Source organism: Alligator mississippiensis, chromosome 1, assembly GCF_030867095.1.
Source record: "Alligator mississippiensis isolate rAllMis1 chromosome 1, rAllMis1, whole genome shotgun sequence".
Taxonomy (NCBI): domain Eukaryota; kingdom Metazoa; phylum Chordata; order Crocodylia; family Alligatoridae; genus Alligator; species Alligator mississippiensis.
The window spans coordinates 452,664,814-452,736,350 of NC_081824.1; the positions used below are offsets into that span (position 1 = coordinate 452,664,814).

At 49.1% G+C, this 71,537-nt stretch overlaps 2 long non-coding RNA genes and 1 other non-coding gene across 3 annotated transcripts in view; 1 reads left to right on the forward strand and 2 right to left on the reverse strand.

The window, feature by feature from the left end:
* Positions 1-18,731: 18,731 nt before the first annotated feature.
* On the reverse strand, positions 18,732-35,847 carry LOC132248502 (uncharacterized). The gene is made up of 3 exons (XR_009459700.1): positions 35,526-35,847; positions 28,391-28,738; positions 18,732-23,374 (listed from the first exon to the last, which is right to left on the reverse strand). It is a non-coding gene; the product is annotated as an uncharacterized LOC132248502 (long non-coding RNA).
* A 22,130-nt stretch (positions 35,848-57,977) lies between these two features.
* LOC132247973 (U2 spliceosomal RNA) lies at positions 57,978-58,163 on the reverse strand. Its single transcript, XR_009459348.1, has one exon. It is a non-coding gene; the product is annotated as a U2 spliceosomal RNA (small nuclear RNA).
* Positions 58,164-61,366: 3,203 nt separating this feature from the next.
* Positions 61,367-71,537, forward strand: part of LOC132248501 (uncharacterized) — a 15,530-nt gene continuing 5,359 nt past the window's right edge. Inside the window, exons 1-2 of the long non-coding RNA XR_009459699.1 lie at positions 61,367-61,635; positions 66,205-71,537. The exon at positions 66,205-71,537 is cut by the window's right edge and continues 5,359 nt beyond it. This is a non-coding gene — a long non-coding RNA (uncharacterized LOC132248501). The remainder of the gene's footprint in view (positions 61,636-66,204) is intronic.

Here is a 71,537-nt window from a genome sequence, read left to right on the forward strand (position 1 = left end):
GGCAGTATATGCTGGGTGGGGCATTTAGTAGGGTTCTGGTAAAGGGTTTTTTTGGAGGTCATTTTCAAATTGGATCAGAGGCCAGACAAGGGTTCCCCTTGTCTTTGATCTTATGTGTGTGTGGCATAGAGACACTGGCATGCAGGATTTGGGGGGATAAGGGCATTCACGGGGTACAGATTCCATGGTGGGGGGGGGGAAGCACGGTGCTTACTCTCTATGGATGATATTACAATACTAGTCAGGGATAGACTGTCATTGGGAAAAGTTTTGGGGCACACTGAGGAATATGGGGAAGCATCTGGAGCTGAAGTGAACGAGGGGAAGAGTATTTTGTGGGCAATTGGAGGGGCTTGAGGGGTATGGGTTTCAAGTGGTAAAGGAGAATTTGGAAGTGCTAGGGGTGACATTTGACTTGACTGGCACAGGAGAAAGGGCATGGGAAGAGATAGGGTCAAAGGTGAAGAGGGTAGAGTTGTTAAAGAGGCTTTACTACCAGTGATATTATTTACAGGGATGGTGTATCCACCATCCTGGCTTCAGGCAAGGAAAATTCAGACTGAGTTCTGCGTTTTCTTCTAGAGAGGAAAGAACCAGCATGATGGAAGGGGAGAATTATATAAGGCGAAGGAATCGTGGGGGTGGAACTTTCCCCAAAGTGGAGGTTTTCATTTCTGGACACACGGTGGCAGCCATGGGGAGAGGGGGGCAAGGAGAAAAGGGAGTGGCAGGGAAATTTTGTAAATATTCATAGGGTGGAGAGCGTTGAGGAAGCTAGGGGTTTTTGGGACCTGGTGGATGGAGTTGTGATCTGAAAAGCCATCGCTCCATTACGCACGGTTGGGGGCCTTTGTTAGAAGAGAAGGGATTGGAAGTTTTGGGGGCAGGTGGGATACAAGGGCCAAAGAATATATTTAAGCTAATTGGGGGAAGGGGTGGTTTAACAGATAGGGGAGACTTATCATGGGAGCAGGTATGAGAAGTGTGGAAAGGGGGTATAGATAAAAGATGGAAGGCAGAACACAGGGAGTTTGAGTTTCTGAGGAGGTTATTGATGGGGAGGGAAATTCAATATAGGTGGGGTTTGGTGAGGTCAGGGAAATGCCCAAGGGAATTATGTAATCAAGAGGAGTTGGCACACCATATTTTCTGGGAAAGTTTGTGCACCCAAAAGGTGTGGGGAAGAGTTGGGACATCTTTGTGGGGGAGTGGCTGGGGGAGAGGAGTGTTATACAAGAAGGTTATGTATGGATTGGTGGTGAAAGGGGAGAAAGAATGGGAACAGAGGGTGTTCTTCATGGGGATTCGGGTGGCAATTTGGAAGGTGAGGCGGCTATTAGGTTTGAGGGGTTTATTTTACACTGTCCAGGAACGTTTGCAGTTGGCGTACCATGAAACGAAGGGGGATATAGGAGGGCAGGGATTGGGAAATGGTGAGTTGGAAGGGGTAGTTTTATCCCACGGGGGTGGGGTAAAGAATGTATGGTGGGGGGTCAGGAGAAGTGATTTAATAGGAGGGAAAAGACATGTAAAGAGAAGCCTGAACGTGTCTAAATTGGGGTTTTTTGTTTTTTTTTTTTAAAAACAAAGAGAGTGGGTTTCTCATGCTATCACTTTCAAGTTAGTTTACCGTTTCTCTGGTTAAAGGCTCGATGAGATGGCTAGGTAGAGGATAGCGTAAAAGTTAGTTGTGGAGAAGAAATGGATTCTCATGGAGTTAGTGTTTTCTGCATTTTATGGTTTTGTTGGGGTGTTTTATGCATTACTAACACAAAAAAGAAAAATATCCATTCTTACCAGCTTAAAAATTGCTGGAAAGACCAAGAACCACTTCTTCTTTCCCCGCACTGGGCCTGGTATTGCATCTCCTCCAGGACCAGCACCAACCCAGTCCAGCAGACTGCCATAACAGCCGTAAAAAAGCGAGTCAACTAGCAGCTTGTTTTTCTTTCCTCTGGTGCAGTGTGGGTTCTTGTCAGTGCTGACGGGCTAGGGAAGGCGGTGCCACCAATACATCCGAAAGAGTGCTGGTTGCACAAGCGACAGCACTGCTCAGGTGAGTAGCTGAAGGGTCTTACGGTTCACCAGAACAGATTATGCGAAAACCCTGACTTGGGCGAGTAGCCAAAGACCTGGCATCGCCCCTTGGTCAGAGTAGGTGAACGCCTGTACTTTGAGGACAGAACATGGATAAACACCCCAGGACCCTAGGAGGCCCTGATCCACTGACAAGTACACTTGAGGCACATCAGGAGACCCCCAGCTGGGACAGACCACCAACTAAGGGGTATGGAGGACCCTCACACGGGGGTGAGCCAATGAACGCGAGTTGGCAATGAACCCCAACGCACCCCCTGCAATGTCGAGCCCCTGACAGGTGGTGGTGGACCCCCAGCCAGCAGCAGACTCTGGGAGGAAGAGAGACTCTTAGAGCCAGGAATCCTGGCTGACAAGAGCCACCTCCAGGCAGAGGAGCCCAGATCCCAAAGCCCCCCAGATGACAGTGGAGCACCCTGAGTGATGGCATATCCCTCTGGACCACCACAGCCCCTCAGCCATGACAGCAGGCCCTAAGTGGCAATGGCCCCTAGACTGCTGTGGTCGTAAAGACCACCCCCCCACCGAGGGCCTCCCCACCCTGGTGGGGGAAGCTCTGGACCTCCTGCCACCGGACTCTCCGATGGATGACCCAGGCGAAAGTGCAGATGTGGCAGTGCTCACGTTCCTTCCCTTTCCCTCCCTGCAAAGCTGCTATGCCCAACCTGCCATCCACCAAGACAATACAGGTCACACAGTGACCTGCACAAGCACCTATGGCACTTCCACCAGCTGCACCTAGCATTCTATTATGCCCTCTGCGGCACTGAAGCTCTTGAAGAACCACCAGAAAGGATGCAGAGGCCATGGAGCCAAGAGGAGACCCGGCATGCTGGCGAGGTCCATTGCCCCGGCCTGTCAGACCCAGGCCATGGTGCGAAGACCCAGACTGGCCACCCCACTGACAACCCCACTGGACCAGGACTCCGGGGCCCCCAGTGGAGAGATCTGTCCCAACAATAACATGACGCAGGTCTATGGCCAGGGATCCCTGACTGGACGCAATGCCCCAACCACACGGCCCTCCTCCTGGACACCTGGGGCCACCCAATGCCCCTGATCTGCTGAGGATCCCAGGGCCATCTGGAGGAAAAGCCACTGGGATCCTCCCAGCTCCTGAGCATGCCAGGATCTCCAGGTGTAGAGCCCACCCATCAGCAAAGGATGCCCACCTCATGGTAAACCCTCTGGCTGGTGGAGCTCTCCCAGACCCCCACCTTCAAGGCCTTGGTGGCCCACTTCACAGAGGAGCTCTCAGCAGGTGCTTGGCCTGGCCCACCCTGCAGGGGCAACAACAACAAAACTACAGACCACAGCCACAGATGCGACCCAGGTGCCAGCCCTATGACCCAGTGGCAGCCTCCCAGATCCAGAAGCTGTACCAGGCCAACTGTCCCAAGGCAGTGAGAGCAATCCTGGAGGGATCCTCAGCTTTCTGCCCAGTCCCCCAGGAAACTGTTTAATTATTTCAGCAGGGTCTTCAACCCCCCAGCAGAAGCCGCTGCCCCACGCCCTGCAACTGCTGGAGCATTGACCACTGGCCCCCCAGCAGAAAGGTTCCTGTGGCATGAAGAAGGTGTCCTTGAAGTGGAAACCCACCTCAAGAGGACCAGGGACACTGCCCCTGGCAGGGACAGTATCAAGTATAGTCTTCCCAAAAAACATGACTCAGGCTGCCTTGTTCTTTCTATTTTTTTTAACAGGTGCAGAGAATCCTGGCACACACCCACCACCTAGAACAGGGATATCATGGTCTTCATCCACAATAGGGGAGACCTGACTGACCTAGACAACTGGAAACCCAGCGCCCTGTGCTCCACCATCACCAAGCTGTACGCCAGCTGCCTGGTGGCCTGCTTCACAGACTGGGCAGTGACTGGTGGGGCCAGCAGTTGGAGGCAGAAGGGCTTCATGTCAATGGAGGGCTGCTACAAACATAACTTCACCCTCCAGGTAGCTTTAGGCAAGGCCTGGAAGACCAGGAACCAGTGCACAGTGGCATGGCTGGACATCTCCAATGTCTTTGGCTCCATGCCCCAACACTACAACTTTGGCACCCTCCATGAGCTGGGCCTACCAGACGGCCTCATCCACCTGGGGTGAGATCTCTACCATGGATACACCATGACTGTCCGCACCACTGATGGAGAGACTGTAGAGACTGCCCCCCAGATGGGGATGAGACAGGGATGCCCCCTCAGCCCCATCATCTTCAGCTTAGCCATGGAACTACTCCTTCGAGCCATGGTAGGCAGCCCCAGCAGGCTCCACCTGTACAGCCAGAAGTTGAGCATCCTGGCCTACACTGAGGACCTCGTTCTCCTCGCCCCTGATGCCACCCAGCTGCAGCAGATGCCGGACACGACATCTGAGGCAGCCAGGTGGATGGACCTGCGCTTCAGTGTTGCCACATGCTCCTCTCTGCACACTGATGGCCAGCAGAAAAGCTGCGTCCTGGACTGCACCCTCATGATCCAGGGCCAGGCAATGAGGCACCTGCGCAACAGCGAGGCTTACTGCCACCTGGGGATGCCCACCGGCCACCAGGCCAAGCAGATGCCAGAAGAGGCCATCAAAGGGATCGTGCAGGATGCCCACAAGCTGGACTTGAGCCTGCTGGCCCCCTGGCAGAAGACAGACGCGGTGAAAACCTTCCACATCCCCCACGTCGAGTTCAACCTGAGAGGCTCAGCGGTCCCCAAGACCCCGCTCAAGAAGGCGGATGCCAAGATCCGGCCGCTACTCAAGCGGTGGCTGCACCTGCCACTAAGGGCCAGCAATGAGGTCCTGCACATCCCCTACTGGCAGGGAGGTGCCAACATACCCAGCATGGGAGACCCCACGGTATGTACCATTGCTGCCAGTGCCCTGGAGGAGACCGCCCACAAGAGGATCGGGAGGCAGCCCACCGGACGTGACTGGGCCACCTTCCTCAGCGGCTCGCTGGAGCGGGTGTTGCGGGACATGTTAAAATGTGTGTGGGGGAAAGGGGGTGGTGATGGGGAGCACGGATTTGGAGAATGCATATGACAGTGTGGCGCACAGTTTTGTGTTTGGAGTTTTGGAAAGAACGGGGTTTCCAGGGAAGTTTGTAGGGTGGGCGAGAGCACTGTATGGGAGGACACGGAGTAGGGTGTTGAAGGGGTTTTTGGGGGAAGACTTTAGGATAGAGAGAGGGGTGCATCAGGGGTGCCCCTTGTCTCCAGGGTTGTTTGTCTGTGGGATGGAGCTGCTGGCACAGTGGGTTAGAAGGGAGAAAAGGGTGAGGGGGATAGCGGTGCCAGGGGGAGGGGAGGTAAGGGTGACATTGTATATGGACGACATCACATTTGTGGCTTGGGATGAGGGATCCGTGAGGCAGGTATTAGACAGGATTAGGGAGCATGGGGAGGCAGTGGGATCCCAGGTAAATAGCGGAAGAGGAAAATGTTAGCAGTAGGGGAGTGGAGAGGTTTGGGGGATGAAGGGCAGAAGGTAGAGCAGGGGGGATAAAAGTTTTGGGGGTGCACATGGATGTGGAGGGGAAAGGGGAACAGGCGTGGGAGGAGGTCAGAGGGAGGGTGAAGAGAGGATTAGGGCTATGGGGGGGGATGCGGGGGTTGTTTTTTGGGGGGGGGGGGAAGGTCAGGGTGGCAAACCAAGTGTTACTGCTAACAGTGTTGTTTGTAGCAGTAGTGTACCCGCCAGCCTGGTTACAGGTAAGGCGGGTACAGATGGAAGTGTGTTTATTTTTGGGGGGGAGGAGAGACAGAGGGTGGTGAGAAAGGAGTTGTATAAGAAAGAAGAGAGTTGGGAGGGTGGGGGTTACCAGAGTTAGAGAGGCTTTTGTTTATGGTCATTTTTGGAAGACAGTGGTGCGGGTGGCAAGGATGGAGGAGGGGAGGGAAAGTGGGGGGAGGGTTGTCAGTATTGGGCAGGGAGGTATCTGAGGAGGTTGGGATTACACAGGGGGCAGGGCGGGGCAGTGGACAGGTTTGTGAGCAGAAAAACTCTGCGAGGTGGTATGTACGGGGGTGGAACTTTTTGAGGGCAAAGGGGTTGGCCAGATTAGGTTGTGAGGGGTTGGGGGAGGCAAAGAGGATGTTGAGGGAGAGCAGGGGAAAGGACGGGATGACGGATATTGGGGAGTTGTCATGGGCACAGGTGGGGAGGGTGTGGACAGGAGAGCACGAAGATTTTGCATTGCGGGTGTTGAGGAAGATGCTACCAGTAAGGCCAGAGCAAAGGAGATGAGGCTTAATTCGCTAGGCGAAGTGCCCGAGGAAAATATGCACAGGGGTAGAAGTGATAGATCACGTGGTGTGGGAGTGCCAGTTTGCACAGAGGGTGTGGCAGCAAGTAGATAGGTTTTGTAAAGCAGGTGGGGTGGGGTGGGGGGGGAGTGTGTTACTTTTGAAGGTGCAATGTATGGGTTGCTAAGTCACAGGGAGAAGGAGTGGGAGAAGAGTTCTGTTGTCATGTACACGGGTGCGGTGTGGAAAGGGAGGTGTTTATTAGTGCAGAAGGGTTTATATTTTACATCAAGGGAATGCGTTCAGTTGATGTACGCAGATTTGCGATATTACAAAAATAAAGAGAAAAAGAAATGGAAAGGAATCGATTGGAGGAGGTTGACTAAGAGGAAGGAGGGGGAAGCAAACGGAGAAATGTATAATGGGAATGAAGCGGAGATTTCGGAGTATAAAGGTGTTGGAACTATGTATTTCTAGATGTAATAGAGAGTGAGTGTAAGTGTTAAAAAAGCAGAAGTAAGGGGGGAAAAAAAAAGCGGCGGGAATGCACTAATAGCAATTTCTTTTTTGTGGGGGAAGGGAAAAGAGACAGTAATAGATGTGAAATGTTTAGAATAGATGTAAAAGGGGAAAACTGCTGGAGTTTGTAAAATGGATTGCATGATAGTTTGTGATTTCTGTTTGGGCTTTGTGTTTTATACGTTTTTGATACTTTGTTAATAAAGTAAAGTATTCTTACTAAAAGAAGGCTTTGAAGGAGCAACTCTGCTCACAAGAACAGAGTTTATGGAGAAGTTATTGCTTAAAGATATTGGGCTGAATCCTAGAGATTTAAGCACTGGGATTGTTCATGAAAATTCTGATGTTTGGGGGTTAACTTTTTGGAAAGAAAAGCCAATGAGGAGTTCTGGGAGAGACAAGGGCAACTTACAAAAGAAGTGAAATGGAAAGGATTGCGGTTTGAAACAGGAGAGAGTACTGTTTCTGAGAACGTTTAACCATGAATTAGAAAGAGAGGATGTAGAAAGATGCTTGGGGGCCAAGTGCAAAGGGTGAGGTATTTTTCCATAACTCTTTCCACCCACAAGATCTGGACAGGGTCCTGGAGAGCAAAAGTAATATTAATGGAGGACCCCAATTTTGGAGGAGTAAGACACACAGCATCAAACTTCTACCTAGGGCCCCATACAGGCTACGCAAACTATGTTGGGCAGCCACAGTTATGCAGTAGATGTGGGAAAGGAGGGCACATTGCGGCTTTCTGTGCACAAACGAGGCGTTTCAAATGTGGGGAGATGGGACACAGGGCAAACGTGTGCAAGAAACAGATGAAGTGTAACACATGTGGGGAAGAGGGGCACACATAGAGAGTGCCTCTATTCTTATGCGAACAAGGCAAAAAACCAAGAGAGAAAGAAAGAGAAGCTCAAGAGGGCGAGATGGAGGCAGACGAGTAAGGGATATCTGCTAATGAGGTCTCAGAGCATAGGGAAGCATCTGTGTGTGGGGAAAGAGGCAGGGGAGGGGCTGGAGCTGGCAATGGGGTTAGAAATGCTGGAAGAGCTAGAGAGACTGGCCACCTCCACGGTTGAAAATCGTGGTCGAGAGGGAGCCTGAGGGCAGGAAAGAAGGAGGAAAGCAGGCAGGGACAACCAGCTTCCAAGAGTGACGAGTCCTGCTCAAGAGGGAGTCAGGGGATCCCGCTGGGGCAGGCAGCGAGTGGGACAGAGAAGCCAAAGAGAGAAAAGAAAGGGGCAAAGGGAGGGAAAACAAAACAGGGATGGGAAGAGGATGAAGAGGAAAGGGGTGGGAGACAAGGCAGGGGGAGGAAACACCCAGGAGAACCCGCAGCAGGGGAACAGAGCCTGGAAGGGAGGGGGAAGGGAGCAAAGGAGCAGAGGGTTATTTCAGCCTGGCGGCAATCGTTAACATAGCTCACATGACGGGCATGAGGGAGATGGGTCACTGGGTGGAAGGGCAGGGCAGGGCAGGAAAGGGGGCATAAGGGAAAGGTCATCCATGAGTAAGGAGATGAGGAAAACATGAAGAATAATATTGTGGAAGGTGAGGAGTTTGTTGAGGAAGCAGAGATGGGAGAGGATTAAAAAGATACTAGAAACAACAGAAGCAGAAGTGCTGTGTGTGCAGGAGTGTGGGATAGGGTGGGGAAGAGAGTGGAGCTGGTTAAGAAAGCAGTGGCAGTGGGGACCTTCCTGGTGGGCGGGAGCAGGAGGGGACCAAAACCTGGGGGTGGGAATTTTGACTGGGGAAGGACAAGTGCTGGTGTAGGGGCAGGTACAGAAGATGGTGCTGGAGTGGGAAGGGGAGACAGTCACCATCTGGAACATGTATGCACCGGGGGTGACAGGAGAGAGGATGGGCTTGTTTAAGAAACTGGGAGTGTGTTGTGGGGGAGGGGGACAGAGTTGTGGTGGGGGATTTCAACTGCATCAGAGAAAAAGGGGACAGGGTAGGGGAAGAATGTGAGGGAGAACTGGATGGGACAGGGAGATTGCTAGGGAGATGGGCACAGGAAGAAGGACTGAAAGGTATTTGGAAAGGGGAGGCTGTCTGTACAAGGATGGGGCCAGGGAGGAGGAGAAGATCAGGGATAGATTTTGTGTTTATATGTCAGAAGGATTGAGGGTGCAAAAGGCGATAAGGGAAGTGGGAATGTCGGATCATAACATCTTAGGAGTGGAGATCGGACGAGGGGAAGCGGGTATGGAAATTGATTTTGAAAGACCTAGAAGATGGAGAGAGATGCAGGGAATTCGTGGAAGAATATAAGGGATGGAGAACATTGAAAAAGTATTTTGAAACAAAGTGGGAGTGGTGGGTAATGGTGAAGGAAAGGATCAAAGAATGGTTTAGGAAACAAGGGCGGGGGAAGAGCAAAGCAGACAAAGCACAGTTTGATACAGAAGCAGCAAGGAGTACAAGGATTAGTAAAGGAAGCAGAAGCAGGAAAAGATGTAAAAGAGGAACTGGGGATGGCATGGAGGAAGGTGGAAGAGTGGTTTGAACGGAGAGGAAGGGAAAGAATATTTTTGGCGCGGGCACCGTGGGTGCAGAAAGGAGAGGAGTGGAGCGGATGTTTTGCAGAGAGGGTTCGGAATGGGAAGAAAGAAATGAAGATAATAGTAACGGAACGGGGGCAGGTCGTAAAGGAGCAGAAGCAGATCTTTTAAAAGAAGTAACAAGCTTCTATAAGGACCTGCATAGTAAAAAGGGAAGAAAGAGGAAGAAAAGATGGCAGAAGGGGAAGAAATACAGCAAATGAAGGAAAAGGAAAGGGAAGATTTGGAGAAAGAGCTAACAGTGCAAGAAATAGAAGAGTGTCTGAAAGGAATGAAGACAAATAAAGTGCCAGGGGTGGATGGGATACCAGGGGAGTTTTACAAAAAAATTTGGGGGTGGTTGGGGACAGACATAAAAGGAAGTGTTTAAAGAAATGATGGAAGGGGGAAAGGGTTTGCAGAAGGGGTAATAGTACTGTTGTATAAAGAGGGGGAGAAAAGGTGTTTATAAAATTGGAGACCAATCACATTACTAAATGTGGATTATACGTTGTATATGAAAAGGTTAATGGAGAGGATGAAGGAGGTGTTGTCAGAGGTGATAGGAGAAGAGCAGATGTGTGGTGGAAGGGAGAAAGCCAGCAAAGAACACACTGAGTGGTGAGGGATACAACAGAGCACGTCAGGGACAGGGATTGGAATATGGTGGTGGGAAATTTAGTTTTGGAAAGAGTGTATGATAGGGTTAGGCACAGGTACCTGTTCACTGCATTGGAAAGGATGGGGTTCCCAAGAAAATACATAGGATGGGTGAGAGAAACGTATCAGGGGGCATTCAGCAGGGTGCTGTTAAAGGGACACTTGAGGGGAAAAGATTAAAATAGAGATGGGGGTAAAGGCAGGGGTGCCCGTTGTCACCAGGGCTATTTGTATGCAGGATAGAAGCAATAGGAAGCTAGATAGACAGGATGATTTAATTAAAAAGGGATAAAGATACCAGGGGGAGGAGAAGTCAAAGCATTGATGTACATGGATGATGTAACATTTGTGGTGAGAGGTAAGAGGTCAGTAGGGAGGGTTCTGGAGCACATGGAAGAATATGGAAGGGTAGCCAGAGCGAGATTAAGTAGAGGGAAAAGCAATATGTGGGGAATAGGGAAATGGGAGGGTCTGAAATAATATGGGTTGCAGGTGGTGGAGGGAGGGTTAAAAATATTAGGGATAAAGTTTTGTTGAAGATGGGAAGGGGAAAGAACGTGGGGAGAAGTGTGGGGTGGGTGAGAAAGGTGCTGGGAATATGGGGAGGGAGAGGGTTGGCAAAAAAGACAGGGAAGATTAAAATTAAATCAAATCAGTCATATTACCGACCCTTCTGTTCATGGGGTGGGTACACCCTCCATTGTGCAGACAAGCAAGGCAGATACAAAGGGAATTGTGTGTGTTTTTCTGGGGAACTAAAGGGAAAAAGGGGAGCACATAGCGAGATTTATAAAGCAAGGGAATTAGGGCGATGGGGTTTTCCAGAGGTTGAAACATTTGTATATGGGCATGGGGTGGCAGCATTAGTAAGGGAGGCATGAAAAGGGGAAGAAATAGCAGGGAAGGTTGCAAAGTATTGAGGAGGCAGAGTTCTGAGGGCATGGGGGATATTTGGAGAAAGATGGACAGGAACGTGGGCAGAGAAACCATCACAGGACGTGGATAGACTGGCGGCATTTGCAAGAGCACAGGGTTTGGAAAAATTGGGGCTGGAGGGACTGCAAAAAGCAAGGGTGATCTTCAAAACAATTAGGGGTAAAGATGGATTAACAAACATGAGGGATTCGACATGGGAACAGGTGAGAGGTGTGGAAGGGAATAGCAGATGAAAGATGGAAAGGGGTTCATGGGGAAGTAGCATGGTGTATAGTGAGACGGGTATTATCAGTAAGGGAAGTACTACATAGATGGCGTCTGGTGAGATGGGCGGGTGCCCTGGAGAGTTCTGCACACAGGAAGAAATGGTTCACCACATCTTCTGGGAGTGTGCGTTTGCGAGAGGTGTGGGGAAAAGTAGGGGAATTTCTAAAGGGAGATACGATACCCTTTGTGCCCAATCCTATGGAAGTGCAGTGTATGGATTGGTTAAAAGAGGAGAGAGGCAAAGGGAGGTACTGGTGATCTTGATGGGAATGAGGGTGGCACTACAGACAGCAATGTTTGTTGGTAGGGAAGGGGGTATATTTCCCGGAAAGGGCATGCACACAGCTAGGATATTATGATATCAAGGACTACATTGGGGGAAGGACAAAAAAGTGAAGGGAATAGGGTGTGGCAAAGTGTTTGGTGGCAGGAATTTCTTTCATCCGGCCAAGAAAGGGAGAGGAAAAGTGTCGGGAATCAGGGAAGAGAGATAAATGGAAAAGGTGGGGAAAAAGAATTGGGAAGACACCAGTACAAAACATTGAATTCTGCATCACAAATGATGCATTACGAAAAAAAGTGTTAACTGGAAATAAAGCGGGGAAAGATGCAAGATGACATTAAAAGGGGGAAAAAAGAGTCAATGTATGGATTGTATATAAATAAGAACGGGGAAATACGAGACAAAGGAATTATATATATGAAGGAAATGAGAAACATAAATGGGAAAGGAAAAAAAAAAAAAAGACTATTTGTAAAGATGAAGAGTTCTGAGAAGATTTAAAGTGATTCAAGAAGAGATATGGGAAAATGAATTGTCACTGGCCTGTTATTGCACTTTCTGCAGGACCAGCACCAACACAGTCTGGTGGATTGCCAGAACAGCAGCAGTAAGAAGTGAGCTGACTAGCAGCTTGCTTTTCCTTCCTCCCGTGCAGCATGGGTTCTTGTCTGTCATGACGAGCTAGGGAAGGCAGTGCTGCTAGTGCAACCGGCGCTCTTCCGGACGTACAAGCGACCGCGCCGCTCAGATGAGTAGCTGAAGGGTCTTACGGTTTGCCTGACCCAATAACGTGAAAATCCTGGCTCAGGCTAGTAGCTGAAGACCTTGGGTCTTCCCTCAGTCGGAATAGGGGAACACCTGTGCTCCAAGGACAGAACGTGGATAAACACCCCCAGGTCCCAAGGACGTCTCAATCCACTGTCAAGAACCTGCAAGGCACGCATGGAGACCCCAGTTAGGGTGGACCACTAACTAGGCGTCACAGAGGACCCTCCCAGGAGGGTGAACCAGCAAACACGAGCTGGTGACAAACCCCCCCACAATGTCGGGGTGCCAACAGGCGGCTATTGACCCCTGGCCATTGATTGACCCCCAGAGGCAGAGGGACTCTGAGCCCAGAACCCCAGCTGACAAGACCCACCTCCCGGCAGAGGACCCCGAGGACACTCCCCAGACAACGGTTGAACCCCCTGAGAAACAGCAGACTCCTCCAAACTCCCACAGCCCCTCAGTGCTAACAGCGTGCCCTGAGCAGCAATGGCCCGCAGACCCTGGTGGTCCCAAGGAAGACCTGCCCCCCCCCCAAGAATCCCTCCCTCCCCTGGTGGAGGAGCCCCGAACCCCCAACACTAGATACCCCTACAGATGACCCAGGGGGAGGTGCAGACAGGGCAGTGCTCATATTCCTCCTCTTCCCCCTCCCCGAGAAGCTGTCATGCCCGACCTGCCACCCACAAAGACAACACAGGTCACACGACGACATGCAATAACACCTACGTCGCTTCCACCAGCTCTGCCTAGCATTCTTTTGCACCCTCTGTGGCACCGAGTACGAGACCCTGAAGAAGCACCACAAGGGATACAAAGGCCACGGAGCCAAGAGAAGACCTGGCACGCTGGTGCTGTCCACTGCCACTGCCCGTCAGACCCAAGCCACAGTGTGAAGACCAGCCACCCTACTAACAACCTCCTGAAGGTCTGGTCCAGTGGATCCCCTGATGGAGAGGCCTGCCCCAGAGATGCCACCACACAGGTCTAAGCCCAGGGATCCCCGACCAGACGTGATGCCCAAACCAGAAAGTCCTCCTCCCGGACCCCCAGAGCCACCCGACACCGCTGGCCCACTGAAGATCCCAGAGCCACCCGAAGACCACAGACTGCAGCCACAGAGGCAACCCAGGTGACAGTGCTGTGACCCGGCATCAGCCTCCTAGCTCCAGAAGCTCTACTGGACCAACCATCCCAAGGCACTGAGAGAGATCCTGGAGGGACCGTCAGCTTTCTGCCAGGTCCCCCCAGAGACTCTGTTCAACTACTTCAGCAGGGTCTTCTACCCTGCAGCAGAAGCTGCCGCCCCACATCCTGCAACCATCGAAGTGGACAATGCCCAGAGGACCAGGAAGCAGTGTACGGTGGTGTGGCTGGACATGTCCAATGCCTTCAGCTCCATGCCCCACCGCCACATCTTCAGCACCCTCCGTGAGCTGGGCCTACTGGATGGCATCATCGTGGTGCGAGAGCTCTGCCATGGATGCACCACGACCTTCCGTGCCACTGACGTAGAGACCACGGAGATCCTCATCCAGTTGCGGGTGAGACAGGATTGCCCCGTCAGCCCCAGCTTAGCCATGGAACTGCTCCTTAGAGCCACAGCCTGCCCCAGCAAGCTCCACCTGTATGGCCAGAAGTTGAGTGTCCTGACCAACACCAATGGTCTCATTCTCCTCATCCCTGATGCCACCCAGCTGCAGCAAATGCTGGACGTGACGTCCAAGGCGGCCAAGTGGAGGGGCCTGCACTTCAACGTCACCAAGTGCATGTCCCTGCACATGGACAGCAGGCAGAAAAGCCACATCCTGGACTCCAGCCTCACAGTCCAGGGCCAGGATCAGGACAGAGCTCAGGACAGAGATGAGGCACCTGCGTGATAGTAAGACCTACTGCCACCTAGAGGCTCCCACCAGGCACTGGTCCAAGCAGATGCCACAAGATGCCACCAATGGGATTGTGCAGGATGCCTGCAAGCTGGACTCATCACAGCACTTATCTTCTGCCAGGGGGCCAGCAGGGAACACCTTCCTCATTCCCCACGTCGTATTCATCCCGAGAGGCTCGGCGGTCCCCAAGACCCTCCTCAAGAAAGCGGATGCCAAGATTCAGTGGCTGTTCAAGAAGCAACTGCACCTGCCACTAAAAGGCCAGCAACGAGGTCCTGCACATCCCCTACTAGCAGGGAGGTGACAGCATCCCCCTCATGGGAGACCTCTGCAACATGGTGGTGGTCACATATGCCATTTGCCTCCTGACCTGCCCAGATGCCATGGTAAAATGTCATTGCTGCCAGCACCCTGGAGGAGATCACCCACAGAGGATCCCGAGACAGCCAACTGGATGCAACTTGGCGATCTTCCTCAGTGGCCCGCTGGAGGAAGAGTTCAGCAGAGACAGCAAGGACTTTGCATCACCGTGGAGCCGAGCCCACAACACCACATGCTGCCTTCAGAAACACATTGGCTGCTCCTGGATCTGGACCAAGGAGTGCCAAGAGTCTCCCTGGAACCAGCCTTGCATGCCGACCACATCACAGTGACACCCTGCATGAGGACCTTCCTGGAGCGGTTCCTGAAGGACCCCAACCGAAACAAGTAAGCTGGTGACCTGAAGGCCAAACCCAACCAGGGTAAGGTCTTTGACATCACCTTGAAGTGGGACTCCAGCAATGACTTGATACCCAGCAGGAGTGTCATGCACTTTGCAGACTGGCACTTCCTCTACCATGCCCGCCTCAACTGCCTGCCTCTGAATGGGGCTGTCCACTTTGGCCACTGGGACAAGAGATGCCGGTGATGTGGCTACACAGTGGAGACCCTCCCCCACGTGCTGTGCAGCTGCAAGCTGCATGCCAGAGCCTGGCAGCTCCACCACAACATTGTCTAGGATCACCTGGTGAGGGCCATCCCAGCCACAGCGGGGGAGATTTCTGTGAACCGCACTGTCCTGGCCTGAGAGCCAGATGTGACCCAACAATCAGCATGAGCGAAGAGGCCAAGAAGGGCACGATCATGGACGTAACCATCCCCTTCAAGAACTGGCGCCAAGCCTTCACCAATGTCCGGGCTCACAAGCGGGAGAAGTACACCCCGCTGGCCAACATCTTGAGAGGCTGTGGCTATGACAGCACAGTCCATGTGGTCACTGTGGCAATGCTCGGACCCTGGGATCCCAGCAATGAGATCGTCCTGCGTGCCTGCTGCATCTCCCACCCCTATGCCAAACTGATGCCCTGCCTCATGGCATCAGACATGATCCACTGGTCCCACGACATCTACGTGGAGCACATCACGCGCTATCACCAGTACTCCGACCCCCCAGACCAACTGCCACTGGACTGGACTCAGGGGACCACCTGAACCTGGTGCTGCAATTGATAGACTTTGAGCAGAAGGTTCAAAAATGGACCACCCCGGTCCACCAGAAGAGGAACCCTGCAATGAGACTCTATATATTGACTGAGGAAACCGTCTTCAGCCTACTCTCTCCATTACAGACCGTTGTACAGATTTGTGTGCATCTCTCCTCTGTCTTGGTGTTGCAACCCCCCTGCCTCCCCTGTCCCCACCCCCTGGCTTAGTTGGATAACATCATATTTTTTGAAACCTAGTTGAATTCCCCTCCTCATCCCCCAACCCTCTTTTGTTAGTCCCTCCCTCAGGCGGTCTATATTTCCTTCCTGGCTTTGTCATCTTTTTGGTTCATAACTCTTAACATCCACTAATAAACTGATAAGAACAGATTTGAATTTTAATTGCTGATGACATCCTTGGTGGCATCACTGATGCATTAGAAGCATTCTTGGCACAGGGAGAGGGCCTCCAGGTTTGCTTCAACCACTCCAGGTATCAGCCTAGTATTGCAGTGCTGCTGAGCCAGATGCCTGCTCCCCTACTAGGGGAACTCCCCACTCAGATCCAAGAGCAGCACAGGCCTGGGCCCCGAGTCACTACTCCTGGGTGACCGCTGGGGGTGGGGAGGTGGGTCAGGCCCTATGCAAATTGGGGCCAGCCAGTTCACAGGGAGGCTGGAAGGGGCTTAGGCCAATGCATGGGTGCACACTCACCTCCCTGCCAGTCTGGCAGATGGCAGGCTGGGGCAGCCCCTGTTGCCAACAAGTACAGTGGCCTCCCTCCCTACCCCCCAGCCTCTCCAGGAAAGCCGCCTAAGACAAGATGCTGCCTTCGTTGAGCATTAGAAATCACCAGCACCAGCCAAAGCAAGAGGAGCAAGGGGGGGAAAGCCAAGCCAAGACACAAATAGCCAACCCCAAGAGTGAGCAGGCATGTGACTGGCAGGAATGAAGGAACAGGCAGCACCTCACTGGTTGCCTGCCTGCCAGGAAGCCTCGCCCCAGAAATGCAACTGTGCCCTACAATGCCCCACCCCACCACACACCTGCAATGCCACCCACAGGGCCACTGACTGACTGTGGCTTTCCTGCAGGGGAACCAGGCACTGTGGGACTGCCACCCAACCACAGCCCCATCCAGAGAGCCTTCAGCCCCTGCCATGGCCAGGCCTCATCTTGGTGGGCCAGGGCCCATCTTACCCTCAGCCCTGGTCCTCTCTGACCTGACCTCACTCATCAGGCCCCCTCGGCCCCTGGCCCTGATCCACCTCTGGCCCTGGGCAGCTAATCTTGAAGGCTCATATCAGGGCAGCCGGGGTGAAACCCAGCTGTTTCCTGGCTTGCCCAAGAGGGACCCAGGAGGATGGCAGAACAGGAGAAGACAGCAGAGCAAGATCCAGGCCAGACATGAGGGTGATCAATGGAGCAGAGACCCACAGGACTGCAGTGCTTTGAAAAGGTCAGGTACCTGAGGGGAGCAGGCCATGGGAGCAAGAGGTGGTGGGAACCCCAAGGTAGGTCAAGACCAGCAAGCTCATCATGGGAACTCCCAGCAAAGATGGAGTCCAAACCCTGGTATTCAATAGTTATAGGATTTGGATGGCGTCATGGAAGGCATAGGTAATTTTATATGCACAGGTGAGATATGGATGGGATTTATCACCTTCCTTCAGTAATTTCTTTTGGGTCACCCCAGGGTTATTTTGGACAGCCCAAACTACGTAGTAAGCGAGGGGGCACTTGATTTTTTTTGTTCTAGGACTGTTTGCTTTGGGTGTGGGGAAAAAGGCTAATACTTGTCTAACAAAAATAACATGCATCATGTGCAAGGAGGAGGGATATATCCCTTGGGATTGCCAGACCTAATACACAAATAGAGCAAAAATGGGGAAAGCGGGGAAGGGGAGGGAGGAGGTGGAATCTGAGAATGAGTGTGAAAGTGATATGAAATGATCAATGGGAGACGCGCACATCTATGGAGCTGGGTAAGGGGGAAGGAAGGGTAATTGAATTGGGGTCAGGGGTGGTTATTTGTGGAATGAAGCCAGTGGCTCAGTGCATTAGAAGGGGGTGGAAGAAGAGGTGAAGATTTGTTGTATATGGATGATGTCACTATAGTAGTTTGGGGTAGAAGGTCAGTGGAGAGAGTCTTGGGACATGTAGGGAGTGAGAAGGAGGCATTGAGAGACATGGGTTACAGGTGCTGGGGAATCATTTAAAAAAAGGGTTGGGGTACATTTTGAGATGAAGGGGAAAAGGAAGAGGGTGTGGGAGGAGTTGGGGGCATGGATACAGAAGGTGGTGGGATTGTGGGGTACAAGGGGATTATTTTGGGGGTGGGGGAAGGTGGAATTGGGCAAGCAGGTGCTGCTGCCTATTATTTTGTTTACGAGGAGGGTTCACCCTCTTTCATGGTTGCAAGTGCAATACATTTTAAAGAGAAGTTTGCATTTTTGTGTGTGGGGGGAGGGGAGAGGATGGCAACGGGGGGATTTGTAAGACTGGTGAATTGGGGGGCTGGGGTTACTCAAAATAGAGCTTTTTCTGTAAGTGCATATGGTGGCTGTGACTAAGGGAAGTGAAAAAGGGAGAGGGGTTATTGGGGAAATTGTTGAGACTGGGGAGGGCAGTTGTTTAGGGGTTACAGTTGTTGGCAATGAGATGGATGGATTTACAGGCTGAAAAAGAAATGATACATTATGCTAGGATGGGGTTTTGTTTTGTTTTTTTTAATATAGAGGGCAAAGGGACTAAAGAAGCTAGGCACAGAAGGGTGGGACAATGCAAAACCAGTATTTAAAGTAATAAGCAGGGAGAAGTGACAAGGCGATGGATGTAGGGGATCTATCATGGGCATAGGTGAGAGGTTTGGAAGGGGATAGTAGGTAAAAGATGGCATTTATTAGCAAGTAAGGGGTTGTTTTTATGGTTAAGGAATGTTTGCAGCTGGGGTATTATTAGGCATGGGGATATATGGGAAAGGAAGGGCAACTGAAGCAGTGAGTATGACAAAATGTGAATTGGGAAGAATAGTTTGCCCCTACAGGGGATTGGAAAAGAAGATTGGGGGGGGGGGGGGGGGCGGCAAGTGTGGTGTCGAGGGATGACGATTATGATAAGGGATGTGTAAGAGGTGAAGCAGTGGGGATGAAGATAAGCCAGTTGTAAATACATACATACACACTTTTGTTAAATGTGTTACAGATAACAGAAATCTTTAACATGTTGGGTATATGACTTACCAATGTGTAAGGTGACATGGAACCAGGTTGTGCAAGGTATCTGTGGCTGAAAGATAAAGGGTTGTAGATGCTTCTAAATCTGGAGATGGTTCTGTTGGGTTTTGTGTTGCAAGGTGGAAAGTTTGGTTGAGGTTGGGCATTTTAAATTCGTTACCTTATTAATAAAAGAAAACCTGTAAGCATCCTGGTGGCACATGAAAATTATTGCATCTGGGACAGAACGTTTTAGGGAAAGGAAGGCATATAGTGTCTTTTGGGAGAGGCATGCAGAGGAATTAGCATGGAAGAGACAATTAACAGAACTGCGCTTTCAAGCCAGAGCAGACTCCCATGAAAGAGGGCTGTTTTAAGAACGTTCAATGATGTAATTGAACTGGAGGACATCCAACATTGTCTGGAGGCTAAAGGAAAAAGAGAGTCCTTTGGGTGGACAGAGCTTTCAATAAGAACAAAATATGGACCAGTTCACGGAGAGCTGGAGTGGCGAGAGATCATTGAGGAATCAAACATCTTCCTTCCAGCTTCTGTTTGGGTCCCCATAGGGAATATATCTATTATTTTGGTCAACCAAGGTGACATAGTAAATATAATGGACCAGGGCCCATTGAAACATATTGTCAATGGACAACAAGTTGCTGATGCTGTGGGGTGGGGTATAGGGCAGGGGTATGCAAGGCTGAAGTAATGCGCAAAAACATGTTGGGAGGAGGGGCACAATTTTGAAGAGTGCCCCCACTCATAAGGAAGGAAGTGTCAGAACGGGAGGGAGAGAAGATGGAAGGGGACAGCAAGTCCCTGGTATCCCTTCAGAGGATAGAAACATTCAGTATGGGAAGGAAGATGGCTGGGAGAGTACTGGAGCTCAGGACAAAGATGAATTTATTTGAGGAAGTAGAGAAGCTAGCTACATCAACTGTAGAAATTGTTGTAGAGCAATGGACAGCCACAGTAGAGGAGAGGGAGGCAGGAGAAAAAGTGACAGGGAGTGCAAGGGGGATGGGGTTAATTGGTGTAAGTAACTATTTGGAAATTCTGTTGGGCAGGGAAAGCCCTTGCTGGAAACATCATGCAACCAACCAAAGAGTGAAAGTGGGGATACCAAAGCAAAAACGGGAAGAACAAGAGAAGAGGAGTGAGAAAGGAAAAGATATAGGGGAAGAAGCAAGACTGACAAATGGTGCAAGAGTGAAATCAGGAGGAGAGTCTGGGTGGGGGCAGCTTTTCTAATAGCCCATCAGCTATTGGAAGCTAGGCTTAAGCAACAGGGATGTGGAGGGTGGGGGTTGAGAAGAAATGGAGGTATGAGGGGGGAGGGAGGAGGACACTTGGGGAGTAAGACAGGGGAATGCATTTAATATTGTGGAACATGAGAAATTTGCCGAGATGGAGGTAAATGGGAGGAGATTAAGAGGGTACTAAAAGTTAAAGGACGTGCTATTCCTCCAGAAGCATAGAATAGGATGAGGAAAAAAGGTGCTGGGAATATGGGGAGGGAGAGGTTTGTCTAAGACAGGGAAGGTAAAGCTAATCAAGTCTGTGATCTTACCCATCCTGCTGTTCATAGGGTGGGTATACCCTCCATCGTGGAGGCAAGCGAGGAGGATACAAAGGGAATTGTGTGTGTTTTTCTGGGGAAGTAAGGGAGAGAGGGTAGCACGTAGGGAGCTTTATAAAGCGGGGGAGCTAGGGGGATGGGGTTTTCCAGAGATGGAAACGTTCATATATGGGCACAGGGTGGCAGCATTAGACAGGGAGGCACAGAGAGGGGAAGGAATAGTGGGGAAATGGGTAAAGTACTGGGGAGGTAGAGTTTTGAGGGAATGGGGGATATTCGGAGAAAGGTGGACAGGCATGTGGGCAGGGAAACCATCACAGCACACGGATAGGCTGGCGGCATTTGTCAGGGCAAAAGGTTTGGTAAAACGGGATGGAAGGATTACAAAAGGCGAGGGTAATTTTCAACGCAATTAGGGAGGAAGATGGGTTAACGGATGTGGGGAATTTGGCATGGGAACAGGTGAGAGAGGTATGGAGGGGAATAGAAGACACAAGGTGGAAAGGGTTTCACAGGGAAATAGCGTGGTGTATAGTTAGGCGGGTGCTATCAGTCAGAGAAGTACTACACCGATGGAGGCTGGTGAGATCGGCAGAAAGCCCGGGGGAGTTCTGTACAAAGGAAGAAAATGGTTTTTGGGAGTGCACGTCTGCAAGAAGGGTATGGGGAAGAGTAGGGAAGTTTCTAAGGGCGATAGGGTGGGCACAGGGGGTGTCCTATGAGACCGTGGTTTATGGACCGGTGAAACAAGGAGAAAGGCAATGGGAAGTGCGGGTGATTTTGATGGGGATGAGGGTGCCATTATGGAAAGTGAGGTGCTTGTTGATAGGGAAGGGGGTATGCTTTACACAAAGGGAATGTGTACAGCTGGGGTATTATGAGATTAAAGACTACATGAAGGGAAAGGGAGAAAAGGGCAAAGGGAGTAGGGCATGGCAAGGCGTTCGGTGGCAGGAATTATTCCAGCCAACCAGGATAGGGTAGGGAAAGAAAAGGAGGGAGAGAGAGGAGGGAAAGAAAAAGCATCGGGAAGTAGGGAAAGGAAATGCGTCAGGAATCAGGGAAGGTGAAAACCAAGTGAGGAAAACAGTAATACTGAAACAAAAACGAGTTGTGTATGCTATAAATAAAGACGTGTGGAAAATGTGGTAAAGGCAAATAAAAAGAAGGGAAATACGAGACCACAGAGAAAGATTTTGTAAAATATCAGGATGCATTATAAACGTTGAAAGTGTCCCAAGAACCTGTATGAGAGAGCAAAAGGTATTGTCATGGATTGCATTGCTGATTATGTAAGAGGAGGATCTGGTGATCCAATTGTGAAGAAATTGTGATGCAGAAAGGAGACAGGAAGTTCCCACGATTGTGTCATGCATTATTGATTCATGTATGATATTGTTAATTGTGAGATACTGACAAAAGGAGGCGGTGTGGAGAGATAAAGAAATATTTAATATTTTCTTAATAAAAAAATAGAAGGCAGAAAGCGTGCTGTACAGCCTACATGAAGATCAAAACATCCTCTAGCAAGAAACAAGTCACGGGGCATGTCATTAGAAAGAGCATTAAGGCAAAGAGCAGCGAATAGCGAGGCAGCAGGAATAACCTAAAGGCACAGTAGGGATCACCATTAAGATGGCTGCATTACCATGCCCACATCCCTCCTCTCAACATCCCATGGTGAAATCTTTGCATGGCTTCCACAGATCATCCCCTTCTCCACAGGGGCATTCTGATCAGGGTACCACTTCTTCCTCAAAAGACGGAAAGACAGAGCTGGCAGGGACCACAAGAGGTCCTCTAGTCCAGCCCCTGCCCAAGGCAGGGTCATCTCTACCCACAGCACCATATTACTACTAGAACTAAACCAATGGCATTGTCACACCCACAAATCATACGACCCCAAGATGTCCTTTTGCTTCACCTGTGGCAATAGTAACCCATGTCCTCCTTCTGCAAGGGTTGTTAAAAGATGCTGAATGGCACACAAGGAAGAGGTCCATGCCTCTGCTACAAGAAGGCACTCATCCCCACAATCTGTACCCATCTGACCAAGGGGTAAAACTTCTTCCTGACCTCAAACTGGGTGACCAGCTTGACCCTGAGCAAAGAGGCAAGTCCCTCTAGCCAGAAACCTACAGGTTTTACTTGAGGAAGGAGTATTGGCAGTCTCCAGCCTTGGTGACAGTCGCTCAGTGCTCCTGAGGAAGGAACATGCCTACCACAACACACAGCAAAGGACAAAGAAAAGAGTCTTTCCCAGCCTCATGCTTCTGGGCTTCACTGGTTGCCTCATGAGACACAAGCAGAGTAAAGCATAGGCACAGTTACTCCTAGATCATTCCTGATCAATGTTTACCCGACCTCTTTTTCAACACCCCCAGTGACGAAGGCTCCACAACTTCCCTCAGCAGTCTAGTGTACTGCTGCGCCCTTTTAACAGCCAAGTCCTTACACCTATCCAACAGTAGCAAGACCAGCCCTCTGTTCACGGGACATGAATAAAACAAACCAAGCCTTTCCTGTGGCCCTCTTGATGACATCCAGGTCAGTCCCGAATGCCCTGCCCCACTCCACAGGCATTAAGAGGCACTGGAGCACAAATTCACCTCAAGCTCTCCCTCCTTGACCTCATCCTCTACCACCCGCTCTCATGACAAACTGCTCAGTTCCTTTCCTTCAGCACTATGCACATACTGCTGAGACATCAGCACTGTGCGCCACCATTCCCACGTATTCCTAACACAGATTTACAGTGCCCACCACCCCTTACAAGAGCTCTCTACAGCCCCTACACTCCTCCAACCACATATTTGTATTTCCAGAAGACCCATCATTACACAACATTTCTCCATACTCACCACCCCTTTTAGCATGAAGTGGTCAGTAAAGCTCGAGGGTAAAACATCTTGGGCACCATCTAAAATATAAATAAAAACATGACCACTCCTGTGCCACTCTCCACCCTTGTCTTCACTCTCTCCCTTTCAAATCAACCTTTTAAAAATGCCATCCACAGGGATGGGTCAGGAACCACTGAGTGTATGACAAAAGTCAGCAGAGGCCTACCGTTTCTGGTCTGGCTTCTGTTAGACTAGAAAGTGGCTTCAGGAGCTTGACTGCCTGGATGGCCTCATTGAGCCCAGGTGGGACCAGGCTTCTGCTCTGACCTTGCTGAGATGCCACCTGCTCAGGAGATAAGATCAGATTGAGAACCTGCAAGTCCAGGGCCCTGATCTGGCCTCCTTACAGTATATGCAGGCATTGTGCTAGAAGTGGGGGCTTTTGGGCTAGCCTTCTTTGGGAGGCTCTGACAGAAGGCTCGTACTAGGTCAGGGGCTCATGCATTTTCTGCAGGTTGCTAGAAATAGTCTGCCAGTCCATAACCTTGCCAGTCAAACACATTAATACCATTTCCTCCCTAACTTCTGGTTGTCAATGGTGATTTTTTGAGTTGGAATTCCTTATGCCCCCAGCCAAAGAGGATGGTTTGGGGACTGCCAGGAATAGGTTGTCTTTGTGCATAGCTTTGCCAGGGAGATGTAGAAGACAGGGTGGGCACGCAGAACATCAGATAGCTACAAGCAGAAAGACACCATGTTGGTGACTGCAGAGATGGCATAGAGTCCTAGATACCCAAGACCTTGTTTGACAGAGTTGAGAGGTGGCTTTCAGGTATTAGGAAGAGAGCGATTCTTTACTCCTACAATGGATGTGGAGCCCCCCCCCCCCCCCCCCCGCCGAGCACTGTTTGTAGCCTAAAACTAGACCTTCTTGGCAGGCTAGTGGTGGTACTTCAAGTCATCATTTATACACTGCAAGTGGGTTCCCAGTTCTGTGACTACATGGGTGGAGATGTTGGACAGGACTGTGGGGAAGTAGGGATGAAACCCACACTTGGCATCAAGGGGCTGCACTGGCTGGATGACAGATCCAAGTTGTTGTATGCAGATATAGACACGGGCAGGAGCACAAGCCAGTCATGGTGATGGCAGTTAAGGAAGCCTCATTTAGCATTGCTCCAGCACCTGGTTCTGCCTTGTCTGCCAGTGTCAGACAGACTAGAGCTCCTGCTCTACCCCCAAAAGGGACAGGAAATCCCACATGTTGGACATGAACAGAGGGCCCAAGACTGATACAGTACAGGTAAGCACCCCATGCAGCCAAAGCAAATGTCCAAAGTTACTGGATCCAAGTTGAGTGGGATGCCCACAATGGACTACTCCATTGTAATGGGGTTCACCCTGTGCCTCACTAGGAGGCACCTCTCTTTGCAGAAACACTTGTCCATTAAGTTGTCCATAGCACCCAAGCCCACAAGGACTGACAGCTGTACTGCTAACCAGATGGCATGGGCAAGGTCCTTGTGCTCCACAAGACTAGCAGAGGCCCAAAGCTCACAGCTGGTTGTTCTAGGTCTCCCACAGATACAGTTCCCTGGATTTCTAGAGCAGTAGATCTTCCTGGGGCACCAGGAGACCTGGGATTGTGGTGTGGGGTCTGCTCTCATGGCCATCTTTTCCACACACTCCTCTGGAAGGCAGTGGTAGATCCACAAAGAGCTCAGTCAAGGGCCCCAAGCAAGCAGGGGACTCAACAGGAACAAGTTCATCCTTCAGCTCCTCACTAAGCCTCTGGCAGAATTGCCACAACTTCAATCACCTCATTCCACTTGAGGCCAGGGGTCTACCACTGAATGCGAGCCACTGTGGGCTTTAGCTGGCTGCCATGCTGAACATTTTAGGGGGCTATTTTGGCAGAGATGAACTGCAAGGGGTGGGCAGGTGCCTATGGGACTTCTTCCCTGTAAGGCTTGGATGGACATTTGAAAGACTGAAGCCCTTGAGGAGCAAGGAAGCCCGGGTCAGGACTTCTCCCTGCAAGCAGGCCAATCATTAATCCCATCTTGGCCTGGTCTGTGGAACAGATGATGGGGCACAGTGGAAAGAGCAGGCAACGCTGATCCAGGAATCCCAAAACACTTCTTTGGATCTGGCTCAAGTGCACTGGGAGTGGGACTTGTGGTAGCAGCAGCAGTCTTCTGACAGCAGGGCCCCAGCCGAGGCTCAATTGTTGCTTCATCTCTTGGGGATGGTTTTGCTCAGCATTTGCCAGGCTCCAGCCTTAGCCTGTGCCCCTTCCAGGCAGTCCAACAGCTCTGGTTTTTCCCCTCTAGCTGTTCAAACAGTGCCTGGAGCTGCTGAACTGCCTGCTGGAGATGGGCGATCATTTCTTGGGATTCAGGGGGTTGGAGGGCTTGCAGGGATTCTCGGGCAGAACGGAGTTTGTATTTCTACTTTGGGTCCTGCCCCACAGCTCCAAAAAGACTGGTCCAGGTAAAAGGTTGGGACCGAGGCATTGGTGGTCTGGCCTAATGATTGGATACTTGAAGCATGGAGGGCAGTCCAAACTGGTTTCCTAGGGACTGGGGGTATCAGGGGGTCGGTACTGGAACTGGAAGCCGCTGTCAAGATGGAACAGGGCCAAAAGCTGCAGCCAGAGACAAGGTACTCCCTGCATCTTCTTCCAGGGTACCCACAGATTAGTCCAATTGGTAGGCATCCTAACTGGTCCCCAGCATGATGTTCTCCCACATCCATTTGCACAGTGATCCATGTCTGAGCCAAGGCTGAGGTAAGCCTCACTACCCTTCATGTATCTCATGGGCTCACCCGGGATCCTGTTACCGGGGGCCATAAGTTTCTCTTTCCAGAGGTGATGATGTATATGGGCACCTTGGACTGGAGGGGAACAAAAGCTCTGTTCAGTCAGCTGCCTCACAGCTGTTGTCCAGCACCTTCAGGAGTTCATCAAGTCACCCTCAGAAGCCAGGAGGTTTAGCTTTTGGTCCTGGGCCCTTAGTAAGCCTCCAATGGTGGGACTTGGGAGGCAGCCTCATTTCAAGTTCGGAACAGCATTTCACCATTATGATCAGGAAGTGACAGTGTAGCTGTTGTAGGCCTTGGGGACCATGTGTGGACATCTGGCCTGATATCCCAGCTCCTGGAAGACGCATGGCTGAGGCACTGAGCCAGAGGCCTGCACTGACCTCCACGTGGACACCTTGCTGTCTGGGTGCTGTCGTAGGTCATCAGCAGCCAAGGTGCATTCAACAGCCCTCGCTGGACATGAAAGCTTTCTGGTTCAGGCTACAATCCACCCATTCACTGCCCAGTCCATGATCTGAGCTGTGTTGTGGCCCAGCATATTGTTTACATTTAAATATGGTGGAGCAAAGGGTGATGGGCCCTTCAGGGATGCAGATGGTCAGGCTCACTGTTTTTGTGGATGAGCCAGGTCATTACCTTCTTCCAGGACTTGGCCATGCAGCCAGAACTTCCATCAGGTGGCCAGAGACATCAGCACAAGGCCGTCTGGGTCCCACTTCGTTAGCTGGACTCAGTGCGGTCTTGGTCTGGAGCTGTAGTCCATGTCCTGCTCTAGCCTCCACCTCTTCCAGCAGGAGCTTAGCTTGGCAGACAGCTTGAGGGTAACTGGCAGCAAGGGTCCCCGAGGCAGGTCTGCAGATCACATTGACAGGCAGCAGCCTTCACCATTGAGGACACCACCATAGTAGGCAGTCTCTCCTGCAGGGACTGTGCAGGATAACCTGGGACCCACCAGATCTCACTGCCTTAGGGAAGACTGAACAGTCTAGTTTCTGGATCCTGGAGCTGGTTGCTGATGTGCAGGGCAGAGCTGTGGTCAGTAACTGGAGCCACACAATGACAGGTGCAGACAGTGGTCCTTGCACAAGTTGGTATTGGGGATACTATGTGCTTATGCTAATCTAGAGCAGCATAATCTACACACTACCAAGCCATAGCCTGGGGAAAAAAAAAAAAAAAAAAGGAAGGAAGTCTCTTGGTTGAGGGCAACAGTAATGTGCTAGACGAGGAACAAGGAGTTGTCTCTCGGAACGTGTTAATAGTAGCTGAAGGCAACAGCTGTAGTGCCCCACCACCTATTTTTATATAAATAGCCAGTTGGTCTCCAAGTGATAAGGTGTTCTTGCTAACTCCATATGGTAATCCTCCCTTCGGGCCCATCATGGCCATTCGCAATTCTTAAGCCATACTACAATAGCATGGCTCAAGCAGGAGGCGTCCAAACTGTTTCTAGGAGACCAAGTGAGCCTTACAGATATTACCATTGTTTCATCAGTCAAGGAAAGGAATAAATCAACTCATCCAACTAAGCCAAAGCAAATAGAGCAAATGGCCTAAATGATGGCATACTTAAGTAGACCATCCCAATACACAGCATCATGCCTTTGGCTTGAATGCCTTAGTAACAGCAACTGATCTAACCAGATGCATCTGTTAGAGGAAAATATATCTACCCACGTGTCCAGTTCCTTGGAACAAAGCTTTTTTCTTTTCCATAATTCTAGCAGCTTTGCCAGCATGGACCATAAGTCAGAGGCGAGAAGAACACACAATAGGTGCAGGCAACAGCAGCAGCAGCGTTCCACGATGGTGTGGGGAAAGATACAGTTCTGGAAGGGAGGGTTCTGCATCTTGCTCAGAAAGGTGAAAACCCCACCTAACTGACACCTTCACAATCCATACAAGAATTGCTTTGCTTCAGTTCCAAGAGGTTCCAGGGAAACCAAGCAATGTCAATAAAAACAGGTCACAGCCTTTGCGATGGTACTGGAACAAGCTGTCTCTAAACACAGGGCACAGACTACAAGGGAAAGTTCGAGAACTTCCCAGATTCTAAGCCAGCTGCTGCCAGTGCGTGCTACCTCCCTCCCAAGTTTCCCCAGTTGGTGCAAGTGAGAATTTGTTGTGCACTTGTGGGTTGCTGGACATGCACTGCAACAAGCATGTGTTCTCTTGCTTTGGCATGTAACAATAAGGCATCAGACTGAACAGGTCACCTGCTCCTTTTCTCCACTGAGGGGTGGCAATTATGGGAGCCATGACTGTACCTTAAGTCTTTGTCCAAGCCTGCAAAAGAAGTCCTGATCCCTGAAGGGCTGCAGGCTCATCTCTTCACAGCCTGACAAGTCCCAAGGTTTGGGGAACAGGTGGCTGGCCCACTGCTGGAGAGAAGAGCAGTTGCATGCGACTGGTCTCTTGTTACAAAGGCACCTGGGATGGCTGTCCATCTTCCACTGCCTTAGTTAAGCAACAGCTGACAATTCTTTGGTCAGTCTGTTCCATGAAGTTTCCAACTTCCAGCAGACTGCAGACTTCCCAGGTCTCTTCACCCAGCTTCAAAAGCCTATTCTGCAACTCCCACTTCAGCAGTTCAGGCCTGACTTCAAGCTGCGAGGCTAGAGATGGAAAGAGAGAAAAAGAGACAAGTGTGTCAGTAGCGTTAAGGTGGTTGTTACAGCCTTATGAATGCATGAAGCAAAGGAACTTTATGCCTATGAAGCTAAATATACTACAGGTTTTAGTGGCCACAAACTGGGACTCACTTCACTGGCCATGGCCAGAAGCAGTCAAGTCTGTTTTGTATCCAAGATCCGAATCATCCCAACCAGCAGAGCAATGCCCAGGCTTTCAATACATGAACAATACAGGTGCAAAGTTCAGATGCGGATGGACATTGCCCAGACACAGGATTTCTGTTTTGGGCTCACTGTAGCACCACTATGGGCATGTGTGTACACGTGTTTTACAATCAATACGTTATAGTACATATATTAATATGTTATAGAAAATTGTATCTTTCTTCAAGGAGTACGTGTATAGTCCTCCCCTGCCATAGAGAAAAAGTATTACGTGTTTTCACAAGATTTTGCACATGTACCAAACTACCTACTCCTGGACAATAAATGCAGTGCTCTAGGGTGCTTGTACACATGCCAAAACTAGCCTTCAAAAATTTCATGACAATGTACATTTTAAAGCAAAATATGCTGTGAACAGTATAGAAGGAGAGGAATTCAAGGCAGGTATTTCAGGGCACCTTATGAAATACACATCTCCTTTGAAAAGAGCTGCTAGGTACTTGGTTTCACTGGGCCCCAGGGGCAGTTGTAAGATCTGTAAAGGTGGCAGGGGAGGGGGAGGAGGGGCTGCCATGTCGCTCCATAACACAATGACTGTTTCTACAAATGATAAAGAAACTAAAAGCCTTGCTAATATGCTATGGGTCCAACCCAGCCTGGCCACAGACGGAGCAGCTCTCTACACTCCCACATACGCATCCCTGAGACCCTCTGCAGGGCCCCAAAATGCCTCCCTCTGCCCTTTCTGCACTGCCCTGCCACCTGCAGTGCCCCTTGCCTCTTCCACCCACCATCCCCTCTCACTCCTCCAAGTCCTGCCCTGCCTTCTCTCCATCCCATAAATCCACTATATCCTGCACATATGCATCCCACCATATCCCAGCTCTCCCAACTCCTCACTGCCCACCCCCAGCTCACTGAGCCCTCCCAAGCATTCAAACCTCATTGTAGCTCCTCATATCCCCTGGCTTCCCCCCTGCCCACAACCCCTTTTCATCCACCCAAAGTCTTCTCCTGCCTCCCAGCCTCACCCCCCAGCACCTCCACACCTCCCTATACCTGCAGTGCCCCAATCCTTCCTCCCTATGGGGCCTCCTGCCCCCCAAAGTCCCCTTGTGCTAGTGACCAACCCTCATCCTGCAGATGCTCATGGCCTTGCAAGTCCCTTCTCTAGAAAAAAAACAAACAACTCTCCCTAACCCTTTCCTTCAGAGACCCTGACCATGAGGCATGTGGGGACAGGACTTCCCCCTCCCCCCACACATCCTCCCTCCTCCTTACACTAGGCCAACTGGCTTCCGTGCTCCACAGACAGAGACTAAGCTATCCCTGGTATCCCAAATGTATCCGACAAGCAGCATCCCTACTTGGAGAATCAAATCCACCCATCCACCTCTGCCAGGCAGCGTTTGCATTATAGCTCAAAATACCACCTTTCCCTTCTATATTGCATGTGGGGGCAAGGAGGTGTGTGTGGGGCTTGGTTGGGAAGTGGTTGTGTGTGGGTGGTGTGCAGGAAGTTGTACAGGGTGTGGGCATGGTGGGTGGGGAAAGACTATGGATGTGCAAGATCATACAGGGATAGTCCCCAGACACCACAAGACCTTAGATCTGCATTCAGGGGCAGACGGTGTGGACCGACTGGCAAGATAGCATGCAGTTCCAGATATGGGCATGATGTTTAGGGGCTCCTCCAAGGGAGGAGGCAATGGGCCCAGTTTGAGTTTCCTGGAAAAATACATTTCTCCTTCTCCACATCTATAGCAACATAACATCTATCATAAGCTTCCCTTTACATACTTTACAAACAATTTTAACTCCTACATAGCCATTACTACCAATGCACCCAACTCCCTCATACCCACCCACAGACTTTATCCTAGTTCAAAAGCCGGAAAAGCTAAGAGACTATTTGGGTTTCACATTGGCCCAGGACCTTTTTGCTTTCTGGTACTGTTGCTGCTGTGGTGCAAGACCTGGTTCTCAGTCACTCATTGGCAGGTTATGGGAAGCAATATAAAAAGTAAGTAAGAAGGAAGCCTATTTTCATATTTTCTGGTCCACAATATGCAGATAGGTACAGAAATAAATCATCTTCATGTTTACCCACACGTTGCAGTGAGTGAATGAGAGTCATGTCAAAATTGAAGAGGGAGGATCTTCATTACACACTGATGTTATAGAAGTGGGAGACTGCTCCCTAGCTTATTCCTGCAGACGTATGGCTGAAAGCAAACAAAACCCCGGGGCATCACGACCACAAGCCTCCAGACTTGGGCCTGCACATAGGATGCCTGCCAGAGGATTTGGAAGCATCTGAAGCCCCAGGCAGGGGTGGAGGATGCTTCCCAGTAGCAGAGCCACACATGGTTCTTGAATGACTATTTGGAATCAATTTGGCTGATTTGACCTGGGTCACATGTATTTAAGAAAATCTATTGGCAAAGCCTATTTTCAATCCTGTCAAGAAGGAAGTGATTTAGTGGGCTGTCAGGAGACTCCCTTGTGTAGGGAGGTGCCAACCGCACAGTCCCATGCCTCGGTAAGGTGGCATACCTAGGGGGATGGTGGACTGAATTAAGCCCCAGGAGAGGCAGTAGCTTTAAACTTTGCTACAACTCTGCAGGATGCCTGCTGATGACCCTGGAACCTGGTTTTCTCTGGTTAAAATAAAAAACAAGCCAAAACCCACATTCCCTCCCTCCCCCTATTAAAAGGAAACACCACTAGTACATATATTAGTGATGTTTCATTTTAATCATGGAAAGAGACAGATAATGGTTTTGTTTTTTGGTTTTTTTAAATAAAAAAATTGTGCATTTTTTAAAAAGTTTTAAATCAAAGGAAAGCAGGATCCCTGCTGATAAGGAGCAGAGTAGAGATGTGTCACATCAGTTTACATCTGGGCAGCCAAATTACGTTCCCATTGCAGTCAGCCAGGGCTACTCATTCCATGACCTAGAGACTCAGTGTCTTGTCTCGAGTTTACTCCAATCCAAACTCCACAGCCAACCCTGGTGTTGGCAGAATTAGGAAAAGCAGAGATTACAGAAGGGCTCTAGCGGTCACATTTCAGAGGATTGTTTGGTTTTCCAGAGCTGACCGACCATTTCTCTTTCCCCAAACGTATTTTAGAGCCCTGGTCTTGGTGGCCTTAATCCAGCCTTACAAAGTGGTCAGGAACATTGTCCAGTGCAGGCTAAAAGAGCACATCTCTCACTCTCATCTTCACATACCCCAGGGTAGTAGGACATGTAGGCAAGAAGCATTTTTCAAGGTTGCATGAGCATGAGCGAGCAAAACCCCAGGGACTTCCTGTCCAGACAAAGCAAATCAAGCAAAGGAAAAAAAGAAAGGGGGTGGGGGTTGTAGGGAAATGGCTGCTCACCCAAAGTAGTTTTAAGCAGAGAAACTCAATGGGCTTCTGAGTTTGGCTGCTTTCTAGCTATTCATGCAGCTGAACCTGACCAAACATGCAACAGGAGGCTTGGTCTTCCTTCCAGAAAGGACAGAACAACCACGTGGTGCTAGCTAGTTCAAGTGCCTCAGAGCACATCCCTCTGACAGCCTGCTGGGTTGCATTACCGGGGCAAGCTGTATGCCCTCAAGGCCGGGGTCCTCAGCCACTTGCTGCTCAGCTAAGCATTAGCCTTATTCTCCCAGCCTCCACCAGCACACGTCTCTGAAGTGAGATCTGCTCCAATAGGTTGTCTCCTCCCACACCTGGCACAGAAGCAAGAAAAAGGTCCACCATGCTAGTAGTTCAGTGGTCCTCAGCAGCAAGCATCCTGGTTTTCTCTAGTGAGAAAGAAAATGCTCAAATTTTGGATTAAAAAGAAAAAACACAAAACCCCAAAACACACATTTTTCCATGATCAAAAATGAAACAGCACTTTTGTTACCTCTCAGCTCTGTGCTCTTAGGGAACCCTGGCACAGTGCGCAGCCTGTCCGTCTCACCAAGGACTCAGCCCCTCCACACCTCTGCCTGAACAAGAACCCATTCCAGGAAGGACTTCCAAGAGACAGTGAAGATGCAGTGGGAGACACACCTAGCACCCTCCAGACAAGAAGGAACCAACTCCCCGGGTCTCATTTGCATCAGAGATCAAACCGGATGACAGCCCATTTAAATGGGAGATGGGACAGGAATGCGCCATATTCCTATAGCTTTTTGGGTCACATTGCTGCGCTTCATTCTATTCTAGCTCACAGGTGACACTTCCTAACCAGTCTCTCAATCACAAGTTGGTCACAGAACTGTCATAATGATAGGTGCTTCATTACTTTACCTTAGGAGTACACTCAAGACTGCTCAGCATGACAGGGAGCAAGTGAGCTACAGCCTTTGCAGAGATTTAACTGCAGGGCAGTCCTAAGGAGAGGATTCAGACTTGAGGTGCTGCTGGGACTGGAAGCTTTCAATCTACCCACTAGTGCCTGGTGGAAACCTACTGCAGGATCAATCAACAATAAGAACTGGTATGGCTGGCCATGGGCACAGCAAACCCCTAGACCAGGGTTTCCCAGCCAGGCTGCTATCAGAAGTGATCAGGCAGGTGTACTGCAGAGGTTTGCCAGGGCAATTGCTACAATCAGTATGATGGGGAATGCCTCAACAGGTGTGCCATGGAAAATGTTCATTAATTTAAGTGTGCCTTGGGCTGGAAAAGGCTGGGAAATATGGAGGTAGACCACAAGCATCCAGGTGTACAAGCCAGTCAGCTAATGGGCTGAACTTCCTGGAACAGTTCAGCAGTAGAAGATAATGCAGTATCAGTTTGAGCCTGTTTAGCATTTGGGCTGACAGCAAGCTTTCCTGATTGGTCCTCTAAACATCCCAGACTGTACAGCTCTTCAGCCCGTTTGCAGTTCTTCAGCTCTGAAAAACTCCCAGATACTCAGGAGGTCAGTGCTCAGGTGCATCTAACACACCTTCCAGCTATGCATCTCAACTTGCCTTCAGAAGCTCAACAGAGCCCTTGCTATCCCAGGATTTTACACCTGCACCTCCAGAAATGTTATACATGTCACCCACTGCATCAAGTGCCCCGATGGAAAATAAGTGGGAGACCAAACAACAACCGCACACCAGAACAAATACTCACCAAACGTCTCTCAGACAAGAATACTCAACTCCCTGTGGGAGCACGTGTCACACAAGAAAACCTCTCCCCCCCCAGCCTCTCAGTTCTGATCCTCAAAAGGAATTGACAAAGCCCCTTTCACAGAAAAGCCTATAAAGCTTCACTTCATCAACCTACTGGATCAAAAAAAGACAGAGGCATGGACTAACGTGTCTGAAATCCAATGTCTTCATTTATAACCTGCCTAACTTGACTCCCCAGATACCTGTCCACCGTTTACCAATTTCATTCATTCCCCTTTCCCTACTTATTACCTCTCTCTCATCCACTGCCTCCTTACTGTATGTAGTCATTGACTGGCTTTCTTGCATGCATACCAGCCTCTGGCTTTACTATTCAGTCCATCCAGGAAGAGCACACACCAACTGCAGATGCTGCCTTAGCCTGAGCAAGGGTATTTATACCCTAAAACTTGCAAAAAAGACTTTTTCCAACTATTTGAGTTGGTCTAAGGTATCAGATTTACCCAAAGAACCTTGTTGCCTCTTAGGGGTATAGGCTGTAGCTGTGTTGGTCTATGTACCTGACCTTTTACACTCCTCTTTCCCCTCTTCCTCCCCCACCCTCCTTTTCTACCCTTTGTCTTCCTTCTTTCCAGCTCTTTTCTTTTTAAGAGACAAGTCTCTTTTCTACCTTGGGAAACTACTACTGTAGAGTTTCCCTTACTTCTGCATGTTTCCCCCCACATCTTGTCCCCACTCTAGCTTTTGTTTTTCTAATTTCCACTTATTCACCCACAGCCCTTCACACACTTCAAGCTTTTCATCCCTTGCTGTTCTGAGACTCCCAAGACTTCTGATGCTAGAAGGACTGTGTCACCTGAAAGCTTGTAAAGAACTTCTCTTCCCCAGCAACTTAGTTGGTATAGTAAAAGATACCACATCTAGCTAAAGAAACTTGCTTTTAAAAAGCTCAGGAATTAAGTTTTTCAGGGCATATGAGTATGTATTAACATGAAGAGCAAGTGGAGGTACAGAAAATTCAAAGCTGACTAGATTAAGCAATCACAGGATATCTGCACAGAGCAAAGGATTTAACTCAGGTTCCGGGGCTCAGGAAAATAAGTAACACTGAACCAGAGCTCTAACTAGTCCTGACACCAGCTCCACCACCAGACCAAGTTTCAAACTTCATTGATACCATACTGTCTAGACTCTTCCAGAAGCCTCCAATTGTCCTGACCTATTTTCAGGAGACAGATTTCAACACAAGTTCAAAACATATAGTACCAGGGTAAAGCAGAGCATAATTATAGAACAGGTCTCCTTCTTTCAAGGAGAAAGGGATCAGTAAGTAGTCACAGCATACTCAAGGAAAAAAACTAGCAAAAGGGAATAGAAGAGCATCTAGATAGCATCACATTAACAACTACTCAGGTAGCAAGAAACAAGGGGCTCTACTCATGCACAATTCACACACGCAAAGTAAAGGAGATAAATATTGAGAAGAGCTACATACCAGTAAGCAGAGATACTGTCCACCTGGCTCTGAAGGTCTGAGAACTAGTCAGGCCCCTGCAACCTGGGCTTGCACAGGCACAGGTCTTTCCAGCTCCTTAACACATCACCCATTCCAAGCCTTCCTCAAACAAAGACAAAACAAACAAAAACCAAAGCCCAATCCTTCAGCTTTAACAAGCAAGACCCATCCAGTCATCCTTTCTTCCTCCCAACTATTAAAGCCACCCCAACCACCTCCCTTATGCTCTCTCAGCTAGCCCCTTTACTGCTTCCAGCTGGTGAGGCACCCAGGGGCCTGATCCTCTCCACCTGCACCTCATCACCAATTCAGGCTGTCTGCACCTCTTAACTCACGTGGTCCCTTTGGAGAATTGCAGTAATACTTCTTGCTCATTGCTGGAAGTCCAATACTATGTGCTCAGTGTATTTTCACTGGGAAATTTGAGTCACACTCATTCATTAGGGGTTATTTGGCCTCTAATTTACTTCTGGCTAATGTCACACACATTACAGATTGACTAATGACCTGCTGTAGTCTCATGGCACACCTTAAATGAGCTGGTAATTCAAACACATTTCCTGACCACCTACTCCACAGCACAAGGGGCTAGGACCCTCAATCCAAACTGGCAGAAGGAATAGGTATATTCCCAAGATTCCTCCTGTACAAATTAGAAATTGCAAAGGCGCAGCTCATCTGGTCCCCTTCTGCTACTGCTCGAGTGTCTCCCTTAGGCTAGTGTCCCACTCACAACCAAAAACATTTGTTAGCAGTTCCTACAGCTGGCCAATACAAGGCTGTGGTTATCTACCACAACTGAACACAATTGAAGTCAGGGCAGTCACTGTAAACCTTCTGGATCAAAGCAATCAGCTCCCAACTCTTTTCAACAAGAGGCTTCCACTCAGTGGGGATCTTTCAGTTATGGCAACAAAGGCAAAGCAAAGGACCTTTTCCTTTATGTGCCAGATGTTTGTGCTGTAAGAAAGGAAGTGTTTTTAGATTTTCCAGCAAGAACATGGAGATGACAAATTGCTATTTCCATACAGAAAAAGGAAAAAGGCCTTCAGTTTTCTGAGAAAATAAATGTGTAGTGCACATGCACTGCCACCAAGTCTTCTAGTGCACATGCACTGCCATAAAGAACTATCTTTTTATCAACTTTAATCTCGTGACATGGTGTAGCTGAGGTCATCCTTGAACAACAGCAGTCACTGAAGCACAGTTTAACCAGGTACAGCACAGCACAATTTCTGCAGCCTGGACCGTTTGCTTGCTCATTATGATGGTTTTCTATAGCTGGTTTATGAACACTTCGTTTATCAGCATGTCACAGGCAGGAGCAGCATCTTATCTAAGAATTTATAAGCACGTTAGATGGAATTGTTTTTAAATCGTTACCAGTACAGCAACCCATTAGCCTTTTTTGAGCTCATGTCATTTCTAATAGATTCTTTATTAAAAGTTCTCCCAATAATGTACTAATCCTCTGTAACATGTTAATAGTTGAAACTGTAATACAAGTGGTATGGCCCAAAGTGAAAAAAAATGAGTACATCTAGCGTATCCGTTGAAGAATCCTTTTCTTGTTCCCTGAAAATAGGGGGCAGAAGTGAACAGCAAGAGACTTCCCTGAGGTTATTCTTACAACACACTTTCAGTATTGTACACAGAAACTAATTATACAAATGACCTCTTCTGGAGGGGTTGGAGATCCGCAATAAGCAGCTGATTGATGTGAGCTTTTTGGATCATCATGTCTTGTGGATGGAGGTGGGCATTGGGGAGGTGGTCAAACAAGGGAAAGGGGTATGGAAATTGAATGTTTCTTTACTAGACAATGTCCAACAGTGCAATGCCTTCCAAAGGGCATACCAGCAGTGGCAAACTTTGCAGCCATTTTTTCCAACATGGTGGGACCGGTGGGTGGAAATTAAGGGGCACGTGAGGGAGTGGTTTGGTGGAGTGGGGTGGAGGCGGGCATGGGGATAAAAGAACGAGCTAGTGCATTTGCAAGGGGAAATCCAAGAACCGTGGGAAAGGTTGAAAAACGGGGAAGTGGTGCAGAAAGAATGGGAAAGGGCAAAAGAGAGGGTGAAAAATTGTTTCCGGAGCAGGATGAAAGAGCAGATGTTCCTGGCAAAGGCAGAGTGGGTGGATGAGGGGGAGGAATGGGGGAGGTATTTTGCTTTTCAGCTGAAAAGGAAGAAGCAGGTGATTGTGGGGCAGGGGTTGTACAGCGGATGGATGGAAGATGCATAAGGGGTTTTGCAGGAGGTGACCAAGTATTACAATGAGTTGCTCTGCAGGAAACAGGAGCAGTTGTTCTGCTCGGCAGGAACAACTGGAGAGTTTGGTGGGGGTGTGGAAGGGAGAGAGGGGTTCAGTGGCAATGTGTAGGGGGTGCATGTGCACTCCCTGACTAGCAATGCTCTCCACTTGGGCAGGGGGAGCAGGTGGGAATGCCGGTGCCCGCCCTGGAAGCGCTGGCCGATTGCTGCAGCGGCTCCCAGAAGCTGTTGCAGGATCAGCTGTGGGGGGCCCCTCGGGCAGCAAGGTCTGCCATTGGGGGGATCCCCCCCAGTCGGGGGGAACTGGTCACAGAGGGGGCATGTGCCTCCCCCTGACTAAAGCAGCACCAGTTGCCCACGGAAGGCTTGATAAGGGAATTGATGGAAAGTGAGATGCTGGGGGTGCTGAGAATGACGCCGTTAAAGAAGACACCAGGAGTCGACGGGATCCTGGTGGAATTTTACTTGAAATTCTGGGATTTACTAAAGGGGGGTCTATTGGCACTGTTTATGGAAATTATGGACCAGGGCTCGGTAGGGGAGGAGTTTGCACAGGCTGTTGTGGGTCTGAGCTATAAGAATGTGGAGTGGGACCACATTAAGTACTGGAGGCCATTTACTTTATTACATTTGGATTATAAATTGTTTTCAAATATCTTAGCGACAAGGTTGGGGGATGTGCTACCACAGGTGCTGGGTGGGGAACAAGTGTATCTGGTGGCAGGGTGGCGGATGACACAAGCGCATTGGGTACTTCAGGATACGTTGTCATACATTGCTGACTGGAAGTGGAACACTATAATTGTGAGCCTCAGTTTGCAAAAGGCATATGACAGCATTGGGCATGGGTTTTTGTTTCGGGTTTTGGAAGGGATGGGGATGCCAGGGAAATTTGTGGGCTCAGTCCGGGCATTTTATAGGAGGGCGATGAGGGGTTTCTTGGGGGAGGCATTTGGAGTGGACTCAGGGTAAGACAAGGGTGTCCGCTGTTGCCAGGTTGTCTTTGTTTGTGCCATTGAGCCTCTGGCGCAGCAGATCAGGGGAGACATTTTGTTATACATGGATGACACAATGTCCAGGGTGAGGGATGAGGTGTCCCTGGAGAGGGTGATGAAGCAAATGGATGAGTTTGGGGAGGTATCGGGGGTGAGGGTGAATGCGAGGAAGAGTAGTGTCTTGGCTGTAGGGAATTGGGGGGATTTGGGGAAATTCAGATTGCAGGTGGAGAGGGAGGAAATGACCGTACCGGGTGTATGGATGGGTACCCAGGGGAAAGGGAAGTGGACATGGGAGGTACTGGAGGGTAGGGTGAAACACGGTGGAGATGTGGGGAACACGAGGCTTATCATCTAGAGGGAAGGTGAAGGTTATCAAACAGTGCCTGTTGCCAATGATTTTGTACACGGGTATGGTGTACCCCCGATCCCGACTACAAGCCCGGCAGGTTCAGTGGGCTTTGTGCCTCGTCTTTGCAGGGGCGGGGAGGAGACAGAGAAAGTGGCTAGGACACAATTGTGTAAGGAGGAAGGGCTGGGAGGATGGGGTTTCCCTAACATGGAAGTTTTTGTTTATGTTCATTTCCTGAAAACGGTGGTGAGGGAAGCAAGGGGGCACCGGGGATGGTTTCAAATTTCTGTAGGTTCTCGGAGGGAAGATTATTACAAAGGTTGGGGTTGTTTGGGAGTGGGTGGAGAGGGGTGTAGGCCTGGCGGATGTCGCTTCCTGATGCGCGACTGGGAAATTTTATTACAGGGCAGAGCTTGGACGGGCTGGGGCTTGAAGGGCTGGGGGGTGCAAAAAGGCTATTCAAATTCGTGAAGGGGAAGGAGAGGATGACAGATGTGGGAGAGCTGGAATGGGAGCAGATAAATATGGTGTGGAAAGGGGTGGTGAGGAGGGAACGGAAAGGGGAGCATGAGGAGCTGGCATGGAGGGCAGTGTGGAACATCTTGCTGGTGTGACAGGTGCTCTACCATTGTCACGGTCTCCCAAGTGCCCACGGTCACCCAAGTGCCCAAGCGAGATTTCGGATCAGCCCAAGTTGGTGTCACACATGTGGGACTGTTTTTATGCTCAACAGATGTGGGGACGGGCAGTGATGTATTTGAAGAATATGGGAAGGGGAATGGGGTCACATTTGAAAATGTCTTGTATGGGTTATCAGAGGGGATGGATGGGACGTGGGGGCTGACGGTGTCGATCACATGTATGAAAGTAGCACTGTGGAAGGTGCTCTGCATGTTAGCACTGAAGGGGCTGTGTTTTTCCACATTGAAGTGCTTGCACTTAGGGATCCGCGAGTTGGAGTTTTATAGCGGTAGGGATGGGGACAAGAGGGAAGAAAGGGGTGCGAGGTTGTGGCAAGGGCTGGACTGCAAGAGGTTGTTCCAGCCCTGGATAGGTATTGGTTAAGTTGCGGGAAGGCACGCTGTGCTGGAGTGGGTGGGTGAGGGCTTTATGTGTGGGATACAGAGGGGAGGGTTTTTGCGCCTCGCGTTTTGTTTTTGGCATAAGTGCCATATGACTGAAGAGGTACGTAAAGAAACATGGTTTTTGTTGTTGTGGGGACATTACCACCGCATCTCGCTGGCTGATCCTGGCTCCTGTGCATGTTTTAAGTGGTATGAGACTTCACTTATCATGTCTGTGCTATGTAATCCTTGACAGTTGTCTGTTGTAACCTCCTCTTTGAGGCCTCTGTTGCGGTCATTTTTAAAATGTCTGGCTTTGTTTGCTTTTCAATAAAATTATGTTAACAAAACAAAAACAAACAAACAAAAAAGCCTGGCAAGAGAAACACAATGTATCTCTATCTATGAGGGCAGGTTTCTTTAAATGCCTTGGGGATAACTGCTCTCCTAGCATGGTTTAGTACCCACTGAGGTGGTGGGGCTTTAAGCCCACTTTATGGAAATGGGATGCTCCTCCCTAGCTTGTTCCTGTAGCCATAGGGCTGAGGACAAGCAAACCTTGGGGGCATCCAAACCTCAAGCCTTTGGACTTGGGCCTGCACTTAGGATGCCTGCCAAAAGACATTGGAAACATCTGAAGCCCCTGGTGGAGCTAGAGGATGTTTGCTGGTTGTAGGGCCACTTATGGTCCTGGACAGACTCATGGATTTGGACTTGATTTAGCTTGGAACATGAACAATTTATTTTTTTTTAAAGACAGATCTAAAGGTGAAGTCTGTACAGACCTTAGTAGCAGGCCGTATGCAAAAAGCAGTGGGGGAAGCTGGAGGAGAAAGTCTGCTGCTGTTTCACTTCTATGCACCAGCAGAAAAGGCAGCAAGGCTAGCTTTCTTCAAGAAGCTCGCTGTCTGTGGGGGAGGGGGAGGCCAGCAGGTGCTAATAGGTGACTTCAGTTGTATCACTGAACCCAGGGACAGAAAAGCTGTGGGAGGAGAGGGGGAGTAGGAGATGGCAAATTGGACAGTACTGGGCAGTTTTTGGGGACATGGATCCGAGAAGAGAGCATTAGGGATGTATGGGAGGGAGAGAACATTTTCAGAAGAATAGAAGTAGGAGGAAGAAAAACTTCACGGATTGAGTTTGTTTTTGTATCCCAAGGCGTAGTAGTGGAGCGGAAAGCAGTGGTGGACGTGGGTTTTTCAGACCACAGGATGGTAAGAGTAAACATAGGGATCAGGGGAAACGGACAAAAGGGAAAGGGGGTGTGGAAATTGAACACAACATTACTAACAGACGACAAAGCGTGTAAGGAGTTTGTGGCAGTATACAAGGGTTGGACAACAATCAAAAGATTCTTCCGCACAAGATGGGAAGGGTGGGTGGTGATAAAACAAACAAGAATACAAGAATGGTTTCAAGCTCTGGGGAAAAAGAAAGCGAGGGAGAGAACGCAGGAACTCACAAAGAGACAAGGGAAAGTGCAAGTATTACTAAAACAAGCAGCACAGGGGAAGGCGGTGAATGAGGAACTAATGGAAGCAAAACGCAAAGTAGAGGTGTGGTTCCAGAAGCGTACACAAGAAAGAGTGATTTTGGCAAAGGCGCCATGAGTGGAGGAAAGGGAACAATGGAACCGATACCTGGCATCACGGTCAGGAAAGAGAAGGGAGAATTAGGAAAGGTACAAGTAGAGGGGGAGCAGTGGATAGAAGTTCAAAACGAAATATTAAAAGAGACTACAAGGTTCTGTGAGGAACTATATAAAGCAGGAGGACTGGACTCAGCAAGGAGAGAGAATTTCATGGAGGGATTAGAGAGCAGGATAAAGAAAAAGAGCAGAGTGGTTCAGAAAAAGACGTTGCGGCGCAGGAGGTGGAGGGCAACCTAAAGGCAATGGGAGCAAATAATCGACGGATTACCAAAAGGGTTCTACTATGAATTTTGGAAATGGGTAGGACTCAATCTAGTGGAAATTTTTATGGAGATAATGGAAAAAGGGGAGGTAGGCAAAGGTTTTGCCAAAGGGGTGGTAGCACTCTTACATATAAAGGGTGGGAAAGAAACCCTCCTAAACGTTGATTATAAGTTATTCACAAAGGTGCTGGCGAAAAGAGTGAAGTGGGTTTTAGAGCAAGTGATAGGGACAGAGCAAACATGCGCAGTCCAAGGGTCACACACACCCATTGGTTAATAAGAGACTTGTTGGCATGCTGTACAGGCCATAAATGGGATGAGATGTTAGGGAATTTGGATCTGGAAAAAGCCTATAACAGGGCTAACCATGAGTTCCTGTTTAAGGTACAAGGCTGCTCAGGGTGGGGGGCAATAGGGGCAATTTGCCCCAGGCCCCTGCAAGGCAAGGGCCCCCCGCCTCAGCTCCTGTGTGTACCATTGGCCCCCGCCCCAAGACATTGCTCACCAGAATTGTTGGTATTTTGTTTTCATAAAAAAGAGGAAATTGGTGTATTAAAGTGTAAGATGACATTGCTTCAGTCTCAACATGAAATCGTGACATTATGGGACCCGTCCCCAACCATGAAGTAAATATTATAAATAGTTGCGTGTGAAACAAATGCTCATTTGAGGCTTAAGTGGTGGTCGCATTGATGTCCAAGGGGGAGTCTAAGCCAATCATGGTAAGGTAACATCTTTCTTTATCTACGGGTAGCAAAAGAGACAAGATTGATCAGGCAGGCTTATGATAGGCAAAGCCTAGGGCCTAGGCGAAGTAGCCCTGGCTACAGAGTCTGTTGTGAAGAGAGAAGGAACAGGGAAGGCTTTAAGGAGGGATCCGTGGCAGAGCAGGCCTGTTGTCACAGAAAGATCTCCAGGGGAACGCGTTCAAGGAGCGAGTGAATGTAAGCTCTGTGTGTTCTTAACGGCCAAAGTCAGAAATTAATTTGCAAGACTATAATAATGAAAATTATACATGTATTATCGTCTTTATATTTGCCATGGAAAATAACAACATTAGACAGAACACATATTCCGGTCCACGTATTTCCCCACTTCAAAAAGTACTTAAATGCAAATTGTCTATGTAACTCTTGGGGGGGAAATATTGAAGTCCAGCTTGATTGAAGAAGCCTGTGCTGCAAACTGCAAATCTTGCTTTCGAGTATTGCAGAGATGACTTGCTCTCTTCTGGTCCTTCAAACAACAGCAGTTGCTTACCAAGGCCCATAAGAATAAGAACAGTCTCACAATGCCCTTAATCAAGGGATTAAAGGCTAAATATACAAGTTTAGTCTCCAGCAACAGTACAAAGACAATCCTCCTTCCTCTGTCTACTCTCTCTGCAGTAAATTTTCTTTTTCCTTAAACAGGGGCAGTGTTACTTAAAATTGCCAATAGCTCAAATGAAGAGCGAGACCTTAAAAAGGGGGATAAGGCAAAATGCCGTGTTTATTGATTACATGAAGCAGATACATAAGCTTGGACACACCAGTCATACAAAGAGACATACAGACAAAACCCCTCCAGTAAGATGTTATAGTTAACAGAAGATGTTACTCAATATTAGCACTGGATGGCCAGGTCCAGGCTTATTGAGGGTGATAGGAGGGGGGGAAGAACAGACATGCATGCCCTTGCTCCATGAGGTTGCAGAGCGTGGCTTCCCCATCTTGGTTTGTCTGCATCTCACTTCTATAGGGATTTCAAATCTCTGTGCAGCCTCGGGGTTTTTCCATGCTCAGTCTTTAGGTCATTCTAGTGTATCTTCAATGAGGTAATTCCAGTCATTGTGTAGTTGGTATATTTGCCTGGAAGCATTATGTTCTTGAAGCATTGTGTAGTTCAAATGGCAGGCAAGATATGCAGAATTCCTTCTTCTGACTATCTTCTTTGAACTTGATTGCAGATGAGTTTTTCAGCCATCCATTAATGAGCTTAATTAGTTTACTGCCTGGTAACTTATACATTGGTGCCTTGTTGCTTGTACAATCAGTTAAATCTTCTTCTATTTTCATGCAAATAGTTACCATTCTTTCACCATTCACCTCTCTCACACAGACTCTCACGTACACAGGGCATATGAAGTTCATCTACTCATGTCAAGGACGGAACATGCACAAAATGGAGCTTTAGTTGTTCATACAATCATAGAGGTTGATCAATTCAATACTATTATCATTTTAACATAATAACTAACATGCAAAAATGCATACTACAGCAAGGCCTGCTTATCCTCTGCTACACCCACAAACCTGAACCAAGTACAACTCAGCTTACAGGGGTTACGTGAGCACCAGCTAAGATTTCCAGCTAAGGTCCCATTGGAGAGTAATTTTCTGTGGCAGTTACCACAGGGACAAGGCCTAGGAGTGGTGTGAGGCCAGGCCTTAAGGGAGGAACACTTCCTTCCTGAGTAGTGGAGGAGGCCAGCCAGCAGGCCACAGCCAGAAACCCTGTGACGCTTCACCAGGAAATGTTCTCTAAAGACCCAGCCATCTGGGGGCATCTCGATATGTTGCAGAGGGATCTAATTGTGTCCAAGGGCCCACCACCCAAACCTGCAAGCTTCCCACGTGATTCCTCCAAACAGTCATTCCCTACATCTGTTTTCCGCAAGACTAATAACAAGAGCGTGAAAGTGGACGGGCTCGTGTGAAGCCACAAGCCAGCTGGCCTATTCTGCTTTCCATGCTGTCTCTTCCAAGATCAGAACAAAAAAAATCAAGCCCTGTACCATTGCAGATTCTGCCATGGGGGTGTGAATGATAACTGGAGAAAACTGTATGACAAAATGAAGAGTCACAAGGCCAATTCTGGTCGTGGAAAGATCTTACAAATGCTCTTAGTGGAAAAGGAGCCATTGGTAATACTCTTGAAAAGGGTATACATTCAGAGAAGGAAAAGTGGTGTAAAGTGTTGTGAGGTCTGGTTGACATTATGCTGTTTCTAGCAGAGCGAAATTGGCTGTTCTGAAGATCACATTCTACCCTAGAGCATGTCAACTGAGGCTTGTTCCTTTCTACGGTACAGTTCATCAGTAAATACAATCAAGATCTGAACTGCCACCTCAAAACTATTACGGAGCATTGAATGACTGGGGAGAAAATGCAAGCACACTACATGTCCTGGTGTAGTCAGAACGAGTATTTGGAGGTGTGCGCCAAGAAAGTACTAAATATGATTCTTATGTACACGAAAAAGATGGAACATGGGATGTGCCGCAATGGTTTCTGAAAATGGTGGACTGTGATAAAGAAAGGAGTAGACATCGTGGAGCAGATCAAGAAAGTATTGGTGGAGTGAAAGGTAGAGTTGCAGGACTGTAGAGGCCAAGGGTATGACAATGCTTCAAATAGGTCTGGGAAATACCAGGGCGTGAAAACTAGGATACAGGATGAAAATCCTCAGGCACTGTTTACCCTGCAGTGCACACTCTCTAAACCTATGTGGTACCCAGGCCATGGAGAAGAGCCCTGCATTGAAAATGTATTTCAGAAATGTACAGAGTCTGTACGCTGTATTTTCATACAGTCCTGCAAGATGGAAAATTCTTCAGGAAACTGCAGAACTCTCTCTTCATTGTGTGTCAACAACTCAATGGGGCTCGAGAATCGATGCTGTTCACCCCCTTGTGAAAAATCCTAAAGGGTTGCTGGATTCTCTCTTCAAAATTGAGGAAGAATTGGACTTGACAACAGAAACCCAGGCTGATGTTTCAATGAGATGTTTCAATGAGACTGGATGCAATGCAATGAGAAGGATGCATCGTTCGGACTACAGTGTGGTACAAGTCTATCAATAACCAAAGCAAGCTTGTCCAAGGATCCAAGCTCACCATGGAAAAAGGGGTGCAACATGTCAAGAGCCTCCTGAAAGAAATTCAGTGGTTGAATAATTCCTGACCAAGTCTTCTCACCGAAGTTAAGGTCATCGCTGAGGGGCTAGGTGTCACCACCAAATTCAAGAGAACACACAGAAGAATCCAAAGGATGAAGCCTGTCCACGATGAGCCAGCCAATACAGAACACACAATCTCTTCCCTTGAAGATAGATTCAGGGTTGAAGTGTTCATCACAGCCATGGATATGCTCCTCTCTGATCTCTGAAGCCTAGCTGAGACCATGAAGAAACTCTCAAGCTTGTTCTTACCCATACTTGACCCACCAGCTGTTGCAGAGGATGAAGAAATTACAAAGTTTGCAGCGTGCCTGTCCACCACATACCCAAGAGATGTGAACAAGGATGAGTTGCAAGAAGAACTTTGCCTGTTTTACAAAATCAGAAAAGACTCATATTTGTGCACCTCTGGAGGAGCCATGGGCACTGCACTTGAGTTTTGCCACTGGATTTATGGCAAAGATCTAGAATCTGTGTTCCCTCAAATATGCATTTGCTTGAAAATGCTCACTGCTATCTCTAGTGGGTTATGGAATAGAGAAAATCCCACACAACTTACTGATTAGTTTGATGCACTGGCTGGGGGAGTAGTTGGTTAATTGCACGATTTCACAATGATTACACACTTAATTCATACAACACAATTTTATTTCAAATTTCTTTGCTACACATATAACACTGCTTAGCTTTAAGAAATACCACAAACATTAAAAACACAATAACTACAGATATCAGAAACAATGCTCCAAATGCACTTCCTTCCCAAACAATGCTATAAGAATTAGTATTACAAAAACAACTACAATTACAACTAAAAGTTAAATTTGAATCAATACTATTATTTGCATAATATACTTACCATCCTAGAATTCCAAGAAGCCAAACACCTAAATATGGCTTCATTCCTCAGTAGTACAATTTAATGGGTTGGCCTCAGTAGTACGGTTCAATGGGCTCACCTCAGGATTACAATTCAATGGGCTGGCCTCAATACTGATAGGACTAAGTCCCCTTCCTTCAATCCCTTTCGGGCGCTCTGCGGCTTCAGCGTGAACTAAGAGATTTGTGTTCACAGAGAGGGTGGTTCAGGTGATCGGTCTGATCCGGCCTACACTTGCGATTCTTCCTTCGTCGTTCTGCAAGTGAGGTCACCTCCAAATTGGGACAGTAGGTTACAGTTTGTATTGAGTGAGTTGCCGTCTTGGGCCCCTCCTACCCAAACCTGTCACTACTCCCAAATTTGGGCTCAGATCTTTCTTAACAGATTCTTTTGCTTGGTAATTAGTTTCTTTTGTTGACCATTTTAATTACTTTGAGGAATTTCCTTTCTTTCCAATTTTTTAAAAGGCTCCTAGGGTTTGATCTCTCAGAATGTGGGATGTTTGCTTAAGGGTCATTTTTATGTTCACTTTGTTAAAGGCCTCTAAAGATAAAATTCAAGAGTTAAGACTTTGAGCAAAGTCAGGACCTTCTGCACGTAGACCAAAACAATGGCCTAGATAAGAAGATAAATCTTGTCGTCTTCCTGAACTGGCTAATGGGCAACTATTACAAACATTCAAACTATTTCATTCAATATGACAACTGCCTTGCCAGTCTCTGTTGCATCTGGGGAACACACTTCTAGTAAGCTTAAGATTATTAAGAACTACCTGCACTCAGTGACTGGGGAGGATAGGCTGAACCATTTGATCATTATGACAGGGTGCCTGAACCACTCTGCCACCGGCAGGAGGAGAGACAAACAAGAGAGAAAGACTTACCTCGAGGAGCAGGAGTAGCCGTGGCAAACCCAGAGACGCAAAACGCCACACTCAAAATGACCGGAGGAGTCAGCTGGGGCCGTGGCAGATCAAAGGCTGCCCTAGCAAACCCAGCCTCTGGGATTCAAGCCTGGGAAGAGCAAAATGATGTGGGAAAAGAAAAAGGAAAAAAAAGGAAACCACACCAGAGAGGAAAAGCAGGAACAGCTGGGTCAGATGGGTAGCGAATAGGAAGCTGCCACAGCAGACGCAACTGGAAAAAGGAAGATTTAAGGGATGCTGAGGGAGGGTCCAGGGGTTGGAGGAAACAAGGGAACAGAGAGGAGAAGAACAGGAGATCAGTGAGCAGATGAAGAGAAAAGACTGACCCAGAAGCTAAAGTGAGACCCCAACTCGCAACTTACCTGGCAAGAGCCAGTGAGAAAGTTGATCCAACAAAGAGGCTCGATTAGCTGTTAAGTCCAGTACCGGGGGGTGGAGAGAACCACTCCGGTGACCTAAGGGGAAGAAGAAAACATAGGCAGAATTACTCTCCAAAGGTGGGGGACAAGAGAGTGGGCCCAGTCGCAGGAGGGTGACGGGGGAACCAGAAGAGAGAAAGATAGCTGACTTGGGCCCCGTGCGGGGAAGAAAGGGGCAAGCAGCCACTTAGAAATGGGCCCTAGCCAAAGGTGCTTCAAACGAAGGAAGGAATATTGACCTCAGGGGCAAATAACAATGCCCAGAACATCAGGTGTTGTGAGGACAGGGGATGGGGATGGCAGAGCCCTGCGAAGAGCCGCTGATACCCTGAGTCTATAACCATTCTCACTTGTCTCCCAGGAGTGTCTAGACGTATCTCTCATAACATCGAAGGCATGGCAGGTGGTCTACAACAACGAGACACTACTATTCCAGTCGAAAGGCAACGTGACTCTGGGCAACACAACATTGACCCCCTTACAGTGGTGCATTGGCCAGGAAACAGAAGAGACCCGACATAACTGTAAGTCTTGACTAACCCAGCCCTGAGAGATGGAGGACCCCTCCACCCAGCTACAGGATACCGGTCCCGCGAGACTGGCAACAAGCCCACGAAATGAGGGTTCGGATTATGCAGGCTCAACAGGTACAGCTGAAGGAGCTGATTTGGGTTTGGGCCCAAGAAGCGGATGCACGGATAGCTGCGCTTACCCGACAGCAGGACTTGAATGAAAAGATACAGGCCCAACAGGCTGCAGTGTTAGGAGCCTCTGAGAAGTTCAGGATCCCCAAGATGACCATCAAAGACAATGTGGAGGCCTACCTGGAAGCGTTTGAATGAACAGTGATCACAGCATGCTGGGCCATTGGGCCCCAGGGTGGATATTTAATTTGTTATGGGCCACCGAAACGCTGCACCCGATGTGGGCTGGAAGGGCACCTGGCTGCATTTTGCAGTCTCACCATTTATTACAGGTGCAGTGGTAATGGGCACAGAGCAGCTGTGTGTAAGGAGAAATTACAATGTGACCTTTATGTGGTGGGAGTGGGCGGTAGGACATGTTTGTAGACAGTATCCAAAGTCACATGTGAATCGTGCTAGAGAACCTGCAGAAGAGGGAGAGAGGAGTGAAGAGGACGAAGAGACCAGGGGCAGTGGGTCGGAGCTGGGCATTTTTACTGTTGAAGAAACACCCAAGGCTGGAACCCAGCAGGACTCCATCACTGAGGCAGCGAAACTGCTAACTGAATCAGAAAAGGATGACCAGATGGAGGAAGTTTTGCAAAATGTTGACCATGCTGAGTTTGCTGGGGAGTAGAAATGGGGTTGTATGAAGGAAAGGGAGGAACAAAAGAGATGTTTGAAGGGTGAGGGAGAGGGATGTGGAGGGACAACATATGGAATTGGATACAGCTGCTGAAAAGGGAAAAGGAAATGGGTTGCAGAAAAAAAAGAAAACATAGAGTGGGACCCTGAAGCAAAAGCCAGTCAACCGCCAGGCCAGGGCCAGGGCTGTTGGCTGTACTACTGACAAGGTGGGGTGAGCAACAACAGAAAAGGGCTGCATTCTACAGCGGTCCCTGCCCCTGAGGTTAAAGGAGCAAATTATGGGCAGGAGTAGGTTATAAAACCATTACACAGCCTGGTTCCCCTTGCTCTGACCAGAAGCCTCTGTGCCATTATAGTGGGGACCCCTGTGCTTTGCACAGTGGATGGCTGCAGAAGGTCCTTGTGCTCCACAAGATAAGCAAAGGGTAGTTGCCCACCATGAGTTATTCTACCTCGGACAGATGGGGCTCTCCATCTCAGGATCTGTTGCTCTTTCTGCTCTTCCTGGGGCACCAGGGGACCTAGGATTATGGTGTGGGGTCCCTTCTGCCAGGCCATCTTTTCCAGACACCATTCTGAAAGGCAGTGGTTGATCCACACAGAGCTCACTCAAAGTCCCCAAGCAACCATGGGATGCAACCAGCACATGTTCAATCCTTTAGCTGAAGATTTTAGAGGACTATTTCTGCAGACCTGAACTTCAGGGGGTGGACAGGCACTCCTGCTACATATATGGGACTTGGCTTTCAAAATACCCATCCAAGCCTTTCAGAAAAGGACTGAAGGCCTCTAGGAGCAGGGAAGTCCAGGTCCATACTCCCCACTGCAAGCAGGCTAAAGATTAAGCCCCATTGTGGCCTGGTCTGAGAGACCAGCGAGGGGACACAGTGAAAACAGCAGGCAACACTGATTCAGGAATGTCAAAAGGCTTCTTTGCATCCTGCTCAAGTACTGTGGGAGTGGGACTTTGGCCTCAGCTGGGGCCCTGCTGCCAAAAGCAAGTTCTGCTGCTGCCTGACAGCTCATCTTTGGGGAAGGTCTTGCCCAGCCTTGCCCTGTGCCTCTTCCAGGCAGGCAAATAGGTCCCGTTTTTCCTCTTCAGGTATTCAGTCAGGGCCCGGAGCTGCTGAACTGCCTGTTGGAGATGGGCAATTGTTTCCTAGTTTTCAGGGGCTCCAGGGAGCTTTTGGTAATTCTCAGACAGAGTGGAGTTTGTAGTTGCACTTCAGGGCCTGCCCCACAGCTCCAAAAGGATTAAACTGTCAGGGACTAAAGCATTGGTGGTCTGACCTAGTGATTAAACACTTGGAGGATATGGGCAGTCCAAAGTGGTTTCTTAGGAACTGGGGGTACAGAGGGGTCTGGCACTGGAACCGGGAGCTGCAGTCAAGATGGAACGGGGCTAAACGCTGCAGCCACAGACATGGTACTCCTTCTACCAGGATACATGCAGATTAGTCCAGTTAGCAGGAATCCTGCCTAAAATCCCCAGCATAATGTTTTCCTGCATCCATCTTGCACAGTGATCCATGTGTGTGAGCCAAGGCCGAGGTACGTCTCACTACCCTCCAGCTAGCTTCTGGGCTCACCCTAGATCATGATACTGGGGGCCACAGAAGCTTCCCTTTCCAGAGATGAGGTAGTGAGGTGCGCTGGACTGCATCGAAATAAGACCTCTGTCCAGTCAGCTGCTTCATTGCTTTTGTCCCGCACCTTCAGGAGGTCATCAAGTCTTCCTCAGGGTCCAAGACATTTACATTCATCCAGGGCCCCTGGCTACCATTCTGATGGCAGGACTTAGGAGGCAGCCTTGTTTCAAGTTAGTACAGTCTGCCTTGTGCTCTTGTGGGATGCTGGACACACGCTGGAGTAAGCATGTGTTGTCTTGCTTTTGGCATGCGACAATAAGGCATCAGGCTGAAGATGCGTCACCTGCTTCTTTTCTCAACTGGGCAAGGATAATTAAGGGAACTGTGACTGTACCTAAGTCTTTGTCCAAGCCTGCAAAAGAAGTCCTGATCCCTGAAGGGCTGCAGGCTCATCTCTTCACAGCCTGACAAGTCCCAAGGTTTGGGGAACAGGTGGTTGGCCCACTGCTGGAGAGAAGAGCAGTGCCATGGGACTCTGGTCTGTTGTTACAAAGGCACCTGGGCTGGCTGTCCATCTTCCACTGCCTTAGTCGAGCAACAGCTGACAGGTCTTTGGTAAATCTGTTCACAGAAGTTTCAAACTTCCAGAAGGCTGCTGACTTCCCAGGTCTCGTCACCCAGCTTGCCAAGCCTTTTCTGGGTCTCTCACTTCAGAACTGCAGCTTGAAGTCGGGCCTGAAGCTGTGGAGAGAGAGACAAGTGTGTCAGTAGAGTCAAGACTGTAGTTAAAGCCTTATGAATGCAAAAGATGAAGGAACTTTATGCCCATGAAGCTAAATAAGCTACAAGTTTTAGTGCCCACCGTAAGTGGGACTCACTTCACTGGCGATGGACAGAAGCTGTCAAGTCTGTTCTGTACCCAAGATCTGAATCATCCGAGCTTGCAGGGCGATGCCCAGGCTTTCAGTACAGGAACAATACACATGCAAGTGCCAGTTCAGATCTGAAGTTCCCTAAACATAGGATTTCTGTTTTGGTCATCATAGCACCAGTATAGGTGCATATTTTAGATTCAATACATTATAGTAGATATATTAACATATTACAGAAAACATCAAATCTTTCTTCAAAGAGTGCATGTATACCTCCCCCCACGCCCTCAATAAAGATAGAGAGAAACAAAGCATCAGGTGTTTGTACAGTTTTGCACATGAACCAAAACTAGCTGCTCCTGGACAACTAACTGAATGTTTTACTGTTTTTAGTCTGGGCCAAATCAACCAGTCCTTCTGCTCCAGGTCAGCAAGGCAGCACACCAGGAGAATGGAGGGCCCTGTACTGGTATCACAGGGCAGGACTGTTCCAAACAGCACTATGAGGAAAGGCCATTTTGCTACAGCAAGTGCTTTGCTTGTTCTCAGTCTCTTGAACTGGTCTGGGGAGCTCAGTGCAGCGATTCTCCACCAGGGAGCTAGCATCCTGGGGTGCCTTGAGAGCCTTTCACAGGCGTCACAGGGGACCTCACCAGGTCACACTGTTAAAAGTGCAAACATGACTCATGAGATAAACCCAGAGATTTCAAACAGGAGCACACAATAGCAAAAACATCCTTACTTCTTGCAGTCTTTCATAGGGCTTTGCAACAGAAAGCCGGCTTTATTGTTTTTCCAAACTTGAAAAACAGTATTAAAAAAGCTGACATTTACTGAGACGTACCTCGTGTCTGAAGAGGTGGAGAATCACAGTTCTGGCATCTCAGGGGCAGCAGTTACAATTTTGGGGGCACCAAAATGAAGAATGGTGAAGTATGATCCACATAAGTTCAGGAGGCGCAGCGAATCCTGCTGCATCCCCATCGTGTCCTTTGTCTCATTCGCATTCAAATATTGGCCGCCTCCTACACAGGGAACACGCAGGTTCATTTGGCGGTAGGGCTGATTCTACTGACTTCGCTAGAAAACTGTCGCCCCATCCACTCGTCTGCCCCATTCCCCGAGATCGAAGACCAGGGATGAGAACGTGTTGGGTGAAAATTTAGCAGGGTCCAGGATTCCAGAGCTGCCCCCGGCTGCCTGCAACCCCCGTATCTCGCATGCAGGGCCAGCCACCTTTACAGCGTGTGGAGACAGTATAAAATAGGAGGAATTCGAGCAGGTATTTCAGGGCACCTAATAAAGTACACTTCTGATTTAAAAAGAGCTGCTGGGTACATGGTTTCACTGGGCCCCAGGGGCAGTTGTAAGATTTGTAAAGGTGGCAGGGGAGGGGGAGGAGGGGCAGTTAAGCTGTGTGGTGCATCATTCAATAACACAGTGAATATTTTTCCACCAATGATAAAGGAACTAGATGCCTTACAAATTCAGTTTCTAATCCAAGCAGAGAAAGAAATCTAGACCTTGGGGGGTCACTGCCACGTCCAGGGGGGGCAGGGGCACATAATGCTAGGGAGGTATAGCTGTTACCTTCCCACCCCAGCCTGGCTGCAGACAGAGCTGCTGCTCCCAGCACTCCCACATGGGCATCCCTCAGACCCTCTGCAGGGCCCCCAGTGCCTCTCTCTGCCCCGATACGCTGCCCCTGCCATCTCAAGTGCCCCTTTCTTCCACCCACCAGCCCCTCACATCCCTCCAAGTCCTGCCCTGCCTCCTCACTAGCCCATAAATCCACTGCTTCCTGCATAGATGCACCCCCTCATGCCCCAGCTCTCCTGACTCCTCACTGCCCACCCCCCTCCCCTGGGCCCATCCCAGCACCTCCAAGCATTCAAACCTCACTGCGGCTCCTCACATGTCCAGCCTCCTTCCTTCCCCACAACCCCTTTTCTTCCCAACTTTTCATCCGCCCAGACTCCGGCTGCACCCCGGCCCCCAGCCACCCCCACACCTCCCTGCACCTGCAGTGCTCCAACAATGGGGTCCTCGCCAAAAGCCCCGTGGAACTTGTGAAGGCCCCCACCCCCAGACCCTTTCCCTCTGGGACACTGACCATGGGGCACGTGGGAACAGGGCTCCAGCTGCTTCCCCCCAACCGCACCCCCTCCTCACGCCAGGCCAACTGGCCTCTGCCTTCCACAGACAGAGACTAAGATATGGCAGCATCTCTATTTGGGGAATCAAATCCACGCACCCACATCTGCTCAAAATACCACCTTTCCCTTCTATATTGCAGGTGGAGGGCAAGGCGGAGGGGGTGGGTCGGGAGCAGGTGTGCATCTGGTGGGGTGTGCGGGAAGGTGCAGGGGGGGTTAGGGTTAGTGGTGTGCAGGGCCCTGGATCTTCACTCCTGGCACAGCGCAGCCCACAATCTTGCCCACACGTGGCAGCAGCAATCTGCCCCCTGGACCCACAGCGCACAGTCCTGTGCCCCTGCAGCGAGCGGCACCAGCACCCCTGTGCTCCCGTCCCTTCCTCCAGCTGAAGCCCCTGCCCCAGCCGCGGGCCCTCACCTACATTCCCACTCGTGGGCAGGGAGAAGCTGCGTGGTGCCAGGAAGGAGCCCCATTGAGGAAGAGGCTTCTTGTTCCTGCAGCTGCCTGGCTCCAGGCTGGGGCTGGTCAACCCAGGCTGGGGGGCCGAGGCTGAATTACGGAAAGCACAGAATACAGCAGGTTTTGTTTGGTTTTCCAGGGCTGATAGACGGTTCTCCTTCTCCACATGTATTTTCGAGCCCTAATCTTGCTGACCTTAATCCAGCCTTGCAAAGCGATCAGGAACATTTTCCAGTGCAGGGTAAAAGATTCAGTCTCTCACCCTCATCTTCACATTGAATCCACACAACCCAAAGGTAGTAGGACAAAGAGGTAGGCAGGGTTTTGCAAGGATGCATGAGCATGAGTGAGCAAAACCCCAGGGGCTTGCTGCCCAGTCAAAGCAAAGCAAAGCAAGCAAAAAAGGTATGGGGGGCAGGGTGGAGGGGGAGTTCGTGAGGAAATGGCTGCCCACTTGTAGTGCGCAGGTTTGTTATTACCCTGAAATAGAATAGTTTTTTGATAGCATACTGTTAGGTTAACAATAATTTGGATTATTAAGAAGTATTAGCTTTACAGCTGAATACAAGGCATGACCTGTGGCCTAGCAGTGCAGCTGACCACAAGGCAGAATGATAGCTAAGCCTTTGCTTGTGTCAAGTAATCATTTTAACTGTATTAAGCATTTTCTGAGTTAAAAAGTGGATCTGTGTCTGTGTGCTGAAAAATCAGCTACAGCAAGAAGCAAGATAAGACAGGGAAGCCATTGTTCTGGGTGCAGTGGTTGTGTCCTTGAGAAGTATCTACTACTGTGTAAGGTTTTGCTAACATATTATAATGTTACTGTTAATTAACATTTAGCTTTTAAAAAGTGCTAGTTCAGCTTAATAGAAATATGCTGTTACAAAGGTTTGTAAAGCACCGCCCAAGTAATGCTTTTGTTAACCCTGTAAGTCTTGCCTTATTGTAAGAAGTACAAAAGATCGCCTCACCCTTGAGGGGGGGCCATTTTGCCTTTTGCTGGTTTTATGGTCTTTGCTCGAGCAAATAAACAGCTGTCTTTCTTTACCCGCATTGTCTGTCTATCAAATTACAGCTAGACAACGAAACTTAGGGAGGTTTCTCCCACCACACGCCCAACTCAGTTTTAAGCACTCAAGCTCAGTGGGCTTCTGAGTTTGGCTGCTTTCTAGCTAATCATGCAGCTGAACCTAACCACACAAAAGGAGGCTTGGTCTTCCTTCCAGTGGGATGGAACAAGCAAGGGGTGCACATCTGTCTGACACCCTTTAGGTTGCATTACCCAAGAAAGCTCTTTGCATTCAAGACCATGGCTTTCAGAAACTTGCAGCCCAGCTAAATAGCCTTACTCTTCCAGCCTCCACTAGCATAGATCTCTGAAGTGAGATCTGCTCCCAACAGATTGTCCCCCACTCCTCCCCTGCCTGGCACAGAGGCAAGAGAAAGGTCCATGCTGGTAGTTCAGTGGTCATTAGTAACCTGCTGAGCTAGTACCAGAGATGAGCACTGCAGACAGCTTGACATTGGTTAACACTTGCCTTCTGTTTTTAAGTGGCATTTAGAGATTCAAAAGCTTTAGGGGATACAAGACAGCCCTAACTCCAGAGAAGGGGGAAAGCCCTAAACAAGTGAAACCAAAACCACAGAGCACACCAGCAAGCAGCACCTCCCCTCCCACCCCAAACACACAGCTCTAGGTCATCTCAGGCTTTCATGCAAGCTGCATGCTTTCGTGCTTAAGTTCTTCTGCCCTTGCTTGATTTAAACCAGGAGCAAAGCACTTCATCTAGACATACCACATGACAAGTTTTGGAGCCCTGTTGCAGGGACTTTTGTAATAACGCTGTCTTGCTGAGAAACCCCATGCCTTTTAACCCTGACTTTCAAAAGAGTCTTAGTCCCTACTTGCCCAGCAGTAGACGAGTTGTTTCCAACCTGTGAAGTAGCCAGCCATGCTTCACAGGGGGTACCCAGCTTCACATTTCCTGAAGTTGATGCTTCTAAGGTACGGGGGGAAAAAAATTATACCACGACAGCTTTTTGGGCCATGTTGCCCTGCTTTGTTCCATTCTAGTTCCCAGGTGTGATTGAGAGATTGGTTATGAAGTGATAAGTTAGTAACAAGTGTCATAATGATAGTTGCTTATTACTTTACCTTAGGAGTACACTCAGGACTGCCCAGCATGACAGGGAGCAAGTAAGCTAGAGCCCTTGCAGAGTTTTAAGACCAGAGTAGTCATAAGCAGAGGATTCAAACTTGAGGTGCTGCTTGGACTGGAAGCTTTCAATCTACCCACTCAACTGCAGCAGCACCTGGTGGAAAACTACTGCAGGATCACAATCAATAATAGGAATGGCTATAATTGGTCACACACACCGCAAACAGGTAGACAGTTTCAAGCGCCATATGAACCACAAGCATCGAGGTGTACAAGCCAGTTGACAGTGGGCTAAACCTCCTGGAACAGTTCAGCAGTTCACCAAGATAAGGTGATACAATTTTGAACCCGTTCAGCGTTTGGGCTGACACTAAGCTTTCCGGATTGGTCCTCTGAGCATCCCACACTGTACAATGCTTAAGCCCCCATTTGCTGTCCTCTAGCTCTGAATAGTATCTAGCTACTCAGGAAAGGGTCAGTGCTCAGGTGTGTCTAGTACACCTTCCAGCCATGCATCTCAACTCACCTTCAAAAGCTCAGGAATTAAGCCTCTCAGGCCAGCTGTGTTGGGTATGTATTAGCATAAAGAGCAAAGGGAGAGACAGAAAATTCAAAGTTGACTTAGCAAACACAGGACATCTGCACAGAGCAAAGGATTTAGTTCAGCTGCTGAGGCTTACAACACCAAGTTACGCTGGAAGAGTGCTTTAACCAATTCTGACACCTTCTCCATTAGACCAAGTTGAAAACCATCCACTGATACCGTACTGCCCCACCAGCTGCTGGGACACAACAGGGACATAGCAGGCCCCTACCCAGCTCCATGGACTTGGCCACTAGACCTGCTTGCCTGCCACCTGCACAGCCTGCCTGCAGGTGGGCCTTCCTCCCCCAGGTGGGCCTGCCTGCCATGGGTGGCTGTGAGCCCTGGCCTCCAAACACATGAGCAAGCCTGCTGGCCCCACTGCCTGGTGGGCAGGCACACGCACATGTTGGCTGGGGCTGTCCCATCTTTTCATAGGGCCTGCTTATTGGGCAGCCAGGAGTCAGGGCTCAGGCTCCCCTAACTGGGCCCATCATGGTCCAACTCTTTCTGGGGTTGGCTGCTACTACTGCTTTTGGAGCTGGGTGCTATACTGGGCTGATGAGTGGAGTGGCAGGAACAAGCTCCAAGGCCCTGTCCCGGTGCCAAAAATATGTTTAATGCATTAGACCTCACATGGAGGACATATCAATGATTAAACTGAGAAGAACAGATTTATTTATTTATTTTTTAACAGCAAAATGTACTCATTACAAAACATAAAACCAACAACATGACATACCATCAATATTATACACAAACCCACATATAGCCAACTCAAATACCATTGTCTTGCTTCACACGTATCCGCAGTCCCACAGCTCCAACACAGATTTGCATCACACGATATCTACATACATACACAAACACAACATTTTCAGTTGAATTAGCAACACATAGCATTATTACATAGCCATATATTTAAACCAAACCGACTCCAAATGGTATCACACACCATTAATATTTTGCCCTCACACATACAAAACCACTCCAAATGACATTACAAAATATCCATATGAACCCATCCAATCATAAAGGACCTCAACTAAATGTTTTTTAAATCCATATGCATCCTCTTTACCCATGTTCTTCGCTGTCATTTCCAAACCCCACCCTTCTGTCATATAACAACTTATTCCCACAATGAAGCCACTTTGATCCCACTTACATCATCCCAAAACATGCATTATAACTTCAAAACTGATGTTACAATCTATTGTGTGACAGCACAGTCAACACAGCAGTATCAATTCCCTTTTCACTTAAAGAGATGCTGCCTCTTTCTTCTTCCGTTCCACTTGCTTCTCCCTTCCTCCCTCCTTCATGTAAAAATCACAATTCATACAGCACCAGCTGTAAGCAGTCCTGTATCCGGTGCCATAGGAGGTGGTAAAGGGGGCGAGCAGCGTGACCACCCCGGGCCCCCAAGCAAAGGGGGCACCAACAGGTGCTGCCCAGCTGGGTCAGGACAGGGGATGGAGCCACAAGCAACTCATTTGGGGAGCGTGGGGACAGGGGAAGAGAGGCTCCCACCACTGTGTGCACTCTGGGAAGCATGGTGGGGTGTATGCCCCCCAGATCTGTGCACAGGGCTAGGGTGGGCTGCCACTGCAGGCTTTGCCCCAGGTGCCAAACTTCTGTGCTTCGGCACTGCCTGTATCAGTCCCTTAAGAACCAGCAGGTTCCTTACTTTCCATATTGCTACCTTTATACAAGTTATCCAAACCCTCACCCTCCACTCTTCTGGTCCTTTTTTAACTAATCCATACATCACTATCTCATAAGTTACTATTCAGACTCATTTTCATGACTTGCAGAAACCTCTGCACACCCTGCACACTTCTCTTGTGAACGAACACTCCCACAGTGCACGCACCGCCGATTCTTCTCCATTGCTGCTTTCCCTCCGGCATTTTGCCAACTTCAACAGTCCCGTCTATGCTATATAGCCTTACCTGGCAGGATCTGCCTTACAGCCTTCCACATAGTATCTGCGTGCTCTCTTTTCAAGTTCTCATCTGTTGTCTCCTTCACACTTCCCTTGTCTGCTCATCTGTCAAACCCCTCACATCTCTTCCTCTATCCCTCCTTCTAATCACCTTTAACTTTTTTTTCTGTTCTTCCAACCCTTCTAGCCCCAGCTCCTCTAGCTATTCTGCTCTTATGACATTCTCCAACCTCCCGTAGCGGAGCCATGGCTTCCATACCCACAGCTTCTTCTAGCTCCCGCCATACAGACCCAGTCTCTGTAACATCCTTCCCACCTAGAACCTGCAAACGTCTGCCCTATTGCCTTCCCCCTTCATCACCTCCCTTGCAACCATTCTTGCATAATGAACACAAATAAATACCCCCAAATATGGCAGCTTGCACCATCCCAGATATTTTGCTTTATACACTGTTTTCTCACCACCTTTTCTGTTTTACTCTACCAAAAATAATGCAGATCTGCTGCTGCACCCTCCTAACCTGCTTCCAGGATGGCAGATACATTTTCAGAAGCCCTGCCTCCTTAATGGGCATCACCTTTCCCCAAAATAACATCCCCTAGTGGATCTTTGCTCCTACACCAGCTGCTGCAGGAGTTGTGCTTAGGCCAGGCCATACATATGCTAAGCTACAGTTAATCTAAGACACCAAAAAGGAGCCTGGGAGTAGCAGGTATTACAGACTGCTGAATGGCCTGGTGCACAAGTTGCAACAGCATTGATTCAAAGGAGAGGGAAGCAAAAAACAGTAGCTGAACAAATTGAGAAGAAGATAAGGAATTTGAAAGAGAAGCATGTAGCAGGTGTCCCAACTTGGCACAGAAGTGAGTTGCAGGTGTGTTCATACCTGGCAAAGAGACAAGTGAAAAGGGGCAGGTAGAGAGAGATACAGAGAGAGAACAATGGCAAGTGGCTGAGGCAGGGAAAGGATACTGCAAATGCAGCTGCTGCTGCAAGACTTGCCTCCCCTAGCAACCTAGGGCAGCATGGGCACGTACCTCATCCTTACCATTGTTTCTGGGCAGTTTCTCTATGCTGGCTTGATTGCTGCGAAGACCAGCTAGCCTCCTTTCTTAAGAGACAATAAGCATTTCCGAGCTTTTGCCATCAAACAAGAACTTGAGTCTGTCTTTCTCTGTAGCACCCTGGCTCCAGATGGCTGGTTGCAGGCACCAGTCTCTAAGAAGACACAGACCCAAGCACCCTGGACAATGAAAGCAAGAGCAGGCTGTGGCCAGCTGAAACAATCCCTCACCTCCCTTAGAAAGCAGGTGCTGCCCAAGGGCTCTACCAGCTGCACTTGCAAATGGTGGCAGTGCTGGGTAGGGCCACCACCCCACATGTGTGCTGGTCCTTGCTGCCAGGGGTTGCCACTCTGCCCTGAGCACTCAACCACCTACCCCAGCCCAAGTAGTAAGTGCTGGTTAGAGAACCTGCGCAGGAGTTGCTGCACCTCTGATACAGGGCGGCACTGCTCTAGACACTGGAGAGCACTACTGGGGAATGCTGCTCTGACCATCCCCACTGGGTCATCACCACCAGGACTTGGCCCTACTCCAGTACTGGCCCTCCTCAGCCTGTCTGTGAAACCACAGTCCTTTTGGACCCTGACCACCTTCAACAGCAAGCGCACAGAATTTCAGCTCATTTAGCTGTCACAACCCAAAGTTGTGATTTTTGTTTTGTGTGTGCTTTGGCACTGCTAAATTATTTTCCCACCAAATTTGCAGCTTTCTTTACAGTGTACATTTCTTCTTTGCATCTGAGAAATGCTTGTTGCAAAGAGTTCCTGCCATTTGTATTAGAATTCGAGCCACATTATTGGTTTGTGTTAAATTATGCACACGTGGCGGCTAGTGATTGGATTGCTAGCCGTATAAGAAGCTTGGGTGGTTTCTGTCCAAGTTGGAGAGAAAGAGAATTTGTTGTTTTGTGTGAAGGTTGCTAAGTACTGTGGATCCTTTTGGACCCAATGCATTTCTTAAAAGGCAACAGGGGTCTGATCAGCCTCTGGCCTCTTCCCGTTGCTGATTGATTCCTAGATGTACCCCTCCCTGCATGCAAAGGAGACGGATCCACGGAGCTTTGACACATCTGTAGGAGATACCGAGCTTGTTGTAGTCCTTGAACAAGCATTTAAGTGGAGCTGTGCCTGGAAAACTGTCCAGCCTACACTGTGACCATCTTTGGTGTAAGTAAACAATCTTAAATCAACCACTAAGTGTCTGTGACTAATTCTAGCTTGCTGCCTGTTTTCTCTGATCCCGTGTGCCCGGGCTGCTGGCCACAGCCTGCATGCACAAAAGGGCCCTGGATTGCTTCTGGCCCGCACATTAGCAACAGGAAGTATCAGGTTTAGCCCTGGACCCACTACAGGGATTTTTATTGACTTAAAAAGACCACCCAGGAAGTGACTCTTGTCTGGGATCTCTCCTCTTTCTCCCACTTACATAGCAGCTTTCTATAAAAATGAAGGGTTACCCCATTGCAGACCTGGCACTGCTTAGAGGAGGGCTGACCCATCAGTGACCCTTGTCTAACTTTGTGTTACCAACTGGTGTGTGCCTACAGGTGTCACTGATTTGGCAGAGAAGGCCAGTGGACACACAACTTGATCCACCTGCCCTTTACAATAGCCTGTTTTAGACCTCAAACAGTAAACCCAAGGCCACAAACAGTGAGAAAAGGTGTGAGAAGCCCCCTCCTGAAACATGCATACTAATGAGGGTGCAGATCAGGAATACTCTTAGTTACCCTTCTAGCACATAACCAGAGTCAAGCATGGAAAACATGAGTAGAGTGACCCTTACATAGTCAGGTAAAAAGAGGTCATTTGTATAAGCAGTTTCTGTGGACAATGCTGAATGCATGTTGTAAGTAAAACCTCAGGAAAGTCTCTTGCTGTTCACTCCTGCCCCCTATTTTCAGGGAACAAAAAAGGGACTCTTCAATGGATATGCCAGATATACTGATTTTTTTTCACTTTGGGCCTTACTGCTTGTATTACAGTTTCAACTTTTAACACGTTACAGAGGATTAGTACATTATTGGGAGAACTTTTAATAAAGAATCTATTAGAAATGACATGAGCTCCAAAAAGGCTAATGGGTTACTGTGCTAGTAACGATTTAAAAACAATTCCATCTAACGTGCTTATAAATTCTTAGATAAGATGCTGCTTCTGCCTGTGACATGCTGATAAACGAAGTGTTCATAAACCAGCTATAGAAAACCATCATAATGAGCAAGCAAACGGTCCAGGCTGCAGAATTTGTGCTGTACCTGGTTAAACTGTGCTTTAGTGACTGCTGTTGTTCAAGGATCACCTCAGCTACACCATGTCATGAGATTAAAGTTGTTAAAAAGATAGTTCTTGGTGGCAGTGCATGTGCACTAGAAGACACATTTATTGTCTGAGAAAACTGAAGGCCTTATTCTATATGGAAATAGCAATTTGTCATCTCCATGTTCTTGCTGGAAAATCTAAAAACACTTCCTTTCGTACAGCACAAACATCTGGCACATAAAGGAAAAGGTCCTTTGCTTTGCCTTTGTTGCCATAGCTGAAAGATCCCCACTGAGTGGAAGCCTCTTGTTGAAAAGAGTTGGGAGCTAATTGCTTTGATCCAGAAAGTTTACAGTGACTGCCCTGACTTTAATTGTGTTCAGTTGTGGTAGATAACCACAGCCTTGTATTGGCCAGCTGTAGGAACTGCTAACAAATGTTCTTGGGTGTGAGTGGGACACTAGCCTAAGGGAGACATTCGAGCAGTAGCAGAAGGGGACCAGATGAGCTGCGCCTTTGCAATTTCTAATTTGTACAGGAGGAATCTTAGGAATATACCTATTCCTTCTGCCAGTTTGGATTGAGGGTCCTAGCCCCTTGTGCTGTGGAGTAGGTGGTCAGGAAATGTGTTTGAATTACCAGCTCATTTAAGGTGTGCCATGAGACTACAGCAGGTCATTAGTCAATCTGTAATGTGTGTGACATTAGCCAGAAGTAAATTAGAGGCCAAATAACCCCTAATGAATGAGTGTGACTCAAATTTCCCAGAGAAAATACACTGAGCACATAGTATTGGACTTCCAATCATGAGCAAGAAGTATTACTGCAATTCTCCAAAGGGACCACGTGAGTTAAGAGGTGCAGACAGCCTGAATTGGTGATGAGGTGCAGGTGGAGAGGATCAGGCCCCTGGGTGGCCCTGCAGGTGGAAACAGTGAAGGGGCTAGCTGAGAGAGCATAAGGGAGGTGGTTGGAGTGGCTTTAATAGCTAGGAAGGAGAAAGGGCTGGGCTTGTGTTATGAGGGGAAGAGCCCTGCTTTTGCTTGTTAAAGCTGAAGGATTGGGCTTTGGTTTTTTGTTTGTTTTGTTTCGTCTTTGTTTGAGGAAGGCTTGGAATGGGTGATGTGTTAAGAAGCTGGAAAGTCCTTTGACTATTTGAAATATGAAAATCAACTTCCTCCTTACTCACTTTTATATTGCTCCACATAACCTGCCAATGAGTGACTGAGAATCGGGTCTTGCACCACAGCAGCAACAGTACCAGAAAGCAAAAAGGTCCTGGGCCAATGTGAAACCCAAATAGTCTCTTAGCTTTTCCTGCTTTTGAACTAGGATAAAGTCTGTGGGTGGGTATGAGGGAGATGGGTGCATTGGTAGTAATGGCTATGTAGGAGTTCAAATTGTTTGTAAGGTATGTAAAGGGAAGCTTATGATAGATGCTATGTTGCTATATATGTGGAGAGGGAGAAATGTATTTTTCCAAGAAATTCAAACTGGGCCCATTGCCTCCTCCCTTGGAGGAGCCCCTAATTATCATGCCCATGTCTGGAGCTGCATGCTATCTTGCCAATGTGTCCACACCGTCTGCCCCTGAATGCAGATCTAGGGTCTGGGGTTGTCTGGGGACTCGTCCTGTATGGTCTCACACATCCATAGTCTTTCCCCACCCACCATGCCCACACCCCGTACAACTTCCTGCACACCCCCCACACAACCACTTCCCAACCAAGCCCCATACACACCTCCTTGCCCCCCACATGCCGTATAGAAGGGAAAGGTGGTATTTTGAGCTATAATGCAAACGCTGCCTGGCAGAGGTGGATGGGTGGATTTGATTCTCCCAGTAGGGATGCTGCTTGTCGGATACCTTTGGGATACCAGAGATAGCTTAGTCTCTGTCTGTGGAGCACAGAAGCCAGTTGGCCTAGTGTAAGGAGGAGGGGGGGATGTGTGGGGGGAGGGGGAAGTCCTGTCCCCACATGCCTCATGGTCAGGGTCTCTGAAGGAAAGGGCTTGGGAGAGTTGTTTGTTTGTTTTTTTTTCTAGAGAAGGGACTTGCAAGGCCATGAGCATCTGTAGGATGAGGGTTGGTCACTAGCATGAGGGGACTTTGGGGGGCAGGAGGCCCCATAGGGAGGAAGGATTGGGGCACTGCAGGTATAGGGAGGTGTGCAGGTGCTGGGGGGTGAGGTTGGGAGGCAGGAGAAGACTTTGGGTGGATGAAAAGGGGTTGTGGGCAGGGGGGAAGCCAGGGGATATGAGGAGCTACAATGAGGTTTGAATGCTTGGGAGGGCTCAGTGAGCTGGGGGTGGGCAGTGAGGAGTCCGGAGAGCTGGGATATGGTGGGATGCATATGTGCAGGATATAGTGGATTTATGGGATGGAGAGAAGGCAGGGCAGGACTTGGAGGAGTGAGAGGGGTTGGTGGGTGGAAGAGGCAAGGGGCACTGCAGGTGGCAGGGCAGTGCAGAAAGGGCAGAGGGAGGCATTTTGGGGCCCTACAGAGGGTCTCAGGGATGCGTATGTGGGAGTGTAGAGAGCTGCTCCGTCTGTGGCCAGGCTGGGTTGGACCCATAGCATATTAGCAAGGCTTTTAGTTTCTTTATCATTTGTAGAAACAGTCATTGTGTTATGGAGCGACGTGGCAGCCCCTCCTCCCCCTCCCCTGCCACCTTTCCAGATCTTACAACTGCCCCTGGGGCCCAGTGAAACCAAGTACCTAGCAGCTCTTTTCAAAGGAGAGGTGTATTTCATAAGGTGCCCTGAAATACCTGCCTTGAATTCCTCTCCTTCTATACTGTTCACAGCATATTTTGCTTTAAAATGTACATTGTCATGAAATGAAAGTGCGATGTGCTGCCAAGTGTGTAAACGGCAACACCACTAAAGTGGTGCAAAAGGGCAATTAAGCCACTTTTGAAGGCTAGTTTTGGCATGTGTACAAGCATCCTAGAGCACTGCATTTATTGTCCAGGAGTAGGTAGTTTGGTACATGTGCAAAATCTTGTGAAAACACGTAATGCTTTTTCTCTATGGCGGGGGAGGACTATACATGTACTCCTTGTAGAAAGATACAATTTTCTGTAACATATTAATAATATATGTACTATAACGTATTGATTGTAAAACACGTGTACACACATGCCCATAGTGGTGCTACAGTGAGCCCAAAACAGAAATCCTGTGTCTGGGCAATGTCCATCCGCATCTGAACTTTGCATCTGTATTGTTCATGTATTGAAAGCCTGGGCATTGCTCTGCTGGTTGGGATGATTCAGATCTTGGATACAAAACAGACTTGACTGCTTCTGGCCATGGCCAGTGAAGTGAGTCCCAGTTTGTGGCCACTAAAATCTGTAGTATATTTAGCTTCATAGGCATAAGGTTCCTTTGCTTCATGCATTCATAAGGCTGTAACAACCACCTTAACGCTCCTGACACACTTGTCTCTTTTTCTCTCTTTCCATCTCTAGCCTCGCAGCTTGAAGTCAGGCCTGAACTGCTGAAGTGGGAGTTGCAGAATAGGCTTTTGAAGCTGGGTGAAGAGACCTGGGAAGTCTGCAGTCTGCTGGAAGTTGGAAACTTCATGGAACAGACTGACCAAAGAATTGTCAGCTGTTGCTTAACTAAGGCAGTGGAAGATGGACAGCCATCCCAGGTGCCTTTGTAACAAGAGACCAGTCGCATGCAACTGCTCTTCTCTCCAGCAGTGGGCCAGCCACCTGTTCCCCAAACCTTGGGACTTGTCAGGCTGTGAAGAGATGAGCCTGCAGCCCTTCAGGGATCAGGACTTCTTTTGCAGGCTTGGACAAAGACTTAAGGTACAGTCATGGCTCCCATAATTGCCACCCCTCAGTGGAGAAAAGGAGCAGGTGACCTGTTCAGTCTGATGCCTTATTGTTACATGCCAAAGCAAGAGAACACATGCTTGTTGCAGTGCATGTCCAGCAACCCACAAGTGCACAACAAATTCTCACTTGCACCAACTGGGGAAACTTGGGAGGGAGGTAGCACGCACTGGCAGCAGCTGGCTTAGAATCTGGGAAGTTCTCGAACTTTCCCTTGTAGTCTGTGCCCTGTGTTTAGAGACAGCTTGTTCCAGTACCATCGCAAAGGCTGTGACCTGTTTTTATTGACATTGCTTGGTTTCCCTGGAACCTCTTGGAACTGAAGCAAAGCAATTCTTGTATGGATTGTGAAGGTGTCAGTTAGGTGGGGTTTTCACCTTTCTGAGCAAGATGCAGAACCCTCCCTTCCAGAACTGTATCTTTCCCCACACCATCGTGGAACGCTGCTGCTGCTGTTGCTTGCACCTATTGTGTGTTCTTCTCGCCTCTGACTTATGGTCCATGCTGGCAAAGCTGCTAGAATTATGGAAAAGAAAAAAGCTTTGTTCCAAGGAACTGGACACGTGGGTAAATATATTTTCCTCTAACAGATGCATCTGGTTAGATCAGTTGCTGTTACTAAGGCTTTCAAGCCAAAGACATGATGCTGTGTATTGGGATGGTCTACTTAAGTATGCCATCATTTAGGCCATTTGCTCTATTTGCTTTGGCTTAGTTGGATGAGTTGATTTATTCCTTTCCTTGACTGATGAAACAACGGTAATATCTGTAAGGCTCACTTGGTCTCCTAGAAACAGTTTGGACGCCTCCTGCTTGAGCCATGCTATTGTAGTATGGCATAAGAATTGCAAATGGCCATGATGGGCCCGAAGGGAGGATTACCATATGGGGTTAGCAAGAACACCTTATCACTTGGAGACCAACTGGCTAATTATATAAAAATAGGTGGTGGGGCACTACAGCTGTTGCCTTCAGCTACTATTAACACGTTCCAAGAGACAACTCCTTGTTCCTTGTCTAGCGCATTACTGTTGGCCGCAACCAAGAGACTTCCTTCTTTTTTTTCCAGGCTATGGCTTGGTAGTGTGTAGATTATGCTGCTCTAGATCAGCATAAGCCCATAGTATCCCCAATACCAACTTGTGCAAGGTCCACTGTCTGCACCTGTCATTGTGTGGCTCCAGTTACTGACCACAGCTCTGCCCTGCACATCAGCAACCAGCTCTGGGATCCAGAAACTGGACTGTTCAGTCTTCCCTGAGGCAGTGAGATCTGGTGGGTCCCAGGTTATCTTGCACAGTCCCTGCAGGAGAGACTGCCTACTATGGTGGTGTCCTCAATGGTGAAGGCTGCTGCCTGTCAATGTGATCTACAGACCTGCCTCGGGGACCCTTGCTGCCAGTTACCCTCAAGCTGTCTGCCAAGCTAAGCTTATTGCTGGAAGAGGTGGAGGTTAGAGCAGGACATGGACTACAGCTCCAGACCAAGACCGCACTGAGTCCAGCTAACGAAGTGGGACCCAGACGGCCTTGTGCTGATGTCTCTGGCCACCTGATGGAAGTTCTGGCTGCATGGCCAAGTCCTGGAAGAAGGTAATGACCTGGCTCATCCACAAAAACAGTGAGCCTGACCATCTGCATCCCTGAAGGGCCCATCACCCTTTGCTCCACCATATTTAAATGTAAACAATATGCTGGGCCACAACACAGCTCAGATCATGGACTGGGCAGTGAATGGGTGGATTGTAGCCTGAACCAGAAAGCTTTCATGTCCAGCGAGGGCTGTTGAATGCACCTTGGCTGCTGATGACCTACGACAGCACCGAGACGGCAAGGTGTCCATGTGGAGATCAGTGCAGGCCTCTGGCTCAGTGCCTTAGCCATGCGTCTTCCAGGAGCTGGGATATCAGGCCAGATTTCCACACATGGTCCCCAAGGCCTACAACAACTACACTGTCACTTCCTGATCATAATGGTGAAATGCTGTTCCGAACTTGAAATGAGGCTGCCTCCCAAGTCCCACCATTGGAGGCTTACCAAGGGCCCAGGACCAAAAGCTAAACCTCCTGGCTTCTGAGGGTGACTTGATGAACTCCTGCAGGTGCTGGACAGCAGCTGTGAGGCAGCTGACTGAACAGAGCTTTTGTTCCCCTCCAGTCCAAGGTGCCCATATACATCATCACCTCTGGAAAGAGAAACTTATGGCCCCCGGTAACAGGATCCCGGGTGAGCCCATGAGATACATGAAGGGTAGTGAGGCTTACCTCAGCCTTGGCTCAGACATGGATCACTGTGCAAATGAATGTGGGAGAACATCATGCTAGGGACCAGTTAGGATGCCTACCAATTGGACTAATCTGTGGGTACCCTGGAAGAAGATGCAGGGAGTACCTTGTCTCTGGCTGCAGCTTTTGGCCCTGTTCCATCTTGACAGCGGCTTCCAGTTCCAGTACCGACCCCCTGATACCCCCAGTCCCTAGGAAACCACTTTGGACTGCCCTCCATACTTCAAGTATCCAATCATTAGGCCAGACCACCAATGCCTCGGTCCCAACCTTTTACCTGGACCAGTCTTTTTGGAGCTGTGGGGCAGGACCCAAAGTAGAAATACAAACTCCGTTCTGCCCGAGAATCCCTGCAAGCCCTCCAACCCCCTGAATCCCAAGAAATGATCGCCCATCTCCAGCAGGCAGTTCAGCAGCTCCAGGCACTGTTTGAACAGCTAGAGGGGAAAAACCAGAGCTGTTGGACTGCCTGGAAGGGGCACAGGCTAAAGCTGGAGCCTGGCAAATGCTGAGCAAAACCATCCCCAAGAGATGAAGCAACAATCGAGCCTTGGCTGGGGCCCTGCTGTCAGAAGACTGCTGCTGCTACCACAAGTCCCACTCCCAGTGCACTTGAGCCAGATCCAAAGAAGTGTTTTGGGATTCCTGGATCAGTGTTGCCTGCTCTTTCCACTGTGCCCCATCATCTGTTCCACAGACCAGGCCAAGATGGGACTAATGGTTGGCCTGCTTGAAGGGAGAAGTCCTGACCTGGGCTTCCTTGCTCCTCGAGGGCTTCAGTCTTTCAAATTGTCCATCCAAGCCTTACAGGGAAGAAGTCCCATAGGCACCTGCCCACCCCTTGCAGTTCATCTCTGCCAAAATAGCCCCCTAAAATGTTCAGCATGGCAGCCAGCTAAAGCCCACAGTGGCTCACGTCAGTGGTAGGCCCCTGGCCTCAAGTGGAATGAGGTGATTGAAGTTGTGGCAATTCTGCCAGAGGCTTAGTGAGGAGCTGAAGGATGAACTTGTTCCTGTTGAGTCCCCTGCTAGCTCAGTCAAGGGCCCCAAGCTCTTTGTGGATCTACCACTGCCTTCCAGAGGAGTGTGTGGAAAAGATGGCCATGAGAGGGGACCCCACACCACAATCCCAGGTCTCCTGGTGCCCCAGGAAGATCTACTGCTCTAGAAATCCAGGGAACTGTATCTGTGGGAGACCTAGAACAACCAGCTGTGAGCTTTGGGCCTCTGCTAGTCTTGTGGAGCAAAAGGACCTTGCCCATGCCATCTGGTTAGCAGTACAGCTGTCAGTCCTTGTGGGCTTGGGTGCTATGGACAACTTAATGGACAAGTGTTTCTGCAAAGAGAGGTGCCTCCTAGTGAGGCACAGGGTGAACCCCATTACAATGGAGTAGTCCATTGTGGGCATCCCACTCAACTTGGATCCAGTAACTTGGGACATTTGTTTTGGCTGCATGGGGTGCTTACCTGTACTGTATCAGTCTTGGGCCCTCTGTTCATGTCCAACATGTGGGATTTCCTGTCCCTTTTGGGGGTAGAGCAGGAGCTCTAGTCTGTCTGACACTGGCAGACAAGGGAGAACCAGGTGCTGGAGCAATGCTAAATGAGGCTTCCTTAACTGCCATCACCATGACTGGCTTGTGCTCCTGCCCGTGTCTATATCTGCATACAACAACTTGGATCTGTCATCCAGCCAGTGCAGCCCCTTGATGCCAAGTGTGGGTTTCATCCCTACTTCCCCACAGCCCTGTCCAACATCTCCACCCCTGTAGTCACAGAACTGGGAACCCACTTGCAATGAATACATGATGACGTGAAGCACCACCACTAGCCTGCCAAGAAGGTCTAGTTTTAGGCTACAAACAGTGCTCGGGGGGGGGGGGGGTGCTCCACGTCCATTGTAGGAGTAAAGAATCGCTCTCTTCCTAATACCTGAAAGCCACCCCTCAACTCTGTCAAACAAGGTCTTGGGTATCTAGGACTCTATGCCATCTCTGCAGTCACCAACATGGTGTCCTTCTGCTTGTAGCTATCTGATGTTCTGCGTGCCCACCCTGTCTTCTACATCTCCCTGGCAAAGCTATGCACAAAGACAACCTATTCCTGGCAGTCCCCAAACCATCCTCTTTGGCTGGGGGCATAAGGAATTCCAACTCAAAAAATCACCATTGACAACCAGAAGTTAGGGAGGAAATGGTATTAATGTGTTTGACTGGCAAGGTTATGGACTGGCAGACTATTTCTAGCAACCTGCAGAAAATGTATGAGCCTTCTGTCAGAGCCACCCAAAGAAGGCTAGCCCAAAAGCCCCCACTTCTAGCACAATTCCTGGATATACTGTAAGGAGGCCAGATCAGGGCCCTGGACTTGCAGGTTCTCAATCTGATCTTATTTCCTGAGCAGGTGGCATCTCAGCAAGGTCAGAGCAGAAGCCTGGTCCCACCTGGGCTCAATGAGGCCATCCAGGCAGTCAAGCTCCTGAAGCCACTTCCTAGTCTAACAGAAGCCAGACCAGAAACGGTAGGCCTCTGCTGGCTTTTGTCATACTCTCAGTGGTTCCTGGCCCATCCCTGTGGATGGCATTTTTAAAGGGTTGATTTGAAAGGGAGAGAGTGAAGACAAGGGTGGAGAGTGGCACAGGAGTGGTCATGCTTTTATTTGTATTTTAGATGGT